At 45.7% G+C, this 68,491-nt stretch overlaps 1 protein-coding gene across 4 annotated transcripts; it reads right to left on the reverse strand.

The window, feature by feature from the left end:
* Positions 1–3,689: 3,689 nt before the first annotated feature.
* On the reverse strand, positions 3,690–56,686 carry Bcl2l1 (BCL2 like 1). 4 transcript variants are annotated; one of them, XM_076849027.1, is made up of 3 exons: positions 56,487–56,686; positions 54,399–55,074; positions 3,690–5,325 (listed from the first exon to the last, which is right to left on the reverse strand). In XM_076849027.1, the coding sequence occupies exons 2-3, from the start codon at positions 54,960–54,962 to the stop codon at positions 5,188–5,190; spliced, it is 702 nt and encodes a 233-aa protein (XP_076705142.1). In that variant the 5' UTR covers positions 54,963–55,074; positions 56,487–56,686; the 3' UTR covers positions 3,690–5,187. The 4 variants fall into 4 exon arrangements, with proteins under 4 accessions (XP_076705142.1, XP_076705140.1, XP_076705139.1 ...); XM_076849025.1 differs by having other exon boundaries at positions 54,399–55,092; XM_076849024.1 differs by lacking the exon at positions 56,487–56,686 and adding an exon at positions 55,362–55,776.
* Between the last annotated feature and the right edge of the window lie 11,805 nt (positions 56,687–68,491).

Here is a 68,491-nt window from a genome sequence, read left to right on the forward strand (position 1 = left end):
CCACTGAGCCATGACCCCAGCACACAAGGTTTTATCTTTACTATAATTTTATTATTATTGCAGTGCTGGGGATTGAGTCCAAGATCTTGAATAAGGTAGGCAAGTGCTGAACCACCAAGGTACATCCTTTGCCCTTGTAATTTTATTCTGAGTCAGGGTCTGGTTAAGTCTCTGAGTCTGGTCTTGGACTTGTGATCCTCCTGCCTCAGTCTCCCAAGTAGTTGGGATTATAGGCAAGCACCACCATGCCTGGCTCCAGAACCACAGGTGTGTGTGTGTGTGTGTAACTAGGGATTATAGCTCTTCTGCTAAAACTCCTTTTATTTTTTATTTTGATACAGGTTCTTGCTAAATTCTGAGGCTGGCCGACCTTGAACTTGAGATCTTTCTGCCTTAGCCTCCTGAGCGGCTGGGATTACAGGTGTGAACTACCCCACCTGGCTCTAAAACTACTTCTTGTCCATATTCTTCGTACCTTAGTGATTTAAGAATGAATTATTCAATTTATTTATTTATTTATTTGGTATCAGGGGTTGAACCCTGGGGTGCTAACCACTGAGCAATATTCCCAGCCCTTTTTGTATTTTATTTTGAGACAAGGTCTTGCTGAGTTGCTTAGGGCCTTACTAAGTTACTGAGGCTGGCTTGGAACTTGCAATCTTCCTGCCTCAGCCTCTCAAACCACTGGGATTACAGGTGTGCACCACTGTGCCCATCTGTTTATTTTAATTTAATTTTTAATTTTTCTAATGCTGTGCATTGAACCTAGGGTCTAGATAATGCTTGGCACATGTTCTAGCACTGAGCTACAGCCCAGCCTGCCTTCTTCAAATTTTAAGATTGTCTTGTTAAAACTTTGTAATATACCTATTATATTCCTTATGAATTCACAAAACCCTTTATAATGAAATTATTCCAGCTAATTATTCATGTGTGAACCTACTGAAATAAGATGGCTTAAATAATTTAGAAGGGAATAAATATTCCATATGTCCAGAATTCCAACATTTGTGCATGAATATTTATTAAAATCACGACATAAATTTATATAGGTCATATATGTTTATTTCTACTATTTTCTATATATTAATAAAAGTTCTTGTTATTTAGGGCTGGGGGTGTGGCTCAAGCAGTATCACGCTCGCTTGGCATGCGTGCGGCCCAGGTTCAATCCTCAACACCACATACAAACAAAGATGTTGTGTCTGCCGAAAACTAAAAAATAAATATTAAAATTCTCTCTCTTAAAAAAGAAATAAAAAAAATTAAAAAAAAAGTTCTTTTTATTTTTGCCTATAACAAAGACTATGACAGGTAGAGATAGAAAAATGGAGAGTTGGACATTGTATGATGATTTTTTTTTTTAAAGAGAGACTGAGAGAGGGAGAGAGAGAATTTTTTAATATTTATTTTTTAGTTTTCAGTGGACACAACATCTTTGTTTGTATGTATCAAGTTAGTTTCTTTCTTTCTTTTTCTCACCCACTGAGTCACATCCCATCCCTATTTTATATTTTCTTTGGAGACAGAGTCTCACGGAGTTGCTTAGCACCTCACTTTTGCTGAGGCTGGCTTTGAACTTGAGATCCTCCTGCCTCATCCTTCGGAGTTGCTGGGATTTCAGAGATAGATAAACTCAGGTACCAAGAGTCACTTGTCCAGGACAGCCAGCTATCCCGGCAGTCTACTACCACACCTAGTTCAAAATCAAGTTTCTTTCTTTCTTTTTAAATATTTTCTTAGTTGTAGATGGACACAATACTTTTATTTACTTATTTTTATGTGGTGCTGAGGATTGAACCCAGTGCCTCATACATGTGAGGCAAGCACTCTACCACTGAGCCACAACCCCAGCCCCAAATCAAGTTTCTTAAGAAACAATTTTAGAAATATGTTATCTGGATGTTTTAATAAAATTAATATTTCATCTTTCTTATGAAATGTGTCATTTCACTTCTTTCATCATAAATATGTAATATACAAAAATGGAATGAATTTTTTCCCAAGACCCACCACATGTACAGCCCACATCCCTTCCAACTTTCCCTCAGTGTGCAATTCCAATATTTTTTCACGTGTGATGGCATATACATGACTAGGAATCACTGAGAGATCTGGCTAAAAATTTTTGTGGAATACTTATACAACTGGAAAAAAGAATGAAGTTGTTACGAGCTGATAATTGTTGGGGCTGCCTGATGAGAATTATGTATGAAAACAGACACTTCTACAAGACACACGTGCCAAGACTAGCAAGGCAAAGTGTGTCTAATGTTACCATTTGTTTAAAAAGCGGGGAGGGATAAAAATACAATCGGATGTGTGTATTTCCCTGTAGGTGAAAAGACGTTTCTGGAAGCATATCGAAAATCTGGGGAGAGACGTTGAGTGACAGCGTAGGGGTAGGATCCGGGAACACCTCATGCGGGGAGAGGCTGGTGGGAGGCTGGAGGCTTTAGCCTTGAATCAAGAATGGCGACTCTGAGCCTTAGGAAAGCTGAGGCAAGCTCTGAATCTGAATCTGTCCTTTGAGGAGCAGGACGACTCTGGAGGACACTGGGAAAAGCAGGCGGGCCCAAGATGGGCACTGAGCGGCTTGGGTTGCGGGTGGCTTAGGGTAGCATCCCGTGGCCACCAGGGGGCAGTCGGGCCCGCTCCTGAAAGGGCGAGGAGGCGGCGGGAGGCAGGTCAGTCCCCGGAGCTGGAGCAGCCGCCCCTGGACTCCCTGACCGTTCCCAGAGCCTCGGGACCTCGGGCCGCGGCCACGTGGGCCTTGGAGCGCAGGACCTCCTTCCTCCTCCTGGAGGGCCCGCCTGCCCGGTGGCAGGATCATCCGGACCCTACCCCGCCTCCGGGCCCCCACCCCACTGGGTCATCTCAGTCCATCCTGAAAGCAATCCTGAGGGATGCACACCCATTTCGTAGAGGAGAAACTGGAGCATGAAGAGGTTAGGGGACTTGTCCAGCCACACAAGACTAAGCACGGTGACCTGGGACACGTCTTGCCACTCAGAACCGAAGCTTCAACCAAACCAGGGTTTCTACTCTGCTCGCCTCCTGGACGTTCTCCACACAGCGAGAGACCCTGTCTCTAAATACAAAATAGGGCTGGGTATGTGGCTCAGTGGACAAGTGCCCCTGAGTTCAATCCCTGGTACAAAAAAAAAAAAAAAAAAAAAAAAAAAAAAAACAACCTCAAGACTGACTGCTTCTTCCATCCTTCCCAAGTCCTTCATGCCAGGAGAATGCAATGGCTTCCTCATGACCACCCGCTGCTCTACAGAAACCAGAACAGTGCTGATATGTGGGTGTCTCTCCCACTAGAATGGGCACTTAAAAAAGGCAAGGATCCCCAGTACCTAGGACTGTGCCAGGGGAGGGGAGGGAGCATCAGATCAATGCTCAGTTCTTACTTGCTGAGTGGCTATTTGATGTTTCTCCCACTACAATGCCAGCTCCTGAGGTCAGGGGCTATGTCTGTCCTGTTCACAGTGCCCGGCACATAGTAGGTGCTCAGTAAAAACACTATAATGTACAGGTGAAGAGATTCAGGCCCAGAGGGAGGAAGGGATCTCTCTTTCTCTGAGGGCAGAGCAGCCAGGACCAGTAACTGGCTCTCCTACAGCCTCTGCCTGCCCAGCAGCTCCTTCCCTCCCCATCCCAAGCACACGCAAGCCTTTGGTTCACTGAGTCAACACAGTTTATTACTGAACTGCACTTTCACCTTCACACAAACTATTTCAAAGAGCTGGAACAAGTGGGGGTGGGAGGGGGGACAGGTGCCCCTCAGGAGCCAAGACCCCTAGGACAGCTTCCCCGGACCAGGGCAGGGGAGGGAGCATCAGGCCGCCAATCTCCGGGCACCAGCTCTCCACGTGCACACGCACAGCAAGCCAGCAGCTCCTCACACATAAATACAGACACGCTTAACAAAAATAGTATATCATCTTCACAAGGAATAAAAACTAGTCTGGAATATGTACAGCAGAGAGCCCGGGGTGGCCAGTGCTGTGCTGGGATCCCCAGGGATGAAACAAGCCAAGGGTGGAACAGAGGAGAGAGAGAGGGAGGCCTGAGGGGCTCCTGGCCAGGGCACTTTGACCTTGGCAGCCCTGCTGCCCAGGCTGGACAGAGTGGGGCAGATATCTGCCTGGCCAGGCAGGACAGGCCCCTCCAGTCATCCCCTGCCCCCTGGCCCGTGCACCAGGCTCTCCTTCCTGCCCGAGGTAGGGAAAACCCCAGGGCTCCTACAGCTGCTCCCTATAGCTCCCCTTTACCTCTGGGCTGAGGTCCCTGAACCCCATATCCGATAGGCAGCAGCCCAAGGCAAAGAAGCCACAGGCTGATCTCGAAGAAAGTGGGGCAGCTGAGGCCATGAACAGCTCTGGGGCACCTGTCTTGGGCCCAGTTGGTCCCTCAGTCATAGTCATGGGAGACAGGGAGGGGACTAGGGTGGTGCTAAACCGCAAGGGCCACCCTAGCTTTAGCATGGGGTACTTCCTGCAGCTGGAGCCCCCTCCCTCCTAGGTGAGACTAGCCTCTAGCAGAGGCCTCTGGAGAACATTCAGACCAGGAGGGGACTGGGGCCAGGCCAGAGGTGGGAGGAAGTCCTGATCAGCTTCTTTATCCCAAGCAACCTGAATTGCTAATTAGTCAAAAGTGGCCTCTAAATGGCTCTTGGGGGTAGAGATGGAAGGAATAGGGGCCCAGGTCCAGAGGGGGGTGGGAAATGATCAACTCTGAGGCCACAAACATCAAAACAAAGGCAATCTAGTCTCTTTCTGGGGAAGAGGTTCAAAAAACTTTCTAGATCCTTACGAGGAAAGCAGTCTCCGAGGCTGAGGGTAGCAAGGTTCTACCAATTAGGTAGGGCTCTCCTGCCCCCAGCCACCCCCACCCCCTGACAGCCTTCATGGGACAGATTTTAGGGAAATTTTGTGGATTTTGAGGCCAAGAGAACTGAGGTATGGGGAAAAGTGGCTCTCACAGAAGCGTGGTAGATTCTAGAAAACTAACTGCAGGGGACCAGGTCTAGGCCCAACCCAGGGATGGATGGTGGGCATGGGCTGCATGTAGTGGTTCTCCTGGTGGCAATAGTGGCTGGACGGAGGGATGCAGTGGAGTGGGGTGGGGTGGAGTGGAGTGGGGTAGGGTGGGGGGGAGGGTGAGCGGGTGGTCAGTGTCTGGTCATTTCCGACTGAAAAGCGAGCCCAGCAGAACCACGCCAGCCACAGTCATGCCCGTCAGGAACCAACGGTTGAAGCGCTCCTGGCCCTTCCGGCTCTCTGCTGCCGCGTTATTCCCGTAGAGTTCCACAAAAGTGTCCTGCAGGAAAGAGAAGTGAAAGCACCATTTAAATCCTCAGACCTAACGTGGCTGGGTGGGAGAAGGCGCCATCTGTATGCAATGGTACCTGTGATTTGAAAATGGCAGCATCAGGGCCCGCTGTGGGCTAGTTAAGGGCTGCCCCGACCCCCAGGTGGGCATGGTGAACCCAGGTTATTGCTGACACAGGTAGGGGGGGAAAGAACTAGGACCCCAGCAACATGGGAGGCTGAGGCCCTAAGCAACTTAGCAAGACCCTGCCTCAAAATAAAAAAGTTAAAAAGGGGTTGGGGATGCGGCACAGGGTAGAGCATCTCTGGTTCAGTCGCCAGCACCCCCTCCCCGCCCGCAGCCAAAAGAGCCAGAGGATGCAGCCTGCAAGCCACAGAGGAGCTTGGGTCGAATCTGAGTGGGGCTGTGCCTCGCCCTTCCGCTGCCACACCAGAGAGGGAGAAGGGACTGAACTAAATTCCCAGAATCATTTAGGGGCAGGCTCGTTCTTGGGTCTTTGAACCAGAGGCCCCTTCTTCTAGAGGGAGCCCCTGGCAGGGCAGGTTGGAGGATGGAAAGACCAGGGCTAGCAGGGAGGCTTCCTTATGTTGTCTCTGAGACCCTGCCGTCCCACCTAGGGTTGTCATTCTGAGCCCAGAGGGAGGTGAGCAATAGCCCTCTGCCCTGAAGTTCAGTCCCGGGAAGCACAGGACAAGAGGAGGGGGCTGTGAGTAATGACCCAGCACAGGGAGCAGGGCCTGCCGGGCTCCTTCTGAGAGTGAGCTTCAGGCCAGCTCAGCTTTTCACCTTTCCCACGGCCTTCAGTGTCGATCTCCCTACACAGCTCAGGAAGCTGGGGTTCTAAGGGCCAAAGGGTCAGATCATAGTAGCCCTGCTTGGGTCACCAAGCTTGGTCAGCAAGCAGTGGAATCAGAACCTAAACCTGTATCCAGCCCCAGGACCAAGTGGTCAGTGTGTGCTATGGAATGAATGGACCACTAGCTGGCTCCAGAGGCCTGCTTAGCCTCTACCACGCTCTCCCCCGGCACCACAGCATCATCCAGTCCCAGCTGGCCAAGCGGCTGCTCCCTCATACAGGGCCTGCCATCTCCAGTTAGCCTCAGGACCCACCCATCAGTGTGCTGCCGGGGGTACCTATCTGCCCCACTGATGACCCCCTCCATCCATGTTCTCTGCAGGGTAGAGTGGACATTCTCATTTCAGTGCCATAGGGATCAAGGCACTGACTGGCTCCAGTCCCCACTCATGTTTCTAAGAACACACATCAGGTCACAGCACACTGGTGCTTACCCCAGGCCCACCCCCAGCAGCTTTCCCCTGCACTTTCAAAGCAGTGCCACTTATTTTTGTATCCCTGGTACCTAGCAGAGTGCCACACACACTGAGCTGCAGATCTGGCTGCAAGAACCCTCAACATTTATTATGCCCTTAGGGGGGCAGCAGTGCCGATGAGTTGAGCCAGGTGAACAAGAGGACCCTGGGGAAGCAAGCAGGTGGGGAAGGCCCCTCCACTCGGTCCCTCAGAGATCGCCATGTTCAAGGATTCTTCACACCTAGAATGAAGTCCTCACTGCTTACCCCAGCTGGCAAGGCCTAGCGAGCCCTCTGTCCTCTACGCCCTGTCCCTTTTAACCCTGGGCACACTGGCCCCTCTGCCGATTCTCCTGGCAACCTTGTCTAAACAGCACCCACTCCATCTCTCTCTGCCTACTCCCAACCTTGCTTTATTTTTTCCCTCAGCATGTCTCATAGCCAGTCTGCAGACTTTGTTCTGTGGCAACCCATCTCAGTACTGGATCTTTTTTTAAGAGTGAGGAAAGTTCTATTACTTGTATAAGCAGGGCGAGCACTCCTATACTAGCCCGTCTCTGCTAGATGTGTCCTGATGAGGGCAGACATCCTGTCTTGTTCCTGTACATCCAGTGCTCAGAACAGTGTCTGGCACAGAGCTGGGGCTCGATAAAGATCATGCGCTGCATAGTGACGTTTTGGTCAATGACACATAAACGATGGTAGGCCCATAACATTACGGTGAGCTGAAAACTCCCTCTCGCCTGGCCGGCTAGGGTCAGAGTTCTTGCCATTCCAGGGCACGAGGTGTCCTCATGTGTCTGCGGGGTGCCGATGCACACAAACCCACTGAGCTCACAGTCTCAAGAGGAGTGTAGTGAGCACAATTCCGTACAGTACATAAGACTTGATAGTGACAATACACGGCTGTCACCGGCTTGTGTATTCATTACACAACCCTTACTATCATTATCTTCAGGTGTCCTCCTACTTATAAAGACCATGGTCACTGCACAGCCGTCAGTCCCGTTGGGCCAGCAGCAGCCTCAGACAGCTCCTGTGTACTGGGCCCCTCCCTCGATTGCGTTGCCTCCTCTTGTGCAACCACCTAGGTTTGCTAAGAACATTTTACGATGTTCACAACAATGACATGTCTAACACGTTGCTCAGGCTGTCTCCCCATTGTTAAGCAGCGCGTGACTGTTCATGAGTAGAACAAACGTGTCACTTGTCTACTAAGTACCAGGCATTGTTACTACATTTCACCATCATCAGAGGCCTTAGAGAGAGGTGAGCTCCCTATCACAGTGACATGAGTGAGGCTTCAGGAGGGAACAGAGAGTTAACAGCAGAGCTGGAATTGGGCTGTAGGGCTGCCCAGTTACATGGTGGGTGCCCGGGCTGGGGTGTAGCTCAGTGGGAGAGCGCTTGCCTAGCACGCCTAAGGGCCTGGGTTCCCTCCTCAGCATCCCTCAAACAAAAAGGCAAATCAAAGGGAGTGCAGCTACAGCAGGACAGTTTTCTTATGTCAGGGGTTGGAGATTTGTCTTGTCAGTCGTCCGACTCTGGAAGTGGGGTTGAGGTGGAGCCCAGGATCTGGGGAGAGGCAGTGGCTGCCCAGGCCTCCCTGTCTTCCTCTCCATCCTGACCTGCCTCTATAGGTTTTGGCAGATGAGAAAACTCTATGGAAGTTGAAATTTTTCTTCTCCCAAGTTATTTAGGCCCAGATGAAGACACCACAACTTCTGTACGATGTGGGAGAGTACCAGGCTGGGGGAACCCAGCAGGAGTGAGGCAAGGGCCAGAAGACCCTGCTTATCCCAAGAGGCTAAATGTCCCACAAGGAACCAGGGACACTGGGGCTGTAGCCAAAATGGGAGGGGCCTGACTCTCTTGATGGGAACTTTCCTAAAGTAGGAGGCTGGCAGCCACAAGAAATTTTCAGCTCTGAGGCTTGGGCTGGAGTAAACAGGCCCTATCCCTGCAAGGACACAAAGCGTCCACTGTCCAGGAACAGTCATTCCAGAGTAGAGGGGACATTCTCATTTCAGTGCCACAGAGAACAAGGCACTGACCGGCTCCAGTCCCCACTCATGCAGTCCTGGCCAGGACAATCCTCATTTCAGGAGCTCCTTCTCCTGGAGAGGGGTGATAGGATTTCCAAGGGCGTGGATTCTGGGGACTGCTTTCGTGGAGAGTACGAGCAAAATGAGGCGTGCTGTTCCAGGGCGGGGGCTGGAGGGGCGGTGGTGTGGGTATATTTAGCCCGTGGTTCACACAGACACACTTGGAAACAAACACAGCCATTTTCTCAGTGGGTGGGTGGCTGCTCTGGATAAATAAACAGGACTGCAGAGCAGCTCTGGTCTGGGAATGCAGAGATAAGCCCCACTGCTTCTAGGTAGCTCCCACTGATTTTAGCTAGGCCTGGCATTGTGGGCAGGGGTAAGGCTGGGGTTCAGGGAGGTCACAGAGGCTTCCAGGAGACCCTGGCCTGAGGGCCTGTCTGTATCCTTAGCTTGGATTGCGGCAAAACGGGAGAAGTTTCTCTTTGGAACTGACAGCTTCCATGGGGATCCATGGCCATTTGTGACATGTCATGGTTAATGACCTTCATAAGAGGGTCATGGACTCCTAGCCAGGCAAACCCCATAAGTCTGCAAGGTCAATCCACCTATCCATTATGGCTTCCTACAGCCAGCTCTCCTAATGTGATCCCCAGGAGAGCTCAGGCTAGCACCACTTTTAAGGTTCTTCCTCTGACTTCAAAGCCTCTAATAGTCCTGAACACACATGTGGAGGGGCCACATAGATACTCCCGAGAGCTTCATGCCTTGTGCCTTTACCAATATTGTGCCCTGGAACTGGTCACCCTCCTACCTCCCTTCCTCAGTCAGCTGGCAGAAACTCCACTGCAGAGTCGCCTCTTCCCTGCTCACCTCTCCTCCAATGCTGGGAGAAACATCTCCTTTGTAACCCCAGGGTAACTGGACTTTTGTTCATACTACAAATATTTATTGAGCACCTACTATGCTCCAAGTCTGGCTGAAAATGCAGTAGCGAACATGGCTGCCACGAGTTTATGTTCTAATCCATTTTTCAATGGCAGTGAGATTAGCTCCAATGGTCTGGAGTGAAAAATTCTTAGATGTTACAACAATTTGTGGCTCGCCAGAGGGCCACGGTATATAGATACATAGTTTGGCCAGGTACAGTGGCAAATACCTGTAATCCCAGCAACTAGGGAGACTGTAACAGGAGGATCACAAGTTTGAGGCTAGCTTCAGCAAATTAGCATGACCCTGTCTCAAAAAATTAAAAGGGCTGGGGATGTGGCTCAGTGGTTCAATCTCAGTATCGCTTCCCCATCTCCAAAAAAGAGATTCACAGTATGGATGTGGCATTCAAAATTTCATGGGTAGATAATTAGCACAAAAATGTCTAAAGAGACTCTCCTTGGTGGGGTTGATAAGACAAAAAAAAAAAAAAAAAAAAGTGGAGAAATGATGTCCTAGTGGAAAGCAGACAAAGGGGCACAAGAAAAACCCAAGATAATTTCAGAGATGATGGGGTCTTGAAGAAAATTAGCTGGGGGAGGTGACAGCACCTGAGGTAGGTGGAGTGGTCAGGGAAGATCTCTCTAATGAGCGAGGTTGGAACTGAGAACTGAATGACACGGTAGCGGCAGCCAGGGAAGAATTAAACTGTTTTAGGTGAGAGAGAGCATCCCAGCAAAGGCAGCGTGTACTAAGGCCCTGCAGAGGGGAGGAGGGGAAGGGTTTCCCTACTTGAACCTTCCTGTCTCTTTGCTGGTCTCCTCTGTCAGTCTCGGAGCCAGGCAGGCGGGACCAAAGCTACCCAGGTCTGGCATCTGCCCACCCACACAGGCACAGACAGACTTCAGCTAGATCTCTGCCAGAGCAGAGGACAGAAGGATACAGGTCCCTTGGCAGCTACCTGTGACCCTGAAGGAATCAGGTGAAAAGGTTGGCATGACACCCAGAGGGAGGGGCTTAGGTGCCAGGGAACCACCCATGCAGCCAGGGGCAGTTTGGTTCCTGCAGTCCCTGCTTGAATCTGATCTGTCTTCTGTCATCCTTCTTTCTCACCTCCCACATCTCAATGCTTCTTCCTCGCATTTTGACTTTGAACAGGTTATTTCACCTCTCTGGTCCAGTGTCCTCACTTACTAAACAAGAATAAAATAACAGTTATTATGGAAGCTAATATTTTTGAACATGGAATGTTTTCCATCTGCCAGGCATTAACCTAAAGCACTTGACCTGACTTGACAGGTGATTTTTGGTCTTGCTTCCCCCACTAGACATGTGTATTTTGTCCCCTGTATCTCCAGTACGTGGCACCACAGCTGGGACACAGCAGGCACATTCTAAATGAGCCTACAGTAGCTGAATAAATGAATGCTTTTTTTTTTTAATCCTTGCACATTTCTCAAGAACCATATTTCCAAAGGGGAAAACCGAGGCTCCAGAGTTTACTCAGGCCTCCTATCTTAGGTAGAGTCAGAACTGGGATTTGTCCTACTTCTGTTCTCCTACTCATTCTGATTCCCATCTTGCCACCTCAGTCCCTGTTGTCTGCCCACAGAGAACCCAATCTCTGCAGCAGCAGCAGCTGCTGACATTTCTTGAGCACAGAGCCCATGGGCATTCTTCTTTCTCGGCCCTTAGTGCATGTTCATCAGCCATCTCTACAAGCTGTCCATGGGTTCCACTGTTAACTCCACACAGCTGATGATCTTGACTGCTCAAGGTCACACTGGGAGCTGGTCACCTGGCTGATCACCTTGCTGCCAGCTTTGATGCAGTGCTTGCTCGGTTTCAAAAGGGCAGCGCAATCTTCTCCAGTCTCTACCATGGGCTGGTGCATACTTCTGTGAGGGAAGGAGGTCCTTATTCTGAGCTTAGGTCAACTGAGGCTCAGAGATACTTGGTCAAAGCAGTTACGTGAAGAAAGAAGCCAGTTTTAAGCCATGGTATTTGTATGTTGGGCAGTAAACCCCATATTCTGGGCTAGGGCTATGCCTCTGAGTCCCCCTAGGTGAGTAAAGTGTCCCGAGGCTACCAGCTGAATGACATGCTCTGGCCCAGCCAGCTGAGAGGAACTGGGTAGAGGGAAAGGATGTGACGAAAACCAGGAGGGAAAGTGAAACCCTTCCTTCCTGGCTTCAGTGGGGAACAAGTTCTTGTGCCAGACGGGTTCTTCCTTCCTCTTGAGGGACTCTGGAGACCTTGGGCCCACCGCTTCCTTCCTGCTTGGTTATTTCAGGAAAGAGGTAGGTGGAGAAGAGGAAGGGGCTCTTAACAGCCAGGGAAAGTGCCAGGGACATCAGGACTATACCTTGCCTGGCCTCTCATAGCCCTGCACGGGTAAGCCATGAGTCACTTGCAGAGTCACTTTCTGTGCCTGGTCTCAGTTTCCTTGAGGGAGAAGCTGATAAATGCCTGCTGAGTAGACAAACAGGCCTTGTTAGGAGATCCCTGAGAGAGGACGGAAGGGGGGCAGACTGAGAGCCTTATCGCTCTCCTGGCAGGGCGCTGCAGGCGGAGACTCGGAGACTCGGAAGAGGTGAGGTTTGTGGTTGGAATCCACTTCCCTTGGCTTTCCTAGGGGAGCTGTTGGCCTCTATGATGTGAGAGGAATAAGCCTCTCTCCTCTACCCTGGGGAACGTAGTCTGCATGGGAGAACTTGGAGAGGGGGTTCAGGGAGAGGCTGCAACGGTGCTGACTGCAGGGCTAAATACCTCGGGTCCAGCTAGTCCCTCTGTGGGCACCATGGCCAGCCCTTGGATTTCTGAAGCCTGGTTTCTCTTGCCCTGATATCACAAGGTGATAATGGTATGACCAGCTGGTAAAAGCCACCTAGGGAAGCACAGCGACCTTGGTGCTCCTGGCTCAAGGGAGTGTCCTGAGAGGTGAGCCTTTGGGCCTTGGGGACTCTGGAGGCACCTCACAGCACACTTTGTATTAATCTTCTTCCATTCTGCCCCTCAGCTGCCAGACTCTCTTCCCCCCGCCTCCTCCCCACCATTAGTTCTAAGAAGCGATGAGCCTGACAGATGCGCTCATTTCTCAGAAAAGGAAGTGGTTGTGCCGGGAGGAGATAACACCCCCGCTGGGGAATCAAGCGAACTATCAGGCCGCTGTGTGAGCGAGCATGGGCCCTCCACCTCCGTGGCTCAGAACCAGGCTGGGAGACCATTCAGACAGGCTTTTATTGGGGTAGATGCTCAATGGGGTTCATGACCTCGTGCCCTGGGACTGATAGTGACACAACAGCTGGATTTTACTAAGCAAGTGCTTTGTGCATAATAACTCACACAATGCAATGACCATGGGCGACTGCTGTCTTACTCTCTACAGTACAGATAAGGCACAGTAGAGAGGTAAAGTCACTCCCAAGATCACACCGGTCATCAATGGTGGAGCCCAAGCCCTCCACGGCTCCTGGTGGCTGACACACGTGCCTTCTGAGCCTCATTTCATCCCTGGGAATTCCATATCCTTTCACAAGTGATGGCCATAGTCCTCCGCTCTTCTGGTACTCAGGTTGAAGGCCAACGCACACCCTTGAAAGAGTCAAGACTCAAGAGTGACCTTCCAACACACCTGCCCAACAAACAAGCCTTTCAAAGATGTTCTCCCTAACACCCCACTTCACAGACAGACAGGAGCCCACAGAAAGATGGTGCTCAGATCACACAGCCAGGTCTGTTTCACTCCAGGTGGACCCCGCCCTTGGCAGTTCAGTCACTCCTAGGGCATGCCCTGCCTATACACTGGCGATGGGAAGCTCACTCCCTTTAGGTGGAACATTTTGCTTTTGGAGAGCTCCTCAAAACCAGACAGCTGTTCCCTCTTAGTGAGCTGAACCCCCGCCCCACCGCTGCCCACCGGCCTCTGTTCTGGTCTCTTTGCTACTCATCTGCAATTCTTTCCCAAGAGTTGCCCAAGAAAGCAACACAGGCAGGCAGAAACGGCTTTGCCAGCCTTGCTAGGGGCCTTGGTCCAGGCTCTATGGCGCTCGAGGAGTATCAGTTTCCTCTTTTGCGAAACAGAGGTGTGATATGGACTAGGGCTAATTAACTCCTCCTCCCACCAAGTGAGCTGCCAGAGTGCCAAGTGGTCAGGTAACCAGTGACTCTCGCAACGAGACAAGATGTTCGGCCTTGGACCTCACGTGAAAAATGAGATAAAAAATGAACTTCAAAAGAACCCTGTTGAGGAGTCAGTGGTAACACGTGTGGAGCTCTTGGAGCTACGCATGGCACAACAGATCATGTCAATGCCAGCGATGACGGTTCCACTATTAGGCCAGGCTCAGCTTGAGTCCTAAGGCTTCTCCACTGCCTGAAGGGCCTCAGGGTGTCCTTGGCTTCCTCACAGGTTATGGTCTGCTCAATCCCAGGAACTTTGCCCACACCAGTTCCTCGGCCAACCTCCTAGGCATGTATCTCTCAGGTTTCAAGCCATAGGTCACTTCTTCAAGGAGGTCAGGAAGTTTATTGGAAAGTTCTAAAAAAGCTATATCTTGCATTGTGCTAAGGCCACAGGCAGGATGGATTGGGGTAGCAACCTATAAAGACTAGGGCCAACCTTCTCCCTAAATTTCTGCTTCCTTCTGAGATCTTTTTTTCCCCCTTTTTCTTTTGTGTTACAGGGGATCAATCCCAGGACCTTGTGCAAGCTAGGCAAATAATCCACCACTGAGCTACACCCCTATCCTTTTTTATTTTGAGACAGGGTCTAACTCCTGCCTCAGTCTCTAGGGTACTGGATTACAGGTGTGCACCACTGCACCTAGCTCCTTGGGCTCTGTGGTCCAAAGCAGCTTCTCCTTCCTTGCCACCCAAGGGTGTGCCCGCCCCCTCTTCTGGAGCCACTTAATGCTGGACGTGGTGGAGGACGAGCACTGGCAGATGGTCAGTGGAGGAGGTTTTGTGTCCCAGCTCTCTCACTAGTTTGCTTGGGGAGAATCCATTCCCTGTCTGGGAGGACAGTACCTCACGGGGACCCTGCTGGGCTGTGGCATGAGGAGGAAGATGAAAGGAACTCACTCACTGACAGATGAGCAAGTGTCCAAAAGATCCAGTAACTAGTGTCTACAGTAAGAAGCAACACTCAAGAGCAGAAGGACATGCCACAGGAAGCTCTGATCCTTCTTCACCTACAAGCCTGTTGAGTCTCGCCCTCAGGCTTGAGGAATCCAGGGGAAGAGGGCAGCGGGCACATCCCTTTGAGTGGTCAGGGCAAGCTCCTTTGAGTGGTCAGCCTTGCTGGGCCAGCCCTGGTGGCCTCAACCTCATCACCCCAGCACTGCTTCAAACTAGTCCAGACAAGTCCTGGGTATTTTCAGCCACCTTTATCTGATAGGAAATGTTTGGAATTCCACAGAGGGCAAGAGCTCTGGAGGATTTGGGGATGGGTGCAAATCCCTGCAACACTCTTCCCTCCTGCTCTCCTCCCCCCACCACATGCGAATGTGCACACACACTCTCCAAGTAACCAAAAACTCAGCGCTGCGGGCTCCTGCAGGGCTGCATTTCCCACATTCCAGCTCCTTTAGTCTTCTTCCCTTTTCATCTCTGCCTCACTCTGCAAGCCCCCCCTCAAGGTGCGGGCTGCAAGATGCCTGAGCTGATGCCCATGGGGCTGGGTACTCTGCTGTCACTGAGAGAAGGGACATTCAGAGGTGTGCTAGTTATAGGCAATGCCCAGAGCACTAGTAAACTGCAGAAGAATGCTGCTGCCACCACCAGAGACCCAGAAGCAACTCACTGTCCCACCTGAAGTGGAACATGGAACATGGAATGTGTGATCTGTGGTTTAACCCCCTTCCTGAGCAAATGGGACACCGAGACCTAGATGAGGTAAAGAGACACCCTGCAAGGTCTCACAGAGGATCAGCACAGAGCCTGGCCTCAGGCCTCCTGATCCCTGGGGTCAGCAGAGTGGCTTCCAAACCCAGTTCTGGGAGGTCTGGGCTGCTGGACCAGGGGCCAGACCCTTTACTCTCTGAGCCCAGTGTTTGGCTAAAATGAGAACGGCTGAATCTATTTCACAGCCTTGGCAGAATTAAATGGTCCATAATGTTAGCTCTTATTTTTTTTTTTTTACAGCCAAATATGAGTGACTCAGATGGGTGCGGTGGCACTCACTCATAATCCCAGCAATTCAGGAGGTTGAGGCAGGAGGATCACAGTTTGAGGCTAGCCTTAGCAATTTAGTGAGACTCTGTTTCCAAATAAAAAAATTAAAAAATAAAAAATATAAAAGCTAGGGAAAGGACTCAGTGGTAAAGCATCCCTGGGATCACTCTACAGTACTAAAACCAAAATATGCTTCTCATACAAAACCTCTGCTTTTTGTAACTATAAACAAAAAAATAACAGCTAATATTTGCTGGGCTAATATTTACTGCTTGATTTCTCAAAATCTTCTAAGTAGGTGTTGTCTCCATTTTACCAACAAGGAAACTAAGACTCAGAGGTGTGATGAGGCTGAGGTCACAGGTTACTGGTGAGGATGTGTGAAGCTCCGCAGAACATTAAACTGCCAGTGCAGTGGGACCGGTGGAGAGAATCACAACGTTCTTCCTTTGTCACTCTTTTTCCCATTCCCAATTTTTACTGAGATCTGCTACTCTTGGACCCTGGAAATTGGAGATGACTGAGGATAGGGGAGCTCATGCCCCCTGGATTCCTACGTGCCTCCTGGGGAGAAAGCAAAGGAATGCTGAATGCAAGCTCCTCTGTGCTCAGCCAGTGCCTGCAAAGAGGGCCCCTCATAACTTGGGAAAAAAAACATAATGCCAAGTCGTACTGGAGACACTGTTAGTTCTCTAAGACAGGACATCTTCATGAGCCAGGCTAAATCTGTGGAGCTGCAGGAAGGTTCAGACAAGCTGCCCTCCTCACCCCTGGGCACTCATGCATTCATTGGGTCTTTAACAAGTGCCCACTAAGTGCCAGGCACTGGGCTAAGTGTTGGGGATAGAGCAGTAATTAAATCAGATGAAAACCCTACCTCTATGAGTTTATAATCTATGAGAGGAGGCAGGCAGTAATAAATAAATGTGTCAGATGGTCACAGTGTTAAAAAGAATAAATGTGAGAAGAGGCAGAGAGAAATATGAAAGAGGCTTAGAATCTGTGATGAGGGAAAACTTTTTTATTTTTGTGGTACTGGGGGTTGAACCCAGGGGCACTTTGCCACCCTTTTTATTTTGAGACAGTCTCATCAAATTGCTGAGGCTGGCCTTGAATTTGCAATCCTCCTGCCTCAACCTCTCAAGTCCCTGGGATTACAGGCATGCACCATCGTGCCTGCTAGGAGGCAACTTCTTGAGGAGGCTTTATTCAGACACCTGAATGAAGTGAGGTATCAGGCGCTGCAAGAATTCTGAGAAAAGGGAGTAGAAATAAAAAGTGCAAAGTCCCCCAGGCAGGAACATGCCTGAGGTGCTCCAAGACACAGGAAAGAGGCCAGTGTGGTAGAAGCCGGTGAAGGAAGAGATCCACAGTAAGGTCTGGAGACACTGCCAGACCGTGCCTACAAGGCCACTTGCGGCCTTGGACTTGTGGAATGGCTGCAGGGTTCTAAGCAGAAGACCATGACTAACTTTGGTTTAACAGGTTCCTGTGGCTGCTGGGAAGGCAGAGGCAAGAGGTCTGGTAAGAAGCTGATACAGCCACCCAGGAAAAACAGGATGGTGGCTCACCTCGATGGTGCCAGAGAATCTGAAGTGAAGTAGATTCAGAATTTAATAGAGCTGAAAGGATTTTGTCTTTCTTTCTTTTTTGGTGGTGCTGCTACTGGGGATTGACCCCAGGGATACTCCTACCACTGAGCTACATCCCCAGTCTTTAAAAAAAACTTTTTTTTTTTTTTTTTTTTTAACTTTGAAACATGATCTCAATTAAGTTGCCTGGGCTGGCTTCAAACTTGTGATCCTCCTGCCTCAGTCTCCCAAATTGCTGGGATTATATAGGATTATATAGGCATGTACCACCATGCCCAGCTCCCTATTCATTTATCTGTTTTTGAAACAGGGTCTTGCTAAGTTGTCCAGGCTGACCTCAAACTTGTGATCCTCCTGCCTAAGTCTCCTATACTACTAGGATTACTGAAGGGATCTGAAAGCGTCTACTGATGAACTGGATTCAGACTGTGGGAGTTGTCTTCTGTGTTCTATCTACGAAAGGCAGGCAAAGAGTCACTCAAGGATTTTTCTCCAGCTTGATAAATATGGAGGCCTAGAAGAAGAAAGAGGCAAAACTATTTCTTCTGCTCTCATGGAGGCAAAAAGTATTTGCTCATCAGGCCAGGAAAGGTGGATGGCAAGAGGACGACGAAGGAGGGGGTTGGAGAGTGAGGCAAAGGGAGAGCAGGGGTCTGCTTAGGCTGTGGCTGCCCCACTTTCTTTCCTTTTTTTTGTTGGTGTCAGGGATTGAACTCAGGGGCCCTGGACCACTGAGCCACATCCCCCGCCCTATTTTGTATTTTATTTAGAGACAGGGTCTCCCTGAGTTGCTTAGTGCCTTGCCTTTGCTGAGGCTGGCTTTGAACTCGTGATCCTCCCATCTCAGCTTCCCAAGCTGCTGGGAATACAGGCTTGACTCACTTTCACCACACACATCCCCTGATTACCAACCAGGTACACACAGGGCCACAAAGTAGACAGGCTCAGGTGGGAATAGGTAGCTTGCTTTGTTAGTAGAAGGGGAAGGACAGCAGGGCTGTGCAGGCCCAGGAGGCAGAAAGTGCTTGGTGACAGACAGAGTGACCGATTGAATGAGGTGATGGCAGGAGGTCAGGGTGTATAAAAGGACTTCCCAAGTCCTTCCAAATTAATAAGTGAGCCTGGGTCCAAGGGCCTCCCCTTTTGTCACTCCTTCAGTATCAATCACGTTCTAGGCTGAGGTTCAAGTTCCCATTCCGCATGAACAGAGGTCGGAATTCATTAAAGCAGAATTTTAGTGCTGGAGGAAGCACAGACCCATCTAGTCCACTCCATCCATAATTTCAGCCATTCCTGTTTTTGCCTTATCTATTTATTTATTACCTGTTATTATTCACTTAACATTTTTTCTTTGTTTTAGAATTATTTTTGTAGTTGTAGATGGACAGCATGCCTTTATTTTATTTGTTTATTTTTATGTGGTGCTGAGGATCGAATCCAGTGCTTCACACATGCTAGGCAAGTGCTCTGCCACTGAGCCACAACTCCAGCCCCTACTTAACTTTTTTCTATCAATTGATGCACTTAAACCTGTTCTTTCTGCATCTTTCTGCATTTTCCTCCCTTCCCCAAACTTTGCAAATCCTTAAATCCTCTCCAGTGTCTCATCTGTCATAAGTTGCAGTGGACCTATATTCAAAATCTATCTAGAACGTTAGCATTTCTCACCACCTCCAGTGCTATTATGTGATCAAGTCAACGTCATTTCCTACTGGTCTTGTAGCACCTCCTTACTGGACTCCCACTTCTTGCCTACCCCATGGTCCCTTCATCACACAGCAGCTAGAAGGGTTCCCATCTGCTCAGAACCCTCTACTACCTGCCCAACCATCTCACTCAAGAAAAGAGCCACGGAATCCTAGCATGACGCACACAAACCTTCATTTTCCGCGGCTTCCTCTCCTGCTCTGTTCCAGCCATACTCTCTCTGCTCCTTCTCAAACATGGCCAAGCATACCTTTTTCACCCTGGGGCCTCTGTACTTTTCCCTGTGTCTGGAATGTTTTTTCCACAGACTGTTTCAAAGTGTACTCCTTCAGGCTTTATGACACAGCTCTGCTCATATTCCCCATCCTCAGGGCCTTTCCTAATCACCTTTTACACCAAAGCTGTCAAAGCACGAAGGCGGGTAAATAGCTAAAATGGAGCTTGGCATACAGTAGATGCTCAGTAACTATTTGGAAAGTGAATAAATGTCACAAAAAGGCAATTTACTACTACCATAAATAGAAAACAGTATTATTTGCCATAGATAGAAATCACCATAAGATACACCTGACTATTAAGTTGAAGTGGCCACAGAGGTGAACTGTCCCATACCTTGGAACCACAGCACAAAGAGACTGAGTCTCGGGGAAGGTGTGGCTTGGTTGGACCAATAGAGCCTGCTCAGGGTCCAGGAAGCCCTCTCTTATGCCAAGGACAAAGCTAGTAGAACTGCTGAAGAGAACAAAGGCCAAAGAGGAGTGTGGCAGGCTGGAGGGGCCTCGTGGGGCTGCATCGTGGGGGACGGGCACGCATGAACCTGTAGGTGAGGTCCGCAGAGACCAGACAGCTGAGAGCAGAAATGAAAACAGGCTAGGTCCCAAAGGACAGCAGCTTCAATCCCGTAAACACCAGCCAGGCATGGGGGTTCAGGTGCAGGTCTAGAGACCCAGCTGAGCCCAGGGGGAGGACTGGGCTTCCCCAGTCTCTTTTGTCAGTGATGATGACTAAGCTGAGCAGAAGCACCACCAATCCAGTTACCAGTCCTACCAGGGCACAGCCACCCTGTTGGTACCCACCTTCCAGATGTTCTCTTTCATACTCTCCCCAGGTCCAGCCAGCTCCGCCCACATGGACCCTTGGAGACTCCATCCCTGTTTAGAGAGGCCCATCCCCTGGGACTGTGTGAATATGGCTGCAGGTGCAGGGGGTGAAGCTAGAGCTGCTGTAACTGACAGGCCAGCAACGCCTGACCTACATCTCCATGGTTGGTTGCATGAAAGAAAAATACCAGGGATTGCCGTTGGTATTCTCTAGACGCAGCTGGTTCAGGGACGGCTCCCTCCGTCATGCAGGACTGTTGTGAGCAGGGAGCATGGTGATGAGTTGGCTGTGACAGGACCCAGGATTGGTCTCCCAAGCATTTCCTGGCTCTGGAAACCTCCCTGGATTTCAGACTATAATCTTCCTTCTACCAAGGCCCTCCACTGAAGTGTTTTTCTTCTTCTTCTAGTATACTATTCTTATTAAGGATGAGGGAGGGAGGGACATGTGGCTAAGTGGCAGAGTGCCTGACTAGCATGCATGTGCCCTAGGTTTAATGCCTAGTACCACCACCACAAAAAAAAAAAAAAGAAGAGGTATGGTGACACCTGCTTCTTTGGGGAGGTTAAGGGAGGTTGAGGCAGGAAGATCACAAATTTCAGGCCAGCCTCAGAAACTTAGCAAGACACCATCTCGAATTAAAAAAAATTTAAAAAGGGACTGGGGATGTAGCTCAATGGTATAACACCTTCAGGTTCAATCCCCAGTTAAAAAGAAAAGAGAGAAATTAATTGACTGGTTTGGGAAAAAAACTTCCCAAACTGAACCATTAGTTGCTCTTATTAAACCATTGACGTTTGGAATAAGGGCTTAGTTTTTCACACACACATATGAAAAATAAATAAACCAATAAAACATTTTGAAAGGCTGCATGGTATTCAGAACAGAACCCAGGCCTTACAGTCAGGAGACACTGGATCTCTCAGGCTCTGTGGTGCCTCTAGGAAGCTAAGGTCATCTCAGTTAAGCACCTATGGGCCTCACTGTTTTACATGACAAGATTGGAGGATTGACCACAGGATGTCTAAAGTCTTCTCTTCAGCTTCAAAGGCCTATGATCTTATCCCTGGTCCTCTTATGTCCTCATAATGGAACAAAAGAGTATAAGGAAAAGGAATGCTGTCAGGAGACAGAGACTGTTTTAATCCTAGCATTCTCTCAGCCCACTTTTACAGTGTTGGGGTGGAATCTGGGGCCTCCTGCATGCTGAGCAAGTGCTCTGCCTGAGCTACACCCCCAGCCCCCAGCACTGCTATTAATTAACTCACTATCTTACCCTAGGCAAGTCACTTCATTCACCTCACTTTCTTCATATATAAACCAAAGACCCCAAAGTGCACTGGAAAGAACAAGGTAGGAAGCTGTTGGCACCATTTGCTTCCCTTCCCCTGTCCACCCATTAGCATATCCCTGGCCTCCTAAAGGGCCTACTCCTCCTCTGTGTTGCTGGTACATGCACACACACACCAGTCCTTGAGAATAACAGGCTCCAAGAGCTGTAACAGAAACTGGAATAGACTGTGGGTCCCTAGTCTCCTTGTGATGTCAATAAAAAGAACACTGCTATTTATTGAATATCTTGGATGTGCCAGGCCTTTATGTGTTTAAAATTCATATTTTTCAGATGAGGAAGAAGTTCACAAAGGTGATGTAGATTCACTTGCTCAAGTTCCTGCAAACACAAAATGGAGGAGATGGGGGTTCGAACTCAGATATGTTGATATTGGAGCCGGTGTCCTCCTCACTGTAGAAATGTAGGTGGAGAGGGACGGCAGGAAGGACTCGAGCCTGAAAGTCAGAAGACCTCAGTTCCCTCCAGGGGAAGAGGAAGACCCCATGTATCTCCTAGTGTGGCCAGAGACTCAAGGAGTCCTTTGAACTTCTCTAACCATTGTGGTCTTTTCCAGTCTCATAAACTAAGCTGTCATGAACTGGGCCTATATATTATTATAGGTCTAAAGCACGTGACAGGTGTTCAGTGAGCACCCATGATACAACTTGGAAATGTGTACTTGCTGAGTTGGTATCAGTGGGGGCCGTCAGAAGATCACCCTCCAATCCTCAGGCATCACTCTTTGATGAGCACTGGGGCTGGAGGAAGGACAGAAAGGTAAATGGAAGCTGCAGGTCTCACTAAAAGGTCAAGTGTGTGGCAGAGAAGGCAAGCATGCCCTCCAGAAGGAGCATCAAACAACAAAGAAGAGAACAAGAGACAGAGAAGGGCAAGGAACGTCACAGCAAGTGAGGGAGGGAGAGCTAGTGAGCAACCAGGGCTTCAGATTGGATTTGGATTGTCCTTTGACCTTAGGATTATTCTTCAACTTGTTTTGGGCTTTCTAATCTGGACAATAACATGTTTCCCAGGCAGGGTCATTGTGACAGGATTAGAAACACTACACAATGGACCTTGAAGTACTCTGCACATGGTAGACATTCAATAAATGGCAGCAACTGTCATTTGTGATCAGAGCTGGGCCATCTCTAGAGACTCCTCTGATGGCCAAAAGATGACTTAAGGCTCCCAACAGTAACTAGGGCTCTGGGAGGAGAAAATCCTCAACAGAACCCTAATGAGATTTGGAAACTTTCTGGGGGAGGAAGGCAGGCAGCTGAGCCCAGACAACAGGCCTCAGATCTGACATATGTGGGTTCCTCCTGGAGACTCCATAGTTTCCTGGCCATTCATACTTATCTGCATGAGACCCAAAGACCATGAGCTATTCCTCCTGAGAGGCATTCATGAATGTTCCTTAAGGTGTTAGAGGATTAACTTGGGTTTAATCCTGGCTTTCTGCTTACTAGCTGGGCCAGTGACCACTGCACACCATTTAACCCTTCTGATTTTTAGTGTTTTCTCATCTAAAAACCTTCCTTGTTGGATGGCTGCAAGGATTACCAGATAATGTGCCTGTACCTGGCACAAAGCGACAATTTCAAATGATACATGAAAGTATATTTTGTATCCAGGGTTTGGTACTAGAACATATTCAACAAACACAAGGTACCAAACTACTCTGAGGGAGTTTAGAGAAGGCCATGCTCCTATAAAATGGTGCCACTGACACACGTGTGGGCTGGCAAAACCAGCTAAAATCACCTTTTGACTCAGCAATTCCACTTCCAATGATCTATGTGCCACAACTATACTGTATTTGCACATGGGTCAAATGACAGAGAGAGCTATGCACTGAGTATCACTATTAAAATTACAAAAGACTGGGAAAAATAAATATCTACCAATGAGAAGTGAAATGGAATATGGGACAGTGCCCTGTATGGAACACTGTGCAGCTATTTTTAAAAAAAGGACTGGGCTGGGGATGTGGCTCAAGTGGTAGTGCATTTGCCTAGCATGCGTGAGGCACTGGGTTCGATTCTCAGCACCACATAAAAACAAAGATATTATGTCCACCTAAAACGAAAAAATAAATATTAAAAAAAAAAAAAAGGACGAAGAGCTGGAGTGACTCAGAGGTTAAAAAAAAAAAAATAAAATAAACAGAACAAGAAAGCCGTCTGTGGACTCATACATGAGTCCACTCATACATGATCCCAAGAGATGCTGTTGAGTGAGAAAATGAAGCTGAGCAAACAGTGCATGACCATTTATGTAAAAGGTAGGAAAAACACGTGTGTCCTAGAGTCTATGTGCCCTGGCAGGGAACTGGAAAACTAGGAGATAGGGGGACATTTGACCTTTTTGAATTTTGAACTATTGAAATATATTAACTATTCCAAGAAAATTAAAAATGAAAAGAAGGAGGGATGCTCCCATAGAGCTGGCTGGGACTCCACAGAAACTGCCGAGCTGATACCATATTGGAGAAAAGTGCCAATTCTGCATCCTAGACAACAAAATCACTATTACTGTAGAACCATCTGCATTCTGGCTGCTACCATCTCTGACCCTTTGTCCTTGGATGCTGCTAAGCTAGGAAAAGCCTAGGATCCATGCTGAGACCCCTCTGTCCTCTAGGTTACATCTGGCTACAACAAGAAGAAGGTTCTGATACCCACTCCTTCCCTCAGTCCCTCTACCCCTTCCTACTGGACCACTCTGCCCGGATTCCTAAAAGTAGATGGAGACTAAGTTGGCTCTGAAAGAAATACACATGGCCAATAAAATCGAAGAAAAGGTACCGTACTCAGAAGCAACCACGAAAACAGTCCTTGGAAATGTTACAATTTTTATATGAGAATATTTTAACATGTATAAAAGTAGAATGATAAAATGAACCTATTACTCTGCTCTCACAGTTATCAATTCAGCGCCGGTCTGGTTTCAACTTTTCTCCAACCACTTCCCCTCACCCTCATATTATTTTGAAGCAAATCCCAGATATCTCAGCATTCCTTTCTTTCCTTTTTTTGATACTGGGGATTGAACCCAGAGGTGCTTAACCACTGAGCCACATTCCCAGCTCTTTTTTATTTTTTTGAGACAGGGTCTTGCTAAGTTGCCTGGGGCTGGCTTCGAATTTACAATCCTCCTGCCTCAGCCTCCAGAATCCCTGGGATTACAGGTGTGTGCTACCATGGCTGGCTCTCAGCATGTATTTCTAAAAAGTAAGGAACTTTAATAAAGATTAAAAAAAAAAAAAAAAAAAAAAAAAAGCTCAAAACCACAATATCATTATTATGTCTAAAATTTGAAAAAAATCTCAGAAGGGTTTTAAATATGATCAAAACTCTTTCCCAAAGAGGGCACCTTCATTCAGTATGAAACATTAATGCAGTGTATATAATAGGCTCTATGTACAGCTCATCATAAATAATTCAGATAAAACCTACTGAAATAAAGGTGTTTCACCAACAAAAACACTAAGGTGACATAAGAGTCATTTCCAGGTCTTATTAAAGACTTAAACATGAAAGGCAAAACTTATACAAGAAAATATAGACAAATATCTTTAGGACCACAGTTAAGGAAGGAAGAATTTATTGAACAAGACATAAAAGGTACAAATCATAGAAGAAAAGACTACATTAAAAGAAATTCTAGCTATCAAGAGATATCATGTCAGGCGCAGTAGTGCACACCTGATATCTAGCTACCGGGGAGGCAAGGAGGATGATCCCAAGTTTGGTGCCAGTCTGAGCAGCCTGAGAGATCCTGTCTTGAGATAAAAAGGGCTGGGGATGTAGCAGAGTGGTAGAGTGCCTTCCTAGGCCCCGGGTTCAATCCCCAATACTGCCCCCCCCCCAAAAAAAAAGAGAGAGAGAGAGAGAGTTCATATAAAGTTAAAAGACAAACCACACTATACTTATAATATATACAGATGAAATATTAATATTCAGAATATATAAAGAATCCCTATAAATCACTAAGAAAAAGTCAATTCAAAAGAATATGGAGCGAAGACCTGAACAAGTATTCACAAAGAGGAAACATGAATGACCAACAGATGTTAAGATTCTCAGCCCCATTTGTAATCTGAGAAATGCAAATTAAAACCACAAGGTACCATCTCACTCCCACAAGCTCCACAAAAGTTTTAAAAGTCTGACTATATCACATACTAACAAAGATGTAAAGCAATGGAAACTCACGCTGCTTATGGCAGTGTAAATTCATATAAATGGAGAAAAACAATTTGGCATTACCTTTTAATCAAGCACTTCCACTCCTGAGTCTATCCCCTATAGAAAATGGTTCTGAAAGGGAGGTCCCAGGGCCAGCAGCAGCAGCAGCATCTGAGAACTTGTTGGAAATGCAGCAGTCTGGGCTGGGGATTTAGCTCAGTAGTAGAGCACTTGCCCTGGGTTAGATCCCTAGCACCATAGAGGAACCCAACAGACACAGAATCAAACACTGTGGGGTGGAGCCCAGTAATCTGTGGTTTAACCAAGCCCTCCAGGTGACAGGCAGCTAAAGTTTGGGAAACAAGGCCCTGGAAAAATTCTTGACCGGGTGTGGGAGACATAGTCTTTTGCAATAGCATTGTTTGAAATCTTAAAACAAGCCAACAACCCAAATAGTCACTGATAGTAAAATGGACACATAACTTGAGACATAGGACAAAAGCAGATAACAATGGACTAGAGGGGCTGGGCTTGTGGCTCAGTGGTAGAGTGCTCGCCTAGCACCTGTGAGGCACTGGGTTCGAGCCTCAGCACCACATACATATAAAATAAAGATATGTCCACCTAAAAATTAAAAAATAAATATTAAAAAATGGGCTACAGCTATACATGTAACATAGACAGATCTTACAACATTGGATGAAAAAGCAAACTGCAGACAAACATACACAGCATGTTACCTAAACGAATTCTAAAGGCATGCAGAAGAATATTTGGCATTACGTAGGGGTATATGTGGAAGGAGTTCAGAAAAACACCATCCCCAAATATGCTGCTTGGGTATCCTGATTACTTCAAACTGAGGGCACTTGGAGGAACAGCAAATGCAGGGAGGGGCTTTCTCTGAACTTCCCTTATCTGCCTAAAGACAGACCCTTCAAAGGTTCACCACTGTCATGAATACCCTCCCAGGGCATCTCATCAACCAGGAAAGATTAACTCAAGAGAGGAGACTGCAGATTGATACCATTCCCAGACAGATTTTGCCACAGGCTACCGGTGGATTCTTCTAAGGGCCCATTCATCTTTTCTCAGAAATTATTTTACTTTCTCCTAAATTGCTTACAATTCCTCTCCCTTGTCCCTATGAAGAGTTTATGTAAGTTTCTAATCTCACTGGATATTTGGTACACTTTTCTTCCATGTCATGCCCCTGTGCATATAATAAATTTGTATGCCTTTTCTCCTGTGAATCTATTGTCAGTTTATTTCATAGACTCAGAGGCAAAGGCAAAGTTTTCCCTCCCCTACACATCTATGTAGTTAAAAAAAAAAAAAAAAAAAAAGCAAGGGAGTTATAAACACAAAATTCAGGAGAATGAGCTGGGTGTGGTGGCTCATGTTTGTAATCCCAAGATTTGGGAGGCTGAGGCAGGATGATAGAGAGTTCAAACCCAGCCTTAACAATTTATTGAGGCCCTAAGCCACTCAGCTAGACCCCATCTTTAAATAAAATGTAAAAAAGGGCTGGGGATGTGGCTCAGTGGTTAAGCACCCCTGGGTTCCATCCTAGGTACTCCTCCCCCGCCCCCCAATTTTTTTTTTCCCCCAGGAGAATTAGTAGGGAGGTGGTTGGGATTAGGGAGGGGCACAAAGGGGGCTCTGTGGTACTCACATGTTTGATTTCTTAAACTAAGTGATGCCTTTACAGTTATTTTCTTATTCTTGAAACTGTACACTTGCATTAGATATTTTCCATTGTATTTATGATAAAATTATTTTAAAAAAGAAGATGATGATGAAGAAGCAGCTGGGCATGCTGGCACACATCTATAATCCCAGATACTGAAGAGGCTGAGGAAGGAGGAATGCCAGTCTCAGGTCAGCCTTGGCAATTGAGTGAGAGTCTGTCTCAAAAAAGGGAGAAAGAAAAAAGGGCTGGGGAGTAGCTCAGTGGTAAAGTGTCCTGGGTTCAATCCCCAGTGTGTGTGTATATGGGAGAAGGGCAGAAGGTGCATTGGAATAATGCAATACTCTGAGCCAGAACTGCAACCAGTAACTGACTACATATGCGGTGCCTGAAGGGTTAAGCCTGTTTCTCTGCCTGTGGGTGGGAGGGCAGGCAGCAGCTGGGGCACAGTGGGAGTTCCTGGCTCCAGCTGGCTCCAGCCTGGCTCCAGCTACACGCCCAGGAACTGGCACCTGTGTGTGGGGGGGGATGCCCTCTGGACAGGTGGCACCTGCAGTCCTTGGTGACTTGATACATGTGAAGGGCTGGGCCCAATCAGATAGATGGTGGCCTCTGGTAAAGAAGCTTGCTGGTGACAGCTTAGAGCTGGTGAGAAGGGAAAGGGGTTCTCCTAGCAAGATGGGGGTGGAGAAGGAAGTGGGTGGGCTGGGAGCAGATACCAGGGGAGGCTGGTGGGATTAGCACCTGCTGAGAGTAAGATTAGGTTTCTTGGGAAGGGCTCATCTATCTAATGCTCCTGAAAGCTGTCTCCCAGTGGCTTTTCTCTGCTGGACAGATGGTGTCTGAGCTGCCTCTTGGAAGGTGGGATCCTTGAGGGGATGGTGGAGGTGGGGTGCGACCTGCTGCCTGTTTTCAGAGGCCTGTTAGTCCCTGGGACTCACTGACTTCCAGTGAAAATAAGAATGGCTTGAGTTAACTCTTACTCAAGGCTCTTCACACAAATTACCCTCATTTAGTTTTCATAGCACCCAAATGCCTGTGGCCTAGACAAGGTTTACTTTTGGGGAAAGTGAAATTTGCCCAAAGTCAATCAACACGCAAACAAGAACTTTAACCATCATTGGCTATTGGTCTGTCTTTCTCATTAAATGGTGGCTAGCTCCTTCCAGGTGGTCCAGTCAAAAACTTGGATCTTGGTGCTGGGGTAGTAGCTCAGGGGGGGAGCACTCGCCTAGCACATGCGAGGCTCTGGGTTCAATCACCCAGCACTACACAAAAATAAATAAATTAAATAAAGGTATTAAAAAAAAAAAAAAAAAACCAACCTGGATCTCTCTTTCTCTCTCTTCCCCTTCTCCCACATCCAGTCATCAACAAATCCAGTCTATCAAACTGTGACCACAGATCACCCCTCCCATCACACCTCCACCTTGGGATAAACCTCCACAGTCATCTGCCCAGCTTCTCACTGGTATCTTGCTCCTGCTCTTGCCTGTATAATTTGTTCTCCAGTGACCAGAGAGATTTTTCTAAAACATAAGTCAAAGTCTGCCATTTCTTGGCTCAAAAATCCTCTATTCCTGGGCTGGGGTTATGGCTCAGCAGTAGAATGCTCACCTCGCACGTGTGAGGCCCTGGGTTCGATCCTCAGCACCACATAAAAATAAATAAATAAAATAAAGGTATTATGTCCAACTACAACCAAATATATATATTATTTTAAAAATCCTCTATTCCTTTCCACTGCTGCTAGAATAAAAGAAGGTCGGATATGGCTCTATAGGGCTGGCCCATGGCCACCTCTCAGACTTATTTCCATATTCTCCTCTTGCTTAGCCTGTACTCCAGCCATCCTGGCCTCCTTGATGTACCTGAATATGTCTGGGAGTCTTTTTTGCCCCTCTACCTGCAACACTCCTCCCCAGATATCTGTATGAATCATGCCACCACTGCAATCAGATCCAATGTCACCTTATCAAGAAGCCTTCCTGACTACCCTAGCTAATAAAAAGGAAACCTTTCCCATGGCTGTGCCCCCACCCTGCTGTATTATTCCTATAGATTAACTACTACCTGACATGTTAATTTACTTAGAATCCTTCTCCCTCCCTGGAATATCCATTTGTTGAGAAGTGGGACTTCAGTTTGTTCAGATAGTATGCCCAACCTCTGTTTAGCTTAGAGCCTGACAAATGGCAGGAACTCAATAAATATTTGTTAATGAACAAATGAATGAATGGCCAACATCCCTTAGGAAATGACTCAGACTCAGTGGGGGAAGGCTGCCTGAGTGTCCTTGGCTTTCTCAGCCTGGATGACCTTCGGTAGCCCCAAGGCAGTGGTCAATGTCCTTCTCTATTATGAAATGACCTGAGCACGCAGCATCATCACTGTGTCATCTACTGTGTCTACACATAAGCACACACAGGAGCATGGGACTTGGAGCAGGGCGGTGCTGAAAGAGGGAATGAGCTGGGCAGTTGAAGTCCAGGTTTAGCAAACTCTAGGGCACTTATTTCTAAGTCATTGTCCTTGCCACTGCTGCCCCACGAGGTCCCTGCACTTTGTACAATTTGACTTTTATTCCCACAAACAGAGTCATTAGAGGGTTTTGAACAAAGCAATGATAGGATCTGACCTACATTTGAGAAGGATCACGGGTTGCTATACGGATAACCAATCACAGAGGGGGCCAGGGCAGAGCAGGGAGACCAGGAGCAGGTGGTTTCCTTGTCCAGGTGAGTCACAATGGCAGATGCTGCCCTCTCAGATCCTGTTTTCCAGCCGTTGCCCAAACCAGACCTGAAATGGCAACAGCATGTTCTGGGGACTCTCTTGAGTGGCTTCCATTTTATCAGTAGAATACCTCCTCAGTCCTCCCAAAAGCTAGTGAAGTGAGTTCTAGCAATAACCACATTTTACAGAAGAAAACCAAGGTTCTAGGAGGTAAAGTCACATGTTAAAGATGATACAGCAAGAGCTGGGGTTGTGGCTCAATGGTAGAGTACTGGCCTAGCATGTGAGGCACTGGGTTCGATTCTCAATGCCACATAAAATGAATAAATAAACAAACAAACAAATAAATAAATAAATTGTGACCATCTACAAGTAAAAAAAAAAAAGACACAGCAAACTGCCAGTCTCCAAAGTCTGCCCTCTTTCCGCTTGAATAGGCTGCTTCCAAAGCAGCGTCATTCTACACAGGCTCCAAAGTTCAGGTCCAAGCCAGTCTTTCAGCAGGCCTTGCCCAAGCTTATCCAATGGCTGGTCCCTCTTTGAGAACCTACCAACAGGGCTACCATCTGCTGAGTACTCCTAGAGTACTGGGTACTCTCTCAGGGTATTGGGTGTACTGCAGAATGCCTATGTATTTATTTATTTGGACTCGTTGCCAGGCTGGTCTTAAAACTCATATGAGCTTGAGTGATCCTCTTGTCTCACACTCCCAAGCAGCTGATTGTACAGGCACATGCAGGCCACCAGGACCAGCTATGCATGCTTTTCATGTTATCTCATGATATACTTCAGTGACCAGAGTCATATATTTTACACATGAAAATAGCGTAGCTGAGAAAGGCAAAGTCACAGGCAAGACAGTTGTATGTTGTCCCTACCTCTAGGGCACTCAGCCATCTTTTTACTATTTTCTTTTAAAAAATTTACTTCCTTTACTCCCCCCACCCCTTGGTCACGGGGTCAAGGGGGAATCTCCAATTGATCACAGTGTGGGGTCTGCTCTGCTCGGAAATGTAAGCAGTTTTTTTGGCTTCTGGACCAGACTCTGAAAGTTTTAAGGTGAAAGTCCACAAATAACATTTTCTTTGCCCATTCTACAGTGCTGGGTTTGAGCCTAGAACTTGGGCAGGAGATCAGGAGAGTCAGGAGTTCTTGCCAAGGTCACAGAGCTAAATGAAGATGGCAAAATGGAGGAGAGGGACAGGGGACTTTCCTGTGAATCGTCCAGCCCCTCAGGAACAGCGATCCATTAGCTTGAGAAGGCATGAGGACAGCTTTTCCCATGAAAATGAATCTTTTAGGTCTTTAAAAGCAGTGAGGCCATGTATGTGGAACATGCTTATAATCCCAGCTATGGGGCAGACTGAGGCAGGAGGATAGCAAGTTCAAGACCAGTCGGAGCAATTTAGCAAGATCCTGTTTCAAAACAGATTTTTTTAAAAGGGATGGGGGTGTACCTCCATGGCAGAGCATTTCTTCCTCCTTTTTTTCCTTTTTTTTTTTTTTTTTGGTACTTTACTTTTAGCTATATTCCCAACCTTTCATTTTTTATTTTGAGACAGCGTCTCACTAAGTTGCTTAGGGCCTCACTAAGTCGCTGAGACTGCGCTCAAACTTGGGATCCTCTTGCCTCAGCCTCTTCAGTTGATAGGATTAAAGGTGTGTGCCACCATGCCTGGTAGCAGAGCACTTCTCTAAGAATGAGCAAAGCCCTGGGTTCAATCTCCAGTTCAAACACAGACACACACACACACACACACACACACACACACGACAGGAGCATTGCTCCTTCTAGCCACAACCCTGCAGACAGGTGAAACACCCCTACCCCAGCCTCATTCTGAAAAGCCTTGAAGAGTAGGAAGGAAGGGGCAATGACTTTCAGTTCCCGTAATGTCTAGAAGCAGCAGCTGATTCAGCTAGATGATGTCACCTTCCCAAACCTCCTGACCAGCAGCTGAGATGGTAAAAGCAGGAAACTGGGGGATATTCATCTGGCTACGTCCAAACATGCCTCTGGCAAAGGCCTGCAGTAACCCTAGGCTCTGGAGGCATTCTCCTGCAGCTGAACAGAAAGAGATCCCTCACTTGGGATGATATTAAGTGTCCTTCAAGACCCTCATTCCAAGTGCTTCCCAACATCGTTTTGCTAAGCAGCTTTCTACACATCCACAATTAATGATGTTTCATTTATTCCAGAGGTGGAGCACTGGAAAGAAACCTGGCTTTGGAGCCAGACCAATTTCAGTCTGAACCCAGGTTTTACTATGTACAAACTGCAGGACTCTAAGCAAGCAATTTCATCTCTCTGAACCTTAGTTTCCTCACTGCAAAATAAAATAGGGTCAACTGACCACATACCACTCAGGTTAGTTAGAAGAAGTCAATGAGAAAATGCCTGCAGAAAGCATGGAATGGGAGTGGTGCTCAATAAATGGTAGTTATCACTATTCCATTAGGATCTTTGCAGGAGATTTTTTTTTTTTTTTTGTATTGGGGATTGAATTCAGGGGTGCTTTACCACTGAGCTACATCCCCAGTCCTTTTTCTTTTTTTCTTTTATTTTTAGCTGTAGATGGGCACAATACTTCTGTTTATTTAGTTTTATAGGGATTGACACCAGGGCCTCATACATGCTAGGCAAGCGTTCTACCTCTGAGGTACCACCTCAGCCTTTTATTTTTTATTTTGAGACAAGGTTTTGCTAAGTTACTGAGGCTGGCCCTTAATTTGCTATCCTCCTGCCTCAGCCTCCTGAGATGCTGGGATTACAGGCATGCACCACCATGCCCAGCTATAAGGGATTTAAAAGATCATCTTTATCTATGATACAAAGGGAAATAATGCACAGACTGGGCCACCCGTATCAGAGCTGAGCACCTGTACCCAAGTCAAGTCAATTCTGCCTTTTTTCTACCTGCAAAATCTTTGCTTCACAAATTCCCAGCTGGCTCTTTCTCTTACTCTCAATTAAAATCTGTCTATAGCCAACTCTTCCAGCTTTATCCTAGTAAGAGAGACTCTTCAACACATGCTCAAAACTGGACCACCCCTGAGTTTCTTCATGAGATTCTGTGCCCATGCTCACATCTTAGTTTACATGGTCCTTTATGATGGGTACACCAACCCTTCTGTAAATCTCAGTGCAAATCTTACCTCTGCTCACTTGGCATTTATCATTTCTTGTTAGCTTTCACAAGATGTCCTTCTATGAGTCTTACATCTTTTGTCTCTAATTCAATGGAACTATGTGAAGACCAGAACTGGGGCTGCAATGGCACTACCTAAATTAATAAACCTGAGGTCGGGTGGCAAATGCCTATAATCCCAACAATTTGGGAGACTGAGGCAAGAGGACCACAAGTTTGAGGCCAGCCTGGGCAACTTAATAAGACCCTGTCTCAAAATAAAAAGGCTTGGGATATAGCTCAATGGTAGAGTACCTCTGAGTTCAATCCCTAGTATGATCAAACCCAAACAAAACAAAACAAAAATCTGGGAAAAGTTTCCTTGAAACAACGTTGTTTGAGTACATGAAAAAATGCTCACCATCTCTAGCAGTCAGAGAAATGCAAATCAAAACCACCCTAAGATACCATCTCACTCCAGTAAGATTGGCAGCCATTATGAAGTCGAACAATAACAAGTGCTGGCGAGGATGTGGGGAAAAGGGTACTCTTATACATTGCTGGTGGGACTGCAAAATGGTGAGGCCAATATGGAAAGCAGTATGGAGATTCCTGGGAAAGCTGGGAATAGAACCACCATTTGACCCAGCTATTGCCCTTCTCGGACTATTCCCTGAAGACCTCAAAAGAGCGTACTACAGGGATACTGCCACATCGATGTTCATAGCAGCACAATACACAATAGCTAGACTGTGAAACCAACCCCGATGCCCCTCAATAGATGAATGGATAAAAAAAATGTGGCATTTATACACAATGGAGTACTATGCAGCACTAAGAAATGACAAAATCATGGAATTTGCAGGGAAATGGATGGCACTAGAGCAGATTATGCTAAGTGAAGCTAGCCAATCCCTAAAAAACAAATGCCAAATGTCTTCTTTGATATAATGAGAGCAACCAAGAACAGAGCAGGGAGGAAGAGCAGGAGGAAAAGGTTAACATTAAGCAGAGTCATGAAATGGGAGGGAAAGGGAGAGAAAAGGGAAATTGCTTGGAAATGGAAGGAGACCCTCATTGTTATACAAAATTACATATAAGAGTTTGTGAGGGGAATGGGAAAAAAATAAGGAGAGAAATGAATTACAGTAGATGGGGTAGAGAGAGAAGATGGGAGGGGAGGGGAGGGGGGATAGTAGAGGATAGGAAAGGTAGCAGAATACAACAGTTACTATTATGGTATTATGTAAAAACGTGGATGTGTAACCGATGTGATTCTGCAATCTTTGTAATGTTTTGAATAACCAATTAAAAAAAAAAAGAAACAACGTTGTTTGGGTCCAGAAAGGACTAAGGAGGGAATCTAGACTCTTTCCTGCTGGATTGGCCTCTCTGTAAGCAGATAGGAAGAGGAGATCATTCTGTCACAATCTAGGAACCCAGTTGATGAGGCAGGGAGCCAGCAAATCCTTGACAACCGCAAGGTCACATGATTAGATTTTCTAAAACCCACCATTTTCTTTTCATTTTGGTACTGGGGATTGAACCTAGGGGAGTCTATGACTGAGCTCCACCTTTATTTTTTTTAATTTTGAGAAAGAGTCTCACTAAGTTGCTGAGGCGGTCCTTGAACTTGTGATCTTCCTGTCTTAGCCTCCCTAGGAGCACTGGGATTATAGGCATGGGCCACTATGCCTGGCCAAAACCCATCATTTTTCAAGAATCTGGGCAAGCTAAGCATGATGGCGCATTCCTATAATCCCAGCTATTTGGGAGGCTGAGGTGAGAGTATCATGTGAGCTCAGAGGTTCAAGATCAGCCTGCCCAACACAGTAAAAGCCTGCCTCATAAAAAATTGGAAAATAAAAGGCTGGGTACGGTGGTGCACACCTATAATCCCAGTGGTTTGGGAGACTGAGGCAGGAGGATTGCAAGTTAAAAGTCAGCCTCAGCAACTTAATAAGACCCTGTCTCAAAATAAAAAGGCTGGGGATATAGCTCAATGGTAGGAGTTCAATCTCTAGTACCATCAAACCCAAACAAAACATGAGGCCCCAAGCAACTCAGCAAGACCCTGTTTCAAAATAAAAAAGGCTGGGGATGTGGCTCAGTGGTTGAGTGCCCCTGGGTTCAATCCCTGGTACCTAAACAAACAAACCTGCGCAGTAGCTAGTTATCATACAGGATGGTAGGAAAATGTTGCTCAATTCAAAAGGTCCTAGGAGGTGTACAACTGTGTGACTTAATCTTTATTCTCAGTTCTTCTTATCCATATTTTCCTTGTACTTGACTCCCTTGGCCATTTTATGTTTAGATTGTATGAATTTTCCTAAATTACTTCCAATTCTTTATAAAACAAAGTGAGGTTCCAATAAAAAAATGAGTTGGTCCAGTTTTCTTTTTTCCTTTTTTTTTTGGTACTGGGGTTGGAACCAGGGGTGCTTTACCATTGAGCCACATCCATAACCCTTTTTAATTTTTACTTTGAGACAGGGTCTCACTAAGTTGCTTTAGACCTCACTAAATCACTGAGACTGGATTAGAACTTGGGATGCTCCTGCCTCAGGCTCCCAAACTGCTTAGATTACAAGCATGCAGGCACCCGGCCAATTTTCTTCTTAATGCTATAGTTGTGGGTATAAAGAAATGATATTCCGAACAACTCATTGTAACAGTTAAGGATGAGTGGCAAAAGTAATACATGTAAATCACTGAGTACAGTGTTTGGCATTTAATGAGTATTCAAAAGGCAGATCTGAAGGAACTCTATTAATTCTCAGTAGCTTTTGTGCTCTGGGTCTGTTTTCTCATGTCTTATTTTTGTTCATTTGATTAAATCATTCATTCCAAAACTATCCATTGAATATTTACTACCTGCAAGGAACAGCTGTAGGCACTAAAGATTCACCCCTATGACCATGGGGTTTGCTGGGGGTGTGGCTAGAGCACATGCTTAGCATGTGCAAGGCCCTGGGTTCAATCAGCAGCGCGCGCGCGCGCGCACATACACACACACACAAATCATGGGGCTTATATTCCAATAGAAGACACAGAAGAAAAACAAGAAAACAAAACTAAAATTTCAGATAGAAGTTGTTGCTATAACAAAAATAAAAAGTAAAAGACCAGAATGTTAAAATGGAAGTCAAGGAGAGACTCAGAGGGTGTACCCTGTGGGCTAAGAAGGGAAACACCAGAAGCAGAACATTCCACATGGAGAGAACATCTCAAAGAGACATCCCTCAGACAGGGACGAGAATGCCAGGATCCAGGAAAGGCAAGGAGCCTATGCAGCTTGGGCAGAGTGAAGGAGAGCATGATGGAAAGAAGCGACTAACAGATCATGTAGGCCTAGATAAGGACTCAGGCTTTTATTCCAAGTGCAGGAGGAGGCCACAGGTGGGGTTGTAAGCAAGAATGTTATAAGATCTGAAGTTGGTCTTTAAAAGATCACTCTGGCCTAGTAATGGGATAGGAGTGGTTTTCTAAGATCCTATGAACTGGGTCTGAGCAAGAAAGATGAGGATGTAGTGGATGAGACTGGAGTGATTCCTACCCTAGACAGGAGTAGGAAACTTGTGTGGTGGTACCTGTTCTGCAGTGGGAGGGAGTGGCCCACTCTGGGAGGGGTGAGAATCCCAGCTTGGAAAACATCCCCAAGCCACCTGTATTGTTTCTGCCTCCAGTGTGGAAGTTTCTGCCAATGACACAGAGCTCTGGAATGCGCCCCCCCCCCCCCACACACACACCCAATCTTCCAGTTACAGAGCCACAGTTGTATTTTACATTCCTCCTAGGACTTAGCTCAAAGCTAGCCTACAGGAAATGGTCGATAGAGAGCTACTGATTGATTAATGAAGAGAGGGAATATTCCCAGCCATTAAGCAATTATTAATGAGTACTATGAGTACTATGTTGGTCTCTGGGGATGCAAGGTGAATAAGATGGGTCTCTGGTTCTCACTGAGCTCAGAATTCAGCAGAGAGACCCAAACCACAGACAGCTACAATACTAAATACAACAGTTATAGCAGCAAGAGGTATTAGGCCCCTCCTATGCACAGATAGGACAAAGGCATTGGAGTCAGACAATCTGGGTTCAAATCTTTGATTAACTTCGTTAATTTCTCTATGTCTCACTTCTCTGTGAAATGGGAATACAAGCTCTCACTTCAATGATACTATTTTGAGAATTTAATGAATTAACACCTATAAAATTGAAGTAGAAATACTCAATAAAAGTTGTCTATTAGGGCTGGGGATATAGCTCAGTTGGCAGAGTGCTTTCAAGGCCCTGGGTTCAATCCCCAGCACCACATACAAAATAAGACACCCCAGGCAGGTAATAGTATCATCCCTGAGGCTCAGAGATGGGAAGATACGTGTCCAGAGGCCAAGAGTGATTTTGTGATGATGTTCAGTCAAACCCAACACCATCAGATCCCAGAGCCCATGCTTCCTATGATAAAACCATCCCCTTCTCATAAAGAGTTCCAGCACAGCGTCCAGTACACAGCAGGGGCCCCCAAAATAAAACCAGGTTATTATGCCACTGTCCATGGATATTTTCCAGCAGTAGGTATTGTGAAGCCCATGAGGAGCCTATCACACTGAAGGGCTCTGAGAAGGGTTAAAAGGGCTAGCTTGGGTGCCAACTGCAGACTCTGCTCTGGGGTTCCACAGGTTTCTCTAAGGCTTGGGATGTTAATATGCAATGCCACCTTCCACCACTAATCAGACCCAGAATCCCTCTCAACCCAGGTGCCCAGCCACCTGCATGGACAAGCAGGCAGTTTCCTCTGTAATGACCTCTCCTCTGGCCCTACAAACCTCTCAGTTTCACCACTCAGCCACTAGCCCCGACCCTCATACCTGCACCTGCTGCTTGACTCAGTCCCAGGAGACCAAGGGCCTTAGATTTGGGCTCCATCCCTGCACTCTGCCCCAAAGGAAAGAGCCATTTCTGAGTGACTCCCTGGGAATTTCCCTGACATGGTAGTCCCTAGGGTTCCATCTGAATGTGGGTGCTGTGAGCAAAGGAAAATTCTTCTCACAGATTTGCCGATGGAGAATGGGTAGAACAAGGTGTGGTTGTTCTTGTTCTGAATCAGAGGGTGAGGCCTGCTGTGCTCTGGGTTTTATGTTTAAGCAACACTGAGACCGACCAGAGTGTTAAAATGGAAGTCAAGGAGAGCCTTGTAGGTCACAGCGCCCACTCTGGAGTCCAGCCTAGGTGGGCATGAATGTCCTGGGATTAGGAGTGATACTCATTTCTACTTCCTATTTGAGTCACATTTGGAGTCCTACTTTGTTTACTAATCCAAAGCAGAAGGCAACCAATGGCTGAATCAGTGAATAATGAGTCTCACAGTGAGAGGAAAGGAAAGAATCTGGTGAGCACTCTGCACTAGGTACTGACAGGACACTTTACATACTCCATTCATCATTAGGAATGTTTGTTAACTTGGTCATTAAACACTCAGTCACCATGTGCTAGGCCCAACAGTAGCTGATCATGGTAAATAAGACCCTTTCTATCCTCCATAAACTCAGCCCCTTGCTTTGTTTTCTCTCAACAACCTGTGAAGCAACCCATCCATAAAATATTCCCACTTTTATAGATGTCCAGGCCAAATGAGAGAAGTAAGTTGTCCACATTCAGGAAGCAGGACAAGATATTGTTTTTTTTTTTTTTTAAGAATTTTTTTCTAGTTGTAGATGAACACAATGCCTTTATTTATTTTATGTGGTGCTTTGTGCTGAGTATTGAACCCAGTGCCTCACAAATGCTAGGAAAGGGCTCTCAGAGCTACCACTGAGCCACAAGCCCAGCCCAAGATGTTGCTTATATTTTAAAAATGCTTGTTGGTTCAATGAATATGAATGAATGAATTACACAGTCACGGCTGTGATCTTAATCAAGAAGGAACAGCAGCAAGACCAAAGTTGCTGGTTCTCAAAGTGCTTTTTCATCTATCGCCTCCCTGGGCCTCCCTGCTAGCCCACGATGGAGCAAGGCGGGTGTTATCTTTCCTCAACACATGAGGCAACAGGCAGAGCTTGGCAAGAGGCTCACAGACTCCAGCAAACAAGGAGTGGGGCCATCTTAGAAAACCCGAGTTCTCATATGCCCTGTTAAATTACTTGAATGTGTCCAACACTTACTATGTGCTACCTACCATGGGCTAGGCATGTTTCTATAAACGTATTTAACTCACTAAGTCTTCCAACTGGGCAACAAACAAACACTGAAGTCAATAACACTGGTCAAACTGTGTACAAGTTATGACTTGAGGCCCTAGGGGAGGAGCTGGGGGACAAGGTTGTGAGCTAAGACCACCAGCTGTAGGAGTCTTCAGATCCCTATACTCTGGTCCAAAGGATGTCCACATATTCTGTCAGTCTGAAAATTTGTTCTTGGAGAGTAACTCCAGTAACACAGCAACCTGATTACCTATGATTGCAATCTGGTAATAATAGTAACAACAGTAAGGGTTAAGGCATTACTAGGGCCCATGCTTAGTGCTCCATGCATCTTATAAGGGATTTTCATGTTCACTGGTGTTTCAAGAAAAGCACTATGTTATTTGCTTTTTATAGATGAGAAAACTAAGGCTAGGAGAGATTAAGCAATTTGCCAAGGAATTTGTCAAATTTTGTACCTGACTTTTTTTTTTAAATTTTTTTTTGTAGTTGGACACAACTTTTTATTTATTTGTTTTTATGTGGTGCTGAGGATTGCCCAGGGCCTCGCACATGAGAGGTGAGCGCTCTACCGCTGAGCCACAACCCCAGCCCCTGTACCTGACTCTGTTAACAGTGATAAAATTTCTCCCAAGGAGGAAGTGGCAAGGCACGCACTAAAAAAAAAAAAAAAAAAAAAAAAATACTAGAAGAAAGTTTCTCCCTCTCTGCTGACCCAAAGGGAAGAAGTTGGTGGCCTTCCTTTGCCACCCACTAGTCCCCCAGAGAGAAACAGAAGACATTGGGGACTAGGGAAGTCCTCTCTCCCTGGGATTGGTGGGGAGGTGATCCAAAGGAGGCAAGAAGCCTGTACATGTGATAGGGTACACGTCCTTCACATGGAACCCCCTTTGGGAAATGCCAGGGCACCTTCTGGACCCAAGAAGCTTCAGAGGGGAGACACTGGCATAGCCCTGAACTGCAAGCTAAGCTAACTTTTTCTAAGCATTGTAACTAGGTCATCAGGTTCCTGGAGAAGCCAGCTGTGGCTGGGGGATGGGGAGGGAAATTTTGCAGCCTACTAAGATCCCTACTTCCCTTCAGGCTCCTCCCTCCCCGAAATCTGCACCTGCTCCCAAACTGACCCCTCTCCCCCAGCTGAGTCCAGCTGTCAACGACTCCACCTCTGCCTTACTTGGGCAGAAACCATGTGGGGACTCTTGGGCAGGAGATACTTTATTGTCAACTGAGCCCTTCAGAGGGGGCGTGGTAGGGCAGGAAAGAAGTGGCCCCTCTTGGAGGGTATTTTCTCAGTCCACCAGGACACTTAGAAAGTCAGGACCCTTTGGGCCTGCCCAGGGCACCTTCCTGGCATCATCACAGCAGGTGGCAGGAGACAGGTGATATTTATCCTGCTGAGGCCAGAGTTACCAAAAGGCTTCAATCAATCCTTTGAATCTGCACCTGGTTCTGAGCCCCAGGATAACAATCAGGGCAGTCTTCCTGATCTGCAGGTCACAGGTGCCTCTGGCTTTCATCTCCCTGCAGCTCAGTCTGGGGAACTCGGCTGACAAGGGATTCTTTTTCCCAGGGGTTACTGCTGACCTGACTGCATCAGTGGGTGCTCTGGGCCTCTCCCCATTGGACCTACTTCTACCACTAGCCATCCCATTCCCCTTCCTCTGCCATCCCTTTTGCCTGACCAGCTTTACGGCCGGCCCAGATGATCTTCATCTTCAGTCAGTCTGCCTCCTCACCATCTCCCAAGTGCTTCCTACACACCCACCCTCCAGATCTGTCTGGGTGGTTTCACCCAACAAGGCTGCCCTCGCCTCCTTTCTTTCTCCTTACAGCCTTCATACTCCACATCCTCCTAACAGGTGATGGTGCCTAACACTGACTGAGCCTCTGAATGCCAGGTGGCGGCCTAGATGATGTTATCTACATAGTCATTCACTCAACAAATATTTGTGACAAGCACTCTGCTAGATGCCGGGAATGAAGGGAAAACCAAGACAAAGCCCCTCTACTCTGGGAGCTCATGTTTTCCTGGAAGAGACAGACAGTAAACATGTAAACATGAGTGGCCTCTGGGGAAGTGATATTTGAGACCTGAATGATGAGACAGCCGGATCTAGGGGAAGAGAGATCTGGGCAGAGGAAAAACAGATTAATTGCCATTATCTTCATTTTACAGATGAGGAAACTGAAGTGTCAGTGTGAATTGTACAAAGCTACATTGTGGAGAAAGCTGGGATTAGTCAACACTGCCCCCTCTTCCTTACCCTTTCCACTGTTGGTGCAGAAGGGCATCTGCATCTGGAGTGGCACTGCAGCTGGCCAGGGAAAAGGTTCAGGGACATGATGTAGGCTGAGGGTTTAGGCCCCAGGCTTCAGAGGGTAAGTGGAAGTGGGCCCATTTGGCAGGGGCCCGGGGCACTGTGGGATAAGCCAGTGGGTCTGACCTCTTCTTCTTTTAGAGCCTATACCACAGACATGGCACAAGCCATTCACTAAGAGTTTTTAGGTTTATTCTGACTGCTTCAGATGAGTTTGATTCCTTAGGGGCTGAGATTCATTTGTGTAGCCTTGCCTGCATCCAATAGCAACAACCCCTCATGTTTACTGAGCAGACCTTGGTCTAGCCCTTGTCCAACTCTGGGCCTCATGTCAGGTACTCAGGGTAAAAAATAATCTAGTCCCGGCCTGCACAAAAAGCAAGGACAGAGTGGTTAAAAGATACGTTTTGATGGGCTGGGATTGTACCTCAGTAGTACAGAACCTGCCTAGTGGGCTGGGGATGTGGCTCAAGCGGTAGTGCGCTCGCCTGGCATGCGTGCGGCCTGGGTTTTGGTCCTCAGCACCACATACAAAGATGTTGTGTCCGCCGAAAAACTAAAAAATAAATATTAAAAAATTCTCTCTCTCTTTAAAAAAAAAAGAGAACTTGCCTAGCATGTATGAGGCACTGGGTTCCATTCTCAGCACTACACAAAAGTAAATAAAAGTATTGTATCCATCTACAACTAAAAAAATTTTATTAAAAAAAAAAAAAAGATATGTTTTGACACCAGATACATCTTTGTGTATACTCTACTCTACCTCTTTGAGCCCTGGATTCTCCTTCTTTACACCACAGCAGTCGTGGGGACCAAATAAGATTATATCAAGGGCATAAACACAGCCCCTGGCACAAAGCAAGCAAGCACTCAATACATAATACCTGTTATTATTACTAAAAAGCCCCCCTGCATTTCATGTTTTCATTTATGCCTTGTTTCCCTGGTAGGTTGGCACTCTCATCTTAGGCTTATGGATGAGAATTGGAAACTGGGTTGACTAGTTTTATGTCACCAGGAAGAAGTCAAGCTGTTTCAACTAAGAGTCCAGGGTTTTGTCTAGGTGTGTATCGATAGTGAAGAAATACATACTGTTAATGGTTTGGATCTGTAATGTCCACCCAAAACTCACAGGTTAAAAGCCTGGTCCCCAATGTAGCAGTGTTCAGAGGCGGAGACTTTGAGACACTTGATCATGAGGGCTCTAACTTCATCACAGGAATGATCCCTAGACTGATTCATACTTACGGGGCTACTTGGAGGTGGTGCAAACTTCAGGAGGTGGAGCTTCCTTGGAGGAAGTAGATCAGTGGGAGGTGTTCTTGAAGGGTACTTTTTGTCCCAGGCCCCTTCCTCTCTCATATGCTCTCTCTATGCTTCAAGGCGGCAATGAGATGAGTAGCTTTTTTCCACCATATGCTCCCGGCCACGATGCTCTGCCTCACCACAGGCCCAGAAACAATGGAGCCAAATGGACTGAAACCTCTGAAACCATGAGCCAACATGAATTTTTCCTCCTTTGAAATTGTTTCCCTCAGGTATTTTTGTCACAGCAATGGAAAGCTGACCACACACACAATAACTACAACAAACCCTGCCTGGCATGCCTGGGACATGAAGAGGGCAGATGGGTAATACAGAGACTTATTTGGATGGCAAAGGGACATTAGCCAGGCCCAAGGTGTGGAACACTGACACAGACCACTGGGATATGGCATTCAGTCCCACTCACCATCACAGCCAAGATATTGCATCATTTAACGCATTTAAGGCATTTGTCAGTATTTGCTGATGTAATCAAAAAAACAAAATTCCCAGGACGTGGTGGCATACACCTGTAATCCCAGCAGCTCCGGAGGCTGAGGCAGGAGGATCATGAGCTCAAAGCCAGCCTTAGCAAAAGCAAGGTGCTAAGCAACTCTGGGATACCCTGTCTCTAAATAAAATACAAAATAGGGCTGGGGTGTGGCTCAGTGACTCAATACCCCCAAGTTCAATCCCTGGTACAAAAAAAAAAAAACAAAAACCCTTAAGGAGGCAAGCAATATTGGTTCAACCAGGTAAAAAGAGAGAACACAGATTCTGAGGCTGCCACTTATTGTGGACGAGCTCCCTTGCCTTGATTTTCTCCTTGGAAATGAGGGTGAACATTCCACCTCATCTACCTTGCTGGAAAATGACAGATATACAGGCATTTGGTAAATTATAAAGCATTACAATTCACACAAAAGGAATTGTCACTATGCTAAGACTACTAAAGAGGTAGAGAGTTGTGAAGCCACACGTCCCAAATTTGAATCCCAGTTCTTCTTGGTACTAGCCTTGAAGCCTGGGCATATGGTCTTTTTCTGAGCCTCAGTTTTCTCAACGGAATGAAGATAACCACCTACCCTATAAGATTTTTAAGGATTAGAGATAAAAAGCACAGGCTTTAGAGTAAGACAGGTCTGGTTTCAAATTCTGATTCTGCCTGCTGCTAACTGCAAGCCCTCCCAAATCTCAGTGTCTTGTAACGATAAGGTTGTTGGGATAGCACAGAGATGACGTCAATAAAGGCCTGTCCTGTATTTGAACACTGGATATGTGCCAACAATCATCTAGACACTGGTGAACTGACAGAGGGAACTCAGTGCAGTGTTTAAAAGTGAAAGCTTGGAGCCAGGCATGGTGGGGCATGCCTGTAATTCCAGCTACTTGGGAGGCTGAGGCAGGAGGATCAAAAGTTCAGGGACAAACTCCAGTCTCAAAAAAAAAAAAAAAAAGAGAAAAAAGAAAAAAAGGCTGGGGATGTGACTCGGTGTTTACAATACTTGATAGAACATTCAAGGTCTGGTTTGATCCTCAGTACCATAAAGGAAGAAAAAAAGTGGGAGCTTGGATGCTACCCTCCTGGGCTTTGCCACTAATAACTGTACTACGTTGTGATTCTTAACTTCTCTGTACTTCAGGGTTTTTTTTGTTTTTGTTTTTTTGGCAGTGCTGGGGATTGAACCCAGGGGCTCACATGAGATATCACTTTTTTTTTTTTTCCATTTAAATTTTGAGACAGAGACTTCTAAACTGGCCTTAAACATATGATCTTCCTGCCTCAGCCTCCCCAGTGGCTGGAATTATGGCATGTACCACTGCCACCAGCAGTTTCCTTATGTTTGAGAAGGGGATAATAATAGTCCTTACTTCAGAGTGTCGCTGTGAGAATGGAATCAATTAATACATGTAAAGCACTTTGAACAATGCATGGCATAAAAGTTAAGCACTCAATAAAAGTTAGGTGCTATTAATAGCAATGTTAACAATAATATTCATCACCAAGCGGAATAAGAGGGAGGGACTGTTGAATCCTGGGACCTGGGCATCCCAGGGAATAATTTTAGAAGTGCCTGGGCAGCTGTTTGTAGCCAAGTTTTCAGCCTCTTCTGTGCAAAGGACATGAGGCTGGGGGCTCTTGGGCAAAAATTCCAGTCCCACTGACCAGTGGCTAGCCTCTAGGGAGGGGAGTTAGGCTCCTTGGAAGGGACACCGTGTTCCTGGCCCTGCCTGACTCTGACTTGGGGAACAAAGGCACGTGTGTGTGGCCAGGGAGGAGGGAGGGGAATGTTTCCCTTTCAAGAGTGGAACAAAGGATCTGAGGCATAGTTGAGTACATTCCAATCCCCTCCCAGGCCAGCTTCCATTCCTCAGATGATTGTCCAACAAGGTTTCAACCTTCTAGCTTCCTCCAGAAAGGTGGCTGGGGGAGGGGTGGCAGGCTCCGTCTTACTCCACCAAACTTCAGAGATCATTCCTAGCAATCTCTGTCCTATGCAGAGGTGGGGTGGGAACTCCTGGGGGAACTCAGTTAATGGATGACACAGGGCACTCCAAGTGACATGTTTAATGCCCTCTATGGGGAGTCCATGACTGACACTGCTTTTGAATGATGAAGCCATGGAGGGAACTCAGGAGTTCCAACTGACCCCCACTGCCTATGGTGGGGTAAGGGAACAGTCTAGCGAAACTGAACAGAAAGGAATTTTCCAGATCTTAAAGGGAGAATCATAGGCTAGAGGAGAGAAGCTAGGTGGAGGGGGAAGGAGGTGGGAGCAAAGAAAGTAAATGACAAGAGGAAAGGGAGGGCCGTGTCCAAAAAAAGTAGTTGGAGAAGCCTCTAGGGACATTATTCCAGTTTCCACACTCCTGCAGGCAGGAATTCGGCTGCTGGGCTGGGACAGGAAGCAGTCCATGGAAGTCATTGCAATGGCATTTCCTGAAGAGCAAGAGAAAACCTCTAGTTCCGAGGGGAGCTCTGGAGTCTGCCCAAAAAGCCCTGTAGCTTGGAGCTCACTGGAAGTTTGGCCTGAGAATCTCATCAGGGATGAAACCAAGTAGCAGAAGGTCCCAAAGGCAGTTTCTTTCTATGAAAACACTATTTGCAAAAATCAATGTTAGAAGTGGTAGGGTAGACAAGTGACTGAAGCGGCCTGGGAAGATGATGGTGCTGCTGCCAGCAACAATTATTTTCTGAGAGCCTTTGGAAATGAATTAACCCACTGACTCTTCAGGAGGAGGTGCTACTGTGCTACTGTTATAGCCATTTATAAGTTAAAAGACTTGTCCAGGTCACAGAGCAACTGAGTAGCGAAGTTGCTTCATCCCTTATACCAGTTGGACTCCCTTACATTTCATCTCTCTCACCTCCTGTGAAATGGGTATAACATCCTTCCTGCTCATTTCTTGGGGTGGTTATAGGGCCTAAAAAGGCAAGGTGGATATGCAAGTGCTTTGTAAGCGGTAATGTGCGAGGCTGAGGCGGAGCTCACAATGGGGTTAATGAAGATGCGGCATCTATTGGCAGGAAACAACCATCCTAAAACATAACTCATGTGAAACGTGCCTTAATGTTAAGTGAAATCTGCCTCAAGGCCAGAGGCTAGTGAGAAACAGCATTCCTAGGCTGTCCACTTCAAGACCTCCATCTTGCAGAGGGGAAACTAGTGCCTAGAGGCTGAAGTGAAAAGTTGAGAGCAGAACTTGGATTTGGACTCCTGGACCACCATGGCACATAAACACTATGCACCTCCTCCCATGTCAGGTGTGTTCTGAGGATGTGTCTGTGTGTCACAATGACTAAAAAAGAGAATAGGTGTTCAAGATCCAGCGTGAAGCACGGTGTTGTACTCCTGTAATCCCAGCAACTTGAGACTAAGGCAGGAAGATAAGTTTGAGGTCAGTCTCAGCAACTTATCCAGGCCCTGTGCTCTAAATAAAAAGGTCGAAGGGCTGGGGCTGTGGCTCAGTAATACAGCGCTTGCCTAGCATGTGTGAGGCACTGGGTTCAATCCTCAGCACCACATATAAATAAATAATAAAGATCTATTGACAACTAAAAAAGTAATTTAAAAAAAAAAAAAGGTTGGAGATGTAGCTCAGTAAAAGTGCACCTGGGTTCTGGGTTCAATTCCCAGTACCACCCCTCCCCCACAAAAAATTTTGGTTAACAGTCTCTGATAAGAGTTCTGTGATAAAAATAATAAAAATTATGACACTAGCATGGTACCAGGCTCCACACATCTCTGGCACATCTCTTTGGGTCCTCATTACCACCCGGTGAAGCAGGTATTATTACTGGCCCCAAAGTTCAGGGAGGTCAAAAGAGTTTGCCCGAGGTCACACAGCTAGCTAGACATGGATGATCTGGAACCTGGCCCCAGACAAACCACAGTTATCAGACAGAAATACCGCTAGAATGACGAAGGAACATTCACCAGGATGTCAAATTTGAGAGAAGTATTCCTGAAAAATAGTTAGCTTATGTAGCCCTGATTTTAGGATCTTCAAGTGGTTGAAAAACCCAACTTCCAAGATGGCTGGGTGGACCCATCAATATACCACATGCAAGCCTAGTTTTGTTTTACGTGCCTCCTTATCACCTCTACCTCCTCTGTCAAAGCTACTAGGTGTTTTTTTTTCTTGGCAGTTGCATGGGCCTCTTCACTAGGCTGCTTGTTGTCACCCTTGCAGAATTCAGAGCATTATCTCCCCTGCTCCAAACCTTTTGCCTTTCTCTCCTTCCAAAGCCAAAGCTTCATCGTGGCTTGTAATGTCCTGGGTGTCCTGACTCCCTGCTACCTCCCTCTCCTCCCCCATCCTCAACTCACCTCCTACCATAGAGCCTCTCAGTGTTTCTTCTCCAGTGACATTGTTCTCCTTGCCCATTCTTGAAAATGACAAGCACATTCCCTCCTGAAACCATTCCCTCTGCTTGAAATACTCTTTCTCTAGGGACCCACACCATCCATCCACTTCATTTCCTTCACGTCTAGGTTTAAATAACACCTGTAGATAATACCTTTGTTAGGACCCCACATACTACTCAAGTACAACAGTAGGGAAACAACAATATGCCAACCAAAAAGTATACTTCATGAATATGCATATATTAGGGATTGAATTGAAACTAGGGGGGCTTTACCACTGAGCTACATCCTCATCCCCAGCTCTTTTTAAGTTTTATTTTGAAGTAGAGTCTTGATAAGTTGCTTATAGGGCTTCATTAAGTTGCTGAGGCTGGTGTTAACTTGTGATTCTCCTGTCTTAGCCTCCTGAGTAGCTGGGATTTCAGGCATGTGCCACCCACCCAGCTTTGGCATACTTTGAATTGGTTATTTTGAGAAACTGCAGGCACAGGAGTAGTTCTGAAATATTGTCCTTTTGTCAAAGACATTGACATCTATCAAGAAAAATCTATGTTAATAAAAGTATCTATAACAGAAAGAGGGCCACTTCAGACAACAGTTTATTACCCAAGCCTTGGAGTCCGCACAAGACAACCTTTACTCAATAGACCTTTCACCCTCACCTTCTCATAATTTGGCTTGCCACTCTCCCCACCATTGCCACCCCCACCACCTCAAATACCAAGACCCTATTCCTTCCTCTCAGTAGATGGGCACACTGTATAAGCTTCGATCATCTAGCCCTTCTTTTGAGTCTCATATTTTGTGAGACTCCCATGCATATTGCAATTAATTATCATGTTTTCCCCTTCCTATTAATCTCTCTTACATCAATTTAATTCACAGCCCAGCCAAACCTAGATGGGTGGAGGAAAGCCATTTCTCATTCCCCTGTATCTTCTTTGGTCATTTTTTTAGACATTACTGGGGATCAAACCCAGGGTCTTGGGCATGCTATTCAAGCATTCCACCACTGAACCACAAACCCTAGGCCTGATCACTTAAACTTGCAGCACCACCCTTCCTTGTCAGGCACACCCTATGCCCCAACCTGCCTTATTTGCTTCAGAGCACTTAAACATCACCTGATACATATATGTATAGTCATGCATCACTTAACAAGGATGGGAGAAATGCGTTGTTGGGAGCTTTGGTTGCTGTGTGAACACCAGGGTATACTTACACAAACTAAGATGAATCCAGTGTCACTACACCATATAATTTTATGGGGCTACTATGGTATACGCAATCTATCATTGATAGAAATGTTGTTATGTAATTATGCATTTTTTGTGTCTCTCCCCACTAAACTGTGAGCTCCATGAGGATAGAAATTTAGTTTTATTTACTGCTATACCCCAGTACTTAGGATAACCTGGTATACAACAAATAACAAATGAAGGATTAGGAAAAGGGCCCTTCCCATAACTGTTACTCTGATCCAACAAATCTGTATCTTTGGAAATTGAGTATCTCATTAGGTGCCTGCTATGCCCAAGACCTGTGCTCAGAACTAAGGAAACAAGTACAGACAAGATGTGGACTCCACCCTTAGGAAGCTCCTAACCCTGAGGTAGGAGTTGTGAGAAATGTCTTCTCTATGCTAACTTAAAAACTCTACCATTATTAGCCTCTTTCCATTTATGCCAGTTTTGCAGGGATCATACCAATAAAAAAAGGAGAAGCCCTTTTTTTGTGTGTACCTGGAATTGAACCCAGGAGATCTTAACCACTGATCCATATCCCCAGATTGTTTTTAATTTTAAGACAGGGTCTTAGTAATTACTAAGTTGCATAGGGCCTTGCTTTGAACCTGTGATCTTCCTGCTTCAGCAACCCAATTTGCTGGGATTACAGGTGTGCGAGCTAGCAACATATTTTCCTGGGTCTTCTCTTGCCCAGGCTAAACAAAAAGATCCAGTGGAACTGTCTGATTCAGGTTGGCCAAGTGGGAATGGTACAGACTATGAGCTGCAGGGACAGCTGAGAAGGTGGTCCAGGACAGTGTGACTCTCAAAGAAAATGGAGGGAATTGGGGAGGACTCCATGAATTTAGGGTGGAGGTTGAGGTGGGGCACAGAATCCTTGGTAAATTAAGACAGTAGAAGATTCTGCTACTGTAGAAGAGCAGCACACTGGGAATTATCCCATATCTATTTAAGCAGTACTAAACCCAGACAAAACCACAATTGCTAAAAAGACAGTCCCATGATAGAAGGCTGGGGATGCTGGAAAAACCAGGAAGGTTGGGCATAGAGGTGAACCTTGAGCCCCCTGGCCTCAGGACAGATATCTGCTAGGGAAGGGTCAGCTAACAACTGCTGCTTCATGCAGCACAAACAAATCTGTTGATGCCCCCTAAGAAAGCCAAGAAAACCCTCCAGGTTCCACTGGGGCCCCATGAAAAAATACCTGGGTAATTTTCAACCAGAAGCTGAAGGGCTCCTTTGGGCTACTGGGGAAATTATTCCTAGGAAGTCTGGAAAATCCTGTGATGGCATAGAGCAACCTACAGTGTACACCCAGAAGAAGTGGGTGTTCCAAGGGGGAGCCCCTAAGATACTTGTACCTCATTTTGGTACCTGAATGAGATTACTAAAAATTTCCATGTTTGGGGTTTCTTAATAGGGTTTCCCCCAAGAAAACCACAGAATTGCCAACACTTGCAAAGGGAGCTGAGGTGCTTCAACGAAGCATAAATCCATGCCAAAGAAGAACAAATAGGCAACAGACAGAACTAGACCACACAGTCATGCAGTCTGGGAAAGGCCAAGTTATGTTTTCTGCCCATACACCGGTGCTTAATGCTCTTAGCATTGGTGCTTCCATCAGACTCAAGAGTTTCTCCAAGGACAGCTATCCAAAAGTATCCTGGACCACCTCCGTCCTCACCCACCTTCCCAATGGAAAGCCCATACAACATTCTAGTGAATATTTCCGGAACTGGTTATTTTTCTTAAGGAATAACTCCAGGGACAAAGTTCAGTTCCCTGAGGGAGGAAGCCCATTCATTAAAAGAAGTGCTTCTACCCTTCAATTAAGGTAGGGGAAGGGCTTTTATTCTAGATCCTTTACTAGAGTCAAGCTATGGCAGCTGGCTATCATTATTGCATTTTACAGGTGGGAGAGACAGACAAGAGAGACCAACAGGTTCAGCATTTCTCCAAGTGACTCAGGCAGGTGGTAGGGTGGCTAGAAGCTGAAATTCCAATCCTTGGAGCATCACCCTGCAATTAAGCCACCTCCCTGCACATGCACCACTGTCATCTATTGGCAGGGCCTGCGAAGGCTTTAAGGATGAAAAAACCAACAAGAAGCCCATTTTGATGGGGGAAAACACTGATATCCACTTGACACCTGCCATGTCTGAGTTTTACTGGTGCCAGAACCTGAGGCTACCCACACCTTTGTAGGAACCTGCTACTGGTGACAAAGGCACTGTCCTTCCCACAGCTACCTGAACAATACAAGGACCACAGCCCAGCATAAGCACTTTCATAAGAATGTTTTGACCCAACAGCATCTCTGGCTCTCTATGTCCATCCATCCAGGTTACTTTATTACTCTCTGGACCTGAGATGGATGGAAAGTGTTTAGGCTTCAGAGTTAGGCCAATTTTGATATAAAGTCTCAGATAGTTGACTGGCTGAGAGACTACCTGAGGTCAGCCACTAAGCCACTAGGAGATTTGTGTGTAAACCGAATGAACACACCTATCTTGGAAGTTTCCTGTGTGGAATATATAAAAGAGCATGTCATTTCCATGACAGAAGATAATCGTGTCTGGCTTATGGCCAGCACCTAGTACACTGCCTGCCTTATAGTAGATGCTCAATAAATAGGTTGCATAAGTAAAGGATTTAACACAATGCATAAGAGGTACTCAATAAAGGCCAATTTCCTTCCCCTTTTCCTGTAGGGATGCTAAATTTAGAGCATATCCCTGGGTGGAACAGCCCAGTAACTCCTACACTCAAGGCTCTCGCAGCTGCAGCCTCCAGGAAGGTTCTGAGATGCCACTGCAGCAGCCAGTCTGTGCAGCTCGGAGCAGGACAACACCTGAGAGGGAAGTTGGCAGGTCTCTTCTACCCAGGCTCAAAGGATCCTGAGTCAAATATTCTTTCCCCCTCTGGCCTCAGGGGAGGAAGGCATGCCCAGAAATGGTTCTGACATAACTGGCTCTTCTGCACACATCCCCTCTGTTCACCAAGAGGAAGTGACATGTGGTATGTTGTCCAACAGGCTCTGATAATTCTCGAGCAGAGATGGAAGATGGAATTTCAATCCAGTGGAAACCTAACAAACTTGCCCAAAGCTGCTGTGTCTAAGCCTCCTTTCACATGCAACACTGGGCAGCTGGCAATTCTCTGGTTAGGGTAGCTCTCTACAGAGGCAGGCTGGCAGATCAGGCACCTCTACCAGACTGACTACCTTTTGTTGATAGCTGATAACCCACCTGGTATTAGGACCAGGGGCCAAAGACAATAGTCAGGCAAAGTGGGCAAAGGGCTCAAGTCCCTACCTGGAGATGCCTCAGAGGGTGTGTCTGAAATGCTGTAATCCTGTCCCTCCTGTAATCAGCTGAACAAATATTTGCCCCAAAAGAGAATCAAAGCAGGAGGGAAGAGAGGACGTCACTACACAAACTATTTAATCATTTATCCCCCCAGGGAGTTCATTTACAGATTGGCTTTCAAATCTGGTCACCCTTAGCTTTAAAGAGACCACCGCCTCCCACCATTTTATCTCCCCCAACTCCACCCAGTCATCTGACCTCCATTGACTTTACCCCCTAGCCTTTTACAAGAGCTGGCAGTGGGGAAGAGTTGATAAAGTTGAAAAGAAATGGGAAATGAGAGAGGGTGTGGATTCCAGGGCAAACCCAGGAGTTCTCCAGCTCAGTGGTAGTGAAGTGCTGCCACGCCCTAGGCAGGGCCTAGGACAATCGCATTCTTGACATTCCTGAGTCCAGGGTGCAAGGCCCCTTCCACCTCAGCTCCTTCAATAGATGACTTATTTTCTACAGCCTGTTGGTTTTCTGAATATTCTAAAGGAACAGAATACCTCTCATATCTCCCTGCCTAGGGGGCCTGGGGGCTTAAGCAAGGAAACAGGACAGAGTTCACTAGAGAAGAGTAAAAATCACCCATGGGATCACCAGAAAAGAAGCTCTCATCTGTGTCATGCTGACTTGGTGATGGGCAGGGGGATTCCAAAAGAAGCTTGCTGGTATCAGTTACTGTGTTCATGTTATCTCCAAGATTTACAATAGTCTGCAAGGCAAGAAGAGCTTGCCACATTTTTAGTGGAAGAAACTAAGGCTTAAGAAGGTAAACCAGGGGCTGGGTTTGTGGCTCAAAGGTAAAGCGTTTGCCTAGTATGCATGAGGCACTGGGTTCGAACCTCAGCACCACACAAAGTAAAATAAAGACATTGTGCCCACCTATAACTTAAAAAAAAAAAAAAAAAAAAAGTGAACCAGCCTGTCCAAAGTCACACAGTTAACATAGTTAAGTGACAGGGCCAGGACTTATACCCCTGGTCCAGTCTGTTACCACATCTTAATGTTCTTCAGAGCCCCACAGACCAGGTTCTTGCTTTGCCAGCAAATAGTGCTTGATGAAGAGGCCTCTGGGTTCTGGCCGGAAAGTAAATGCAGAGCAGCTGGAGCTCCCCAACCGACCCTGAGCAGTGAGGTGCAAAGTCCCAGGGCTTATGTGTGACACAGCAAGAGCTTTACAAATAGGCCAACCATGCAGAAAGTTGCACACTTTAGGTAAAATGAACTCGGGGACACAACACAAACACAACTGGCACAGCCTACCCTGCCCTAAAATCAGAAGATCCTCAGCCATCCAAGCCAGCGGGAACTCCTGCCTGGTCAAGTGGTCTGAGAAGAGGACTGTGCATGCAAACTCTGAAATAAAGGGAACCTGATTTGGGGAAGGGAAGCCAGGATAGGACTGACACCGTTGTAGGATAAAGGATGAAGGGGCTTGTGGGCTATCAGATCCTCTAGGCACTATATTCACCACCCCTCTGCATGGTGAACCATTGGATCAAGGGGAAGGAAACACCAAATGAACTCCTCAGTCTCAAAGCTTTTGAGCCAAATGAACACATAGGCTATGTTAGTCTTTGCTAAGAAACTGGAACACAAGTATAAAAGAGTGGGGTCATATGGGTGACCATAATGAAAAGATGCGGTTCCTTCAGGAACTGGGTTATCCAGATTTCCAAACAGTTCACCTTCTTGTGGTGAAATGAAGCTAGGCAGTTCTCCTAACAATCAACATCTCCCACAATCACCAACACAAGCAGAAAGAGAGACGGGAGGGTTGTTGGAGGTCTTCAAAGAAAAGGGACACACAAGGGGCGTGGTTCTTACCCAGCCGCCGTTCTCCTGGATCCAAGGCTCTAGGTGGTCATTCAGGTAAGTGGCCATCCAACTTGCGATCCGACTCACCAATACCTGCATCTCCTTGTCTACGCTTTCCACGCACAGTGCCCCGCCGAAGGAGAAAAAGGCCACAATGCGACCCCAGTTTACCCCATCCCGGAAGAGTTCGTTCACTACCTGTTCAAAGCTCTGATATGCTGTCCCCGGGGTGATGTGGAGCTGGGATGTCAGGTCACTGAATGCCCGCCGGTACCGCAGTTCAAACTCGTCGCCTGCCTCCCTCAATGCTTGCTTCACTGCTGCCATGGGGATCACCTCCCGGGCATCCAAACTGCTGCTGTGACCAGTAGCTCCATTTACCGCGGGGCTGTCCGCCAGATGCCAGGATGGGTTGCCATTGATGGCACTGGGGGTCTCCACCTCTGATTCAGTCCCTTCTGGGGCTTCAGTCCTGTTCTCTTCCACATCGATAAACTGACTCCAGCTGTATCCTTTCTGGGAAAGCTTGTAGGAGAGAAAGTCAACCACCAGCTCCCGGTTGCTCTGAGACATTTTTATAATAGAGATGGGCTCAACCAGTCCATTGTCCAAAACACCTGCTCACTCACTGAGTCTGGTCTCTGCTTAGTGATTCTCTTCTAAGATCCAAAGCCAAGATAAGGTTCTGAAGAGAGAGAAAGAGCTTCAGGAAAAAAAAAAATTAATATGCATGTCATTTATCCTACAACATCTCATTCCCCCTTCAGGTACCCGAACTGGTTTCTTTGTGGCTCTTGTGAAGGTCTGGGTCCAGGTTCCAAGAGACTTCAATGAAGTCAAATTGAAAGAACCAGCAGGCTTTGAATCATCCCATCGGTCTCTTTCACCCCGGCCACCCCCTTTTCTCCGAAATACCTTCCTCGGAAAGTCACCCCCATGGGCAGTCTGCACCCCCCCCCACGCACCACCTACATTCAAATCCGTCTCAGGCGACAGCAGGCAGGTGCAGCCCCCGGAAGATCTTTTGTATCATAGGTCGGGAGAGGAGGTGGCGGCCGGGTTGACGGTATCTCAGCCGGCCTCACGGCGGCTGGCAAAAAAAACAGCTCCAGCCAGAGGGATCATGCGACCTGGTAGGCTGGGAGCCCAAAAGGCGACACAGGAATTGCGAAGCTCAGGAACCTGCCCCCTCGCTGGCTTCCTCCTCGCATCGCCAGGATCGAGGACAGCCTCTCCGCTCGGCAACCGCGGCCTCCAGCCACCCGGGAGCCCAGCCCCCTCGCTCTTGCACGCCCCTTGGCTCTCCGCCTCCTACTGGGAGTCAGGAGAACTCTCCCGGAGGTGGCTGGTATGGGTTCAGTGGAGTTTTTTTTTCTCCCCCCTCCTATTTAAGTACCAGCCCTGGGTGAGGCTTCCGAAACCCTGAAGGGACTCAAGGTTTCAATGGGTCTCAAGGTTTCGATGAACGACGCAGGGGGAGGAAATCTGCCTCGGATCTGCGATCTGACTTTGAAAAGGCCACCCCCGGGCCTTTCCGGGAGGCTGAAGGCCAGAGACCCCCCACACACGTCGCTGGTTTTCTTTGAATTCCCCAAAGGCCCTGGATGTGGCGGTGGGGGATTGCCAGGTCCTCCATTCCCCGCCCGGACACAATGGCCGCCGGCGCCCTGCACAAAGACGGGGTGAAGAGGAGGCGCTGGGCCTCTCCTCCGGTCAGGAAGAGGAGTCTAGGCCTGCTCTAGACCCCCCACAGCTGAGACCACGTTTTCCTGGGGACAGGCCCAACGCGGCTTTCTTGAGCCCCAGGGAGGGCTCAGGGGCTGGGGGAAGCACCTCTCCCGAGCCCAGGGTGGGTGGGCTACCGCCTTGCGGCTTCTCGCGCTTGCTAGGCCGGGTACCCGCCGAGCCACCGCCCCGTTGCTAGGCAACCGCCCTCCCTCAGGGGCGCCCCCTAGACCTTTATGGGAGGAGGGGTCTCGCCCCCGGCGGCCCGCCCCATCTGAACCAATCAGCGAGTCCAGTCGGCACGGAAGCGGGACGGCGAAAGTTCCCATTGGGCGCATTGCCTGTCACGCACAGGGAAGGCGGCGCTCTCACCTGCGAGCCCAGGGAGCCGTGGGGGGCCACATCCCCCTTCATCGGCCGGGTGGTTTCCAAACGGGAGGGCTCTTCACAGCCGAGTTCCGAGCCGCGGACCCGGGCCGGCCTACCTGGCGGACTGCTCACGCCGTCTGTCTTGAACAAACCGGCCTCAGTTTCCCCTGAAGAGACCGGGGGGAACTTGCAAGCTCAGTCACTTCCGGTGCCGAGGCGGCGCGCGCGAGCCCGAGACGCAAAAGGAGCGCGCGTCTTAAATGATTGGCGTCAAGACCTGGGATAGAGCACCCCCTTGCGGAAGGCCTAAGGAATCCCGAGACGCAAAGAATCAATGTTTATATTCACATTTCCATTCATTCGTTCAAATTCATCCATAGTTTGTATACAAAAGAAAAAAAAAAAAAAAGGTCACGTTGTGCCTAAACACTTTTTTCTCTGAAGTCCAGCTCTGCTAATTGGGCAAGTTTCTTAGCTGCACTGTATCTTCATTTCCTCAACTATAAATGGGTAATAGAACCAGCCTCTTACTGATTGCAAAGATTAAGTAAATCCCGCAGAACAGTGTATGGTCCGTAATCTATGCTGCATCAATTCATTCAGCAAATGGTTATTGTTTGAGCTTTAGGATCAAGGCATGGTCTCGTTTTCACTAAAACTTGTCTAGAGGTAGAATAATCGCAAATAGTGACTAATGCTATGAAAAAAGTAAATTAGGGTATTGTAATGAAAATGGTAAAGAGAGAGGGTCTTCTTTAGAGTGGGTGGTCTAAGATGTAAGCCCCACTTTTCCTGCCGAGAGAGGCATTTTCAATGATTTTTATGTAGGGTGGCCAGGGCTGGCCTCTTTGCAAAGATGATTGAATCCAGGTATTTGTTTGTTTCCTTGAGATGCTAGGCAAGTATTCTACCACTGAGCTACATCCCCAGTCCTGAACCCAAGGTTGAAAATGCAACGGATGGTTAAGCGCCTAGGCAACATCAATTTAGGCAGAGGGAAGCACATGTGCAAATATTGTGAGTTAGGAAGATGTTGGCTTGTTCCAAAACTGAAACAGAAGCAGTGTGGCTAGAATGAGGGCAAGTATACTGGGGAAGGAGTTTGAAAATTGACCTTGGAAATGAACTGAAATTGATTCTAAAAATTGAAGCTTTGTTCTTATTGTTGTTTGTTTTGTTCAGTTCTCTCTCTCTCTCTCTCTCTCATAACAATACTGGGGATTGAACCTACCACTGAACTACATCCTGAGACCTTTTTATTTTTTAGAGATATGTTCTCAGTAAGTTATCCAGGCTGGCTTGAACTTGTGATCCTCCTGTCTCAGCTTCAAGATGACTAGAATTATACACATGCACCACCGCACCTGGTTCAAATTACTTTTAAAGAGGATATAGCTGGCATCACCTCATGTGCCAAAGAAATCATATAAAAGAGTGTGGACTCATTTTAAATTTTAAATTTTGAAACAGTCTCCCTAAATTGCTAAGTCTAGCCTCAAAATTGTGAATCTCGTGCCTCAGCCTCCTGGATAGCTAGGATTACAGGTGTGCGGCCACCTTGCCCAGTGAAAATATTTTATGTAAATTTAGTTGATTAAAAATAGATATATCCTGGGGCTGGGATTGTAGCTCAGTGGTAGAAAGTGTGCCTAGTATGTGCGAGGCACTGGGTTCGATGAAGCACTGGGTTCGATTCTCAGCACTGCATATAAATAAGTAAAGGTCCATCAACAACTAAAAAAAAAAAAAAAAAAAAAGATATATCCTGTTCCTGCAGATAGGCAGAATCACAGCCTTTGGAACTGGAGTCTCCTGTGTTTCTTTGCCAGCAAAGCAATAAACTTTCTTTTTCCTTTTTCTAAATTCTAAAAATATATATATATATATATATATATATATATATATATATATATGTATATATCTCCTCAGGGTGTAGTTTAGTAACAGAGTACTAGCTTAGTATTCACAAGGCCCTGGGAAAGGAAGGGTACAGAAACCTAAATAAAAAAGAGCATGGAATAGAAACTAAGTCCTCTTCCACCTGCTTTTCAGTTCCCAGCTTCTATCACATAGGTATAGGTCATCACTTATAACCTATTTCTTGGTTTGCATTCCCAAGGTGTGTTCAAGAGAATATTTATGGGCTGGGGATGTGGCTCAAGCAGTAGCGCGTTCACCTGGCATGCGTGCGGCCCGGGTTCGATCCTCAGCACCACATACAAACAAAGATGTTATGTCCACCGAAAACTAAGAAAAATAAATATTAAAATTCTCTCTCTTAAAAAAAAAAGCTTTAAAAAAAAGAGAATATTTATGTGTATAAAAGTTGTATTCAAGCAGTAGCCTGATATAAACACTTCTGTACTTTGCTTTTTACACTGGGCTCTACATTTTGAAGATGGCTCAACTTTTTTTTTTTTTCTTTTTTAGTACCAGGGAGTGAATGCAGGGGTTCTCAACACAGCCACATCCCTGACCCTTCTTTTATCTTTTGAGATGGGTTTTGCTAAGTTGATTAGGTCTTGCTAAGTTGTTGAGGCTTGTTTCAAACATATGATCCTCCTGCCTCAGCCTCCTGCTGGGATTACAGGTATGCACTCCCCACCCCCTCAGAATTGTGTGTGTGTGTGTTTATGGTGTTGGTGATGCCAGGCAAGCACTTTACCAACTGAGCTATATCCCCAGCCCAACCATGCTCTTTTGCTACTGTGCTATACCCCCAGATCCTCATAAAAATTAGCTTTAGCACTGGAAGTGTAGCTCTGTGGTAGAGGGAATACCTAGCATGTGAAAGGCCCTGGGTTTGATCCACAGCACCACAAAAAAATAATAACTTTATAAGGACACATTGTGATCCAATTGCCCATTCCTGTACTTGAGAACATCAGTTTTCACCTGATTGGCAAGGATAAAAAAGGTTGATAACACAATGTATAGTGTTATAGGTACTAGAATTGAACCCAGGTGTGCTTTACCACTGAGTTACATTTTCAATACTTTTTAATTTTTTTATTTTGAAACAGGATCTTGCTAAGTTGCTGAGGCTGGCCTTGAACTTTCCATCCTCCTGCCTCAGCCTTCTGAGTAGCTAAAATTATAGTCATGGGCCATCATGGCCCAACATTAGTTAATTTTGTTTTATTTTGATGAATATTGACAAAGTAATCCATGTAGCTTTTTTTGTTTGTTTGTTTTGATTGGTACTGGGGATTGAACTCAGGGGCACTTAGCCTCTGAACCACACCCCCAGCCCTATTTTGTATTTAGAGACGGGGTCTCACTGAGTTGCTTAGTACCTCACTGTTGCTGAGGCTGGTTTAGAACTTGCAATCCTCCTGCCTCAGCCTCCCAAGCTATTGGGATTGTAAGCCTGTGCCACCACACCCAGCTGTATCCATTTATTCTCTCATCATTAAATAAGAGTGCTTATTTCCTCACATCTTGAGCTATTCATTGTGTTATCAAATTTTTTTATCCTTGCCAACAGGTAAAAACTGAGAGGCACCTTTATTTTTCATTTCTTTTTATTATTGTGAGTGAGCTTAAGCAATATATCATATGTTTTAGTTCTTCTGGAAGGGTGGATCTTGAATTCTTCATTTATATTTTTTATTGTTTGCTCCTTTTTCAGTTCGTCTTCCTATTCAACTTTTCTCTCATTACTTATTTTTCTACATATGAATAATAGATATTTTTCCAATTTATTATCATGAAAAAAGCTTTTATTTTCTATGTGTCTTAATTTATCAGTTTTTCTAGGTTTTACGACATACTTAAAAAAAAAAAAAAACATTCTTGAGGCTGGGATTGTGGCTCAGTGGCAGAGCGCTTGCCTACCATGCGGGAGGCACTGGGTTTGATCCTCAGCACCACATAAATGTAAAATAAAGATATTGTCCACCTAAAACTAAAAAATAATATTAAAAAAATTGGGGCTGGGGATGTGGCTCAAGCGGTAGCGCGCTCTCCTGGCATGCATGCGGCCCAGGTTCGATCCTCAGCACCACATACAAACAAAGATGTTGTGTCCGCCGAGAACTGAAAAATAAATATTAAAAAATTCTCTCTCTTTCTCTCTCTCTTTCTCTCTCTCCCCTTTAAAAAAAAAATTATCCAGTTCAATATTATAAAAAAACACTCTGTTTCTTCTAGTTTTTACATGGTTTCATCTTTTACGTTTAAATCCACTGAACACTCTCTTAATATGAAGTGTGAGGTAGAAATCAAAAACTTTTTTCCAAATGACTATAAAATTATGATCATATTGTCATCATCTTTTCCCTACTGACTTGAAATACCTTCATTGTCAGAAACTACATTCCTAAGTATATTGGGTCAATTTTGAACTTTCTATTTTATTCCATAGGTTGGGAGTATATATACCTCAGTGGTAGAGCCCTTGCCTAATATGCATGAGGCCTTGATTTGTTCCCAGCATGGTTAAAAAAAAAAAAAGAGGCTATTTTGTTTCATGGGAGGGTTTAAACTGCCTTAGAATGTGATCTGATTTACATTTTTGAAACCTGTGGTGTGCAATTATTTCAATGAGAAGTCGGATTATGTAAGTCTTAAGTGTGCTTTTGGAGCCCAGCAGAGGGCAGATAAATTCTGTCCAGAGATCATAGACTTGTGATTCTTCCATATATATATATATATATACACACACATACACACACATATATATATCCATATATACACATATATATAAAATGTTGTTTGTTTGGTTTTTGTGTGATGCTGGGATTAGAACTCAGGGCCTTGTGTGTGGTGTGAGAGGCAAGCACTCTACCAGCTGAGCTACATCCCCATCCCAATACTGCAAAAATTTATTTTGGGTCTTCATCTCTGTTTCCTAACATCCTTGGAATTTTCAAAGTAGTGTCTTTCCGTATACCAATGAGCTGACTGATGGTTGACAGCCCCTTGATAGCTTTAGGATGGGGTCTGTCCAGGACAGACCAAGGCAGGAATAGAAGATTGGGACTTGTAGCCCCATCCCCTAGCCTCCCTGGAGGAGTTAGCTGAAGGTGAAGTTGATCTTCAGTGGCCAATGATTTAATCAATCATATTTATGCCATGAAGCCTCCCTCCATAATGCTAACCCGCCAAAAAAGACAGATATTGAAGAGCTTCAAAAATTTAAGACAACCATTGCACATTAACAGGGGAGGGTACAGTATGAACCTAGGTAACAGGATGAAATTGCCATCTTGAAAGAGTAGAATGTTTTTATTACATTGAATTGTATATATGTACACGTTTTTGCCTCATTATTATTTATCTCATACATTTCATGTGTGTGTATATATATTTATGCATATATAAGCATATATATATTCGTATTATAACTAATAAAATCAGTTTTTAGAAGACTGGAAAGAACTGAGCATGGTGGTGCAATGCCTGTAATTCCAGCTACTCAAGAGACTGAGGCAGAGAACCACAGTTTAAGCCTGGGTAATGACTGGTAAAGACTGTGTTTCAAAATAAAAAAGCAAAATGGGTTGAAAGGTCTAGGGATGTAGCTAAGTGGTAGATCACCGTTGGGATCAATCCCCAGCACCACATTAAAAAAAAAAAAAAAAAGAAAGAAAGAAAATAAACAGAAGGAAATATGGTAAAATGTCAATAGTGGAAATGTTGTTACTAAAGGATTGGTAATTGCTTTCCTTTTCTTAATTGGTGCTGGGGATTGGGCCTCACAAATGCTAGGTAACCACTCTATCACTGAACTACACCTCCAATCCTTTTTTATTTTTTATTTTATTTTATTTTTTTTTAAAGAGAGAGTGGGGGGGGGGGAGAGAGAGAGAGAGAGAGAGAGAGAGAGAGAGAGAGAGAGAGAGAGAGAGAATTTTTTAATATTTATTTTTTAGTTCTCGGTGGACACAACATCTTTGTACGTGGTGCTGAGGATCAAACCCGGGCCGCACGCATGCCAGGTAAGCATGCTACCGCTTGAGCCACATCCCCAGCCCATGCAATCCTTTTTTATTTTTTGTATTTTGAGAAAGAGTCTCACTAAGTTGCCACCACTGGTCTTGAACTTTCTACCTTCCCCAGTAGCTAGCATTATAGGCATGTGCCACCATACTTTGCATACGAGACATTGTAATAGATGTTGGCCTCTGTAGTTGGCTTTCTTGAGTTCAGATTCTGATTTTGTCACACACAAACTGTATAATCTTGGAGAAGCTATCCACCTTCCTGAGCCTCAATTTCCCCAAACTATAAAACGGTTATGGTGATATTACCTACTTGTAGGGTTATTTTAATAAAACCAGTTAATAGTTTTAAAGTACTTCGAATAGTGCCCAATACATGGTGTATCAGCTATTATTACTCACACACATACACACACACACACACACACACACGCACACACACACACACGGGAAAAATGGAGTATTATCTTACATATTTAAAAAATGATTTTATAATGAATTTATATCAATCAACAATTCATTTTATTTGTTTATTTTTTATTGGTTATTCAAAACATTACAAAGATTGCAGAATCACATCGGTTACACATCCACATTTTTACATAGTGCCATAATAGTAACTGTTGTATTCTGCTACCTTTCCTATCCTCTACTATCCCCCCTCCCCTCCCCTCCCATCTTCTCTCTCTACCCCCATCTACTGTAATTCATTTCTCTCCTTATTTTTTTCCCATTCCCCTCACAACCTCTTATATGTAATTTTGTATAACAATGAGGGTCTCCTTCCATTTCCATGCAATTTCCCTTTTCTCTCCCTTTCCCTCCCACCTCATGACTCTGTTTAATGTTAATCTTTTCCTCCTGCTCTTCCTCCCTGCTCTGTTCTTAGTTGCTCTCATTATATCAAAGAAGACATTTGGCATTTGTTTTTTAGGGATTGGCTAGCTTCACTTAGCATAATCTGCTCTAATGCCATCCATTTCCCTGCAAATTCCATGATTTTGTCATTTCTTAGTGCTGCATAGTACTCCATTGTGTATAAATGCCACATTTTTTTTTTATCCATTCATCTATTGAGGGGCATCGGGATTGGTTCCACAGTCTAGCTATTGTGAATTGTGCTGCTATGAACATCAATGTGGCAGTATCCTTGTAGTACACTCTTTTGAGGTCTTCAGGGAATAGTCCGAGAAGGGCAATAGCTGGGTCAAATGGTGGTTCCATTCCCAGCTTTCCCAGGAATCTCCATACTGCTTTCCATATTGGCTGCACCAATTTGCAGTCCTACCAGCAATGTACAAGAGTACCCTTTTCCCCACATCCTCGCCAGCACTTGTTGTTGTTTGACTTCATAATGGCTGCCAATCTTACTGGAGTGAGATGGTATCTTAGGGTGGTTTTGATTTGCATTTCTCTGACTGCTAGAGATGGTGAGCATTTTTTCATGTACTTGTTGATTGATTGTATGTCCTCCTCTGAGAAGTGTCTGTTCAGGTCTTTGGCCCATTTGTTGATTGGGTTATTTGTTTTCTTCTTGTTTAATTTTTTGAGTTCTTTGTATACTCTGGATACTAGGGCTCTATCTGAGGAGTAAAAATTTGTTCCCATGATGTAGGCTCCCTGTTTACCTCTCTTATTGTTTCTCTTGCTGAGAAAAAACTTTTTAGTTTAAGTAAGTCCCATTTGTTGATTCTTGTTATTAACTCTTGTGCTATGGGTGTCCTATTGAGGAATTTGGAGCCCGACCCCACAATATGTAGATCGGAACCAACTTTTTCTTCTATCAGACGCATAGTCTCTGATTTGATATCAAGGTTCTTGATCCATTTTGAGTTAACTTTTGTGCATGGCAAGAGGAGGGGATTCAGTTTCATTTTGTTGCATATGGATTTCCAGTTTTCCCAGCGCCATTTGTTGAAGATGCTATCCTTCCTCCATTGCATGCTTTTAGCTCCTTTATTGAATATAAGATAATTGTAATTTTGTGGATTGGTTTCTGTGTCCTCTATTCTATACCATTGGTCCACCTGCCTGTTTTGGTACCAGTACCATGCTGTTTTTGTTACTATTGCTTTGTAGTACAATTTGAAATCTGGTATCGCTACACCTCCTGATTCACACTTCCTGCTTAGAATTGCTTTTGCTATTCTGGGTCTTTTATTTTTCCATATGAATTTCATGATTGCTTTATCTATTTCCACAAGAAATGCCGTTGGGATTTTGATTGGCATTGCATTGAACCTATAGAGAACTTTTGGTAATATCGCCATTTTGATGATGTTAGTTCTGCCTATCCATGAACAGGGTATATTTTTCCATCTTCTAAGATCTTCTTCTATTTCTCTCTTTAGGGTTCTGTAGTTTTCATTGTATAAATCTTTCACCTCTTTTGTTAGGTTGATTCCCAAGTATTTTATTTTATTTTTGAGGATATTGTGAATGGAGTGGTTTTCCTCATTTCCAGTTCAGAAGATTTGTCGCTGATATACAGGAATGCCTTTGATTTATGCGTGTTGATTTTATATCCTGCCACTTTGCTGAATTCTTTTATTAGCTCTAGTAGTTTCTTTGTAGACCCTTTTGTGTCTTCTAGGTATAGGATCATATCATCCGCAAATAGTGATAATTTAAGTTCTTCTTTTCCTATCTTAATGCCTTTAAGATTGTGCACCACGATCAAGTAGGATTCATCCCTGGGATGCAAGGCTGGTTCAATATACGGAAATCAATAAACATTATTCACCACATCAATAGACTTAAAGATAAGAACCATATGATCATCTCGATAGACGCAGAAAAAGCATTCGACAAAGTACAGCATCCCTTTATGTTCAAAACATTAGAAAAACTAGGGATGACAGGAACTTACCTCAAAATTGTAAAAGCTATATATGCAAAGCCTCAGGCTAGCATTATTCTAAATGGAAAAAAACTGAAGGCATTCCCTCTAAATTCTGGAACAAGACAGGGATGCCCTCTCTCACCACTTCTATTCAATATAGTTCTCGAAATACTGGCCAGAGCAATTAGACAGACAAAAGAAATTAAAGGCATTAAGATAGGAAAAGAAGAACAATTCATTTTTAACTAGAAAACAATCCATAAGGGCTGGGCATGTAGCTCAGTGGTACAGCACTTACCTATATCATGTGCAAGGTGCTGGGTTCAATCCCTAGCTTTACAAAACAGTAAAAAACAAAGAAACAAAAACAGTAAATGATGTAGCAGATTAGGAGGTGATAACTGCAGAACTATTTGCTGACCAGGCCCCAAAGTATGAATGGCAAGAAGAGGAGGAAGACAGAATAGTGAGGCAAAGGGATGGCAGGGGACTTCCTAGGCTATGGTTACCCCAATTTCAGAACACATATATCATACAACCACGGCCACATAGCAGGCAGGCTCAGTCAGGGATGGGGGTACATTGTTTTATACGAGGAAGGAAGTGGCAGCAGAGTTGTGCTTATAGGGCCTGTGAGGCAGAAGGTGCTCAGTGAATGGTTAACTGAATGAATGAATGAATGAATGAATGAGGTAATGCCAAGAAACCAGGATGTGTGCAAGAACTCCCAGGTCCTTCTAAATCAACAAGTTGGCCTGGGCAAGTGCTTCCTCTCCTGTCATTCCTTCTGCATCCATTACATTCTAGGCTGAGGCTCAAGTTCCCATTCTGTAGGAGCACACTAGGAGGTCTCAAATCCCTAAAGTAGAAATTTTAGTGCTGGAAGAAAGCAGACACATCTGGTCCAGTCTGTTGCAATTTCAGCCATGACTGAGGGAGGGGACAAGAGTAGAAATAAGGGGCTGGGGTTGTAGTTCAGTGGTTGAGTGCTTGCCTCACGTGTGTGAGGCACTGGGTTCAATCCTCAGTGCCACATAAAAAAATAAATAAAACAAAGATATCATGTCCATCTACAACTAAAAAAAATGTTAAAAAAAGAGAAGTCCATTAAAATAGTTTGTTGAGTTGTAGAGTTGTTGTGAAAAACTCTAAATCCCCTAAACTTTCATAAATAGGAGAATATTTCATAAGACCGCCTATAGAATGGAATACTAAGCAGCAGTTAAAAAGTTCCAGGGATTTGGGCTGACAGGGAGGTATCTTTGAGACATCAGGGATTGAACCCAGGGGTGTTCTACCATTGAGCTACATTCCTCAGTCCTTTTTACTTTTATTCATTTATTTATTTTTTATTTTGAGACAAGGTCTCACTAAATTGCTGGGGCTGGCCTTGAACTTGGGATTCTCCTGCCTCAGCTGCTTGACTTGCTGGGATTGCAAGGGTGCACCACTGCACCTAGCATTATTTACTTATTTACCTTGTTTAATATTTTTCTTCTCCACTAGGATATCATCTCCATGAAGATAGGATTTTTTTTTTTCTCTCTCTCTCTTTCTTTTTTGGTACTGGGAATTGAACTCAGGGGCACGTGACCACTGAGCCACATCCCCAGCCCTATCTTGTATTTTATTTAGAGACAGGGTCTCACTGATTTGCTTAGCACCTTGCTTTTGCTGAGGCTGGCTTTGAACTCGTGATCCTCTAGCCTCAGCCTCCCAAGCAACTGGGATCATAGGCATGCACCACCACGCCCAGCAGGATTTTGTCTCTTTTCATTGCAGATCCCTGATTTTAGCACAATGACTGGCACTTGGTAGGCACCCAGTAAATGCTGCAGCAACTGTGCCTGTGTGTGGGTGTGGATGAGTCTCTCCTGGAAGTCCTTCATCAAAGGGCATATACATTTGATTTTTATTTTTTCAGTAATGGGGACTGAACCCAGAGCCTTGTATATGCTAGACAATTTTTCTGTTTCAAAGCCATATCCCCAGCACAATTTAAAATTTTATTTTGAGACTGATTTTAGCTAAGTTTTCCAGGTTGGTCTTGAACTGGCCATCCTCTTGCCTCAGCCTCCTGAGTATCCAGGATTACAAGTGTGTGCCACTGGCCCAGGCTGTTTCTGGACACTTAAACTCTTCTACTGATTTTTTTCCCTTTAATTTCTATAGCAATACAATGGTTTAAAAAATTTTTTTAATTGTAGAAAATTTCAAGGGGCTGGGGTTTTGGCTCAGTGGTAAAGTGCTTGCCTAGCATGTGCGAGGCCCTGGGTTCGATCCTCAGCACCACATATAAAATAAATAAGTAAAATAAAGGTATTGTGTCAACTACAACTAAAAAACATTAAAAAAAAAGAAAATTTCAAAACACATACATGGGTATATGAATATACTTTTGTATCATGAACCTATCTCTCAGCTTTAGCAATTATCAACTGTGGCTCATCTTCTTTCATCTAAACTCCCATCTACTTCCTTCTACTACATTCTACCAATTATCTGAAGTAAATTCTAGAAACATTTCACCTCTACCATTTCTATATATTATGTGCTAGGGATTAAATTCAGGGCTTCACACGTGATAGGCAAGAACTCTACCACTGAATTACATCTCCAGCTCTGTATAGTATGTCTACAACACAAGGACACGTAAGCAAACCCAAGTGCTGGGGCTTTTGCTTAGTGGGAGAGCATCTGCTTAGCATATGTGAGCACTTGGGTTTGATCCACAGTGCCATAAAAAGCAAAAATCTAAGAGCAATTCTATATTTTTATTTATTTATTTTTTAATTTTAATTTTTTAAATATTTATTCTTAAGTTTTAGGTGGACACAATATCTTTACTTTACATTTAGGAGGATTGAACCCAGTGCCTCCTGCATGCTAGGCAGGCACTCTACCACTGAGCCACAACCCCAGCTCCAATTCAGATATATTTTCCTGTTGAATTTTCCTGTCTAATTTTTGTTGATTGCACCTCCATGGTCCCAATGAAACAAACCATATAAAAATGACATATACATATATATATATATATATATATATATATATATATATATATATATATATATATATATATCTTTATTTTATTTATTCATCTTTTTGTCGTGCTGAGGATTGAACCCAGGGCCCTGCACATGCTAGGCGAGTGCTCCACCACTGAGCCACAACCCCAGCCCCTACTTTTATATATTAATATGGTGAAATCTGGTATGTGA

This window comes from Callospermophilus lateralis, chromosome 3 (assembly GCF_048772815.1).
Source record: "Callospermophilus lateralis isolate mCalLat2 chromosome 3, mCalLat2.hap1, whole genome shotgun sequence".
Lineage (NCBI taxonomy): Eukaryota > Metazoa > Chordata > Mammalia > Rodentia > Sciuridae > Callospermophilus > Callospermophilus lateralis.

Excerpts from the sequence above, each read along its gene's own strand:
- Bcl2l1 (XM_076849027.1), bottom strand. The coding sequence starts at position 54,962 with ATGTCTCAGAGCAACCGGGAGCTGGTGGTTGACTTTCTCTCCTACAAG. Across the intron at positions 5,326-54,398 it reads TCCAGGAGAACGGCGGCTGG|GACACTTTTGTGGAACTCTA; the intron begins GTAAGAACCACG and ends TCTTTCCTGCAG.